Genomic DNA, 56,256 nt, shown 5'->3' on the forward strand with positions numbered 1-56,256 from the left:
GAAATAATCCTCGGGTGCTACAAATTCCAACACAAGTGTCGGCTGCAGAGACTACAAACACTCTATTACAAACTCTCGATAAATACGATCTTCTAATTTAACTCTCGAGAACGTGTATAGTGTGTGCACTTACAAAGTGTGTAGTTGTTTTCAAATGAAAACACAAAGCTCTATTTATAGGCTTCTCAACATTTAACCATGGTTAACGAGTTCGTCCTGGACGACTTGAGTTCGTCCTGGACGAATTCAATTTAACTGTAGTTAAATTGAATTGTCCAAAATAAATCTATCTCAAAGAGAAACTCAAAGTTGCGCCAGGAATAGTAAGTCAGAGGCGCAACATTTGACTAAGTCAAATGTTGCGCTTGACCGAGTCAAACATCACTTCTACTTAGAAAAAATCTAAGTAAGAGTAAAGTTGCGCCAACACAGTGGATGGCTTCCACTGTTATCTCTCCCTTGACTTCAGGTTTGACCTGAAGTTGCGCCAATATGCAAGTCAAAGTTTGCGCCTGTGATTGGTCAAACATTGCGCTCATACAGTGGATCAGAGTGTGCTTCACTTGGTAGAATCCTGAGAAGAGATCAAGCGCAGGTTTTGACTTAGTCAAACCTTGCGCTATACATATATTAGTTATTGTAACTTAGAGAAAATCTCTAAGTACAAAACTTGTATGTCGCAGGTTTTGACTAAAGTCAACCAGCCAATTTTTAAATTTAATTGATATGTATATGCATATATATTATTAATTGTTTTTATGAATTACTTGAATTATTATGGTTTCAAGTAATTTCCAATTAACAATATATATACATATATATATAGCTAAATTTAAATATAATACTTTGTTGATGCAACTTGAATTGTCTTGATCAATTAATCCGTTGATCGGATTCACTGAATACTTTCGTACGTCCTGACGTCCTGTGCACTGGTCTGGTTCACGAACGACTCGAACTGAATTAATTCCTTGAATCCTTTGCTTGATAATATTCTTGATCAATCATTCCGGGTTAGATGTTGCTTCGATAAATTTGATTAAATAATCAAATTAAATATACTGGAATCTTCTGGTCTTTGATACTTGATCTTCAGGCAATCTTGATAGTTGAAACTGATTGTACTTTATTCATCACTGAGGCTTGAACATGTTAATGAACTTCTTTCAGTGGACTGATGCTCGTCTCAGATATCTTGATTGTCTTTGTCTGTTCGTATCGAATCTCCAACCTGTAGATTCCTGTATTATACTTACGTATTGTTTCCTGTCTTTTGTTGTGTTGAGTTATCGTAATTACATTTACGTTACATTATGCTTTACAATCTCCCCCTATTTGATTGTTAGAGTTCGACAAGCAAATCCTTTAAGAGGATAACTCAACTGACACAATGAAAAAGCATACTATTTTAAACAGGAAATAATACTAAGTACAGTCTGGATTATATCTTACATTTTCCAGAATTCAAAAGTAAATACAAGCAGCCATTTGTTCCTCTAGCCTGAACTAATCTGTCCTTGGTTTCTTGGCTCTTGCATTCAGCAGCTTCTGCTCAGCTTTCCTTTTAGCAGCTTCCTCTATTCTCTTCTGAGTAAGCTTGTTCTCAATCTCTTCAATCCTAGCTGTAATGGTACTCAGTGCCACTTGCTCCAGTGTATTCTCAGGTGGAGGTTGCTCTAGATTTTTCTTCATCTTCTCTAAAGTTTGCAGGTGAACCATCTTCTTCAACTTCTTAAAAGTGACATTCATCTCCATTCCTTCAATTTTCATAATGATCCTTGATGGATGAGCACGAACTCTAGAAGTGTTGTGGACAGTCTCTACAGCTTTTCTTATCTCCAGAAGATCAATCAAATCTTTGAGCACACTCTTGTCTTCTTTTACCACTGACCACTTAACAGCTGCAACTGCACGAGTGATTCTTTTGGAATTGAGTTTTCCAATCTCTGTGAGTGGTATAGCAGTGACTTCAGAGTCTTTATTCTTCTTGAATATTACAGATGTAGGATTGTAAGTAACAACAGGTGCATTTGGATTTTCAGGAATTTCAGGGTTGAGTGGAGGCAGTGGATATGGTGGTTGACGATTGATGGCTGATAAGTCTAAGTCTCTCAGAACAGCAAAGTTCAGACGATAAGCATATAACAATTCAGCAGTTAGTCTTCCCTTGCTAGTCCTTGAGCACTTCTCCCTGACTTGAGCTTCCAGATATTTCAGTATACGAGGATTGTATGTTGATAATGCTTCATCAGTGAGTCCAATACTCTGAATCATACCATCCTTGAAATACTTGATAACTGAAGGCTTGTCATGAATTTCAACTCCAATATCAGATATCCAATCTTCCACCATATCTCTGAATATTTCATTATGCTTTCTGCCGGTTGAGATGATCTTGTTTCTTACCACAAACAGCTCAGTTAAAGAAAGATCTCTGAGAAACTGACTTGACACATGCTTGAGTCCATGGCCTTCTCTCTGTAGCTCAAATGATATGTTCACCATCCATCCTCTCCTGGGAAGAACAGCAAAAGACACAGTAGAAATGATATCATTTAACACCTCGTGATAATCATGTAAATCCTTGTAGTTGTTCCTGAAGGAGTCAAAGATATCTTTTACTTCGTCATCATCATTGTCTTGAGTGACCTCTGGAAAATCAAACACTGATCTAGCAGCATCCCACTCATCTCCTTCCTTGTGTAGATTGGCAAGTCTCCTTTCCCTTCGAATCCGTCTTTGATTTTCTAACTTCTCCCTTGCTCTCCTTTGCTCAGCATAATCCTTAGAAACTTCAGCAATGTCTTGTGGATTTGCAATTTCAAATTCTTGAGGAGGGAAGATGTCATTATGATATGCAAGTTCATCAGCAAAGACTTCATTGTCTGGGATTTCTCCTTCTTCCAGATCATCATTTTCAGCACCAACCATCCTTATCACCCTGTCATCCACAAACTCAGGGATGTATTCATCATGACTGTAACTGAATTGATGTTTAAGAGCAGAATCAATCAGTTCTTCAGACACCCCTGTGATCACCCTTTTCCCTTTTGATTTTTCTGCTGCTCTCTCCCCCTCAGTTGAGTAATCCTCTCTGGAAGTTTGAGATGCCAGCAATTTAGCTTCAAGTGCAGCCAACCTTTGTTCCATAGTTGATTTTATTTCCACTAACTCTTCCCGTAGAACAAGATTCTCAGCTTCTAGATGTTGAACTTTGAACTTCAGAGCTTCAAATTCTGTCACAGATACAGTTGGAATAGCAGATTCAATTGAAGGTTGGGTTGATGGGTTCTCACTAGTTCGTTCTGTAGGTGTTTCTCTCGTTTCACTCAAAGCTAGAACACTCAGTGGGTCAGAGGGTTTCTGTATAGCAAGTTCTGTTGGTGTTTCCCTCTCACTCAAAGATATTCCAGCATCCTTAGATGTACCTGCAGAAGAAATCTTCTTAGCCTCTTCTAGAGAGGTCACAGAAGGTGCAATGAAGGTTCGTGAGCCTTCGTCCTCAGTTTCCTCGTCAGATGAATCTGAGTCATAAGAAACAAGTTGCCAACTACTCGAAGGTAGTGAGTCCTTAGATGGATCCTGAGTTGGAATCTCAGGGTGGGTAGACACAGGGCTCGAAGGATGTGATCCTTGAATTGGCGAAGCACCCTGGTTTCCCACAACTGCCTTTGACGGCGAATGACTTTGTGACAAGTCCTCAGTAACTGGCACACTTCCTGATATGAAGGGCTCAGAAACAGATTGCCGTTCACCTTCGAGAGGTGAAGAGTCCCTTAAGGGATCTGGGAATGTTCCTCCCAGGGGGGTAGACAAGGATGTAGAATGTGGCATTTCATCCAAGTTTCCCCCAGAAGCCTGTGAAGGCACTTGACCCTGAATAGGATCAGAAACAACAGTGTCTATCCCTGACATGGACGACAAAGTGTTAGCAACCGTCAATTCTTCAACTGTGTGTGCAACCTCACTGTGCATTGTAATATCATGTGGCTGAGGTGGTGAAGAAATAGACATATCTGCAGTTGTCTCAGGTTCTATTCTCCTTTCCTGACTAGGAGACAGAGCTGCAGTTTCAGAAACAATCTCCTTATGTGGTGCACTAAAGGCACTTTCTCCCTCTCTCTCAGAAATATGAAGTGGTTGGCTGAGGGGTTGAGAAGTTTCTGCTTCAAGTGTTTGTGAAGTGGTGCCTTGGTTATGAACTTGGGGGATTTCAAATTCATTGGCACTTGTGATAGGTGGTGAAAGCTGATTGGAATCCAAAAGATTCTGAACCCAATCAGGTGCACTGAAGGACAAGTTGTCAGAGTCAGAAGGGATACCTGACTGTAGCAGTGGATTGTAAGTGTTGGTGAAGAGTTCATCAATATCCACCATCACATCAGCTGCAGTGGTTTGAACAGGAGTATTCACTTCATCCTCAGAATCAGTAGAATTATCCTGTAATGAATCCTCTCCTTCAGATTGAGCATTGTCATCTGAGGATGTTTGTGCATCTTCCACTATCACTTCCTCTTCCATTTGAGAAGTTTGAGTCTCAGGGATATCAGCTTGATGAGATGACTCAGGGACTTCTGCACTTTGTGTTTCAGGGGCCTCCTCTTCCTGAACCACTGGATCAGCAACATGTTGAATGTGTGGTGGAGGCAAGTTTTGATTGTTCAGGAATTCTTGCATTGCCTCCGGAAGAACCACATCTTCATTGTTGGTGTAGTTCTGATGGTTTTCCAGCATAGAAATAACCCTGGTAGTCATGAAAGAGCATATGACATTGTCTATATTGGGATAGACAGCTCTTTCAGCAGGAGTCAGCATCTGGTTTAGCACAATCTGGAAGAACCTAGGATAGAGGAGTATATTTCTGTTTTTCCTTAGGGAGTCCTGAAAAGCTCCCATGATCAAGTGTCCCAGATTAATCCTTGTATTTTGTGCAATTGCAATCCCAATTTCTTGGTTGAAAGTAGTGATCCCATGGAACCCTCCAGTCTTTGGTGCAAATACATGAGAGATAGAATTAAAGAAGAAATTCCATTCTCGAGGTAAGTGCTTGACATACATCATTGATGGAAGATCACCATTCTCCCTCTGGCAATGGATAGCAAAGAAGAAATTTGTTCGTTCAGCCTTGTCTGGAACAGCCTCAAAATTTTCAGTTGGCAGATGAAGTGCATTGTTCAGGGTGTTTTCAGTAATCATCAGTGTTCGTCCCTGAATAACACACTTAAGTCCAAATACCTGTTCTTCATTCACCACAGAGATAGAGGACAGAAAATCTCGAAGAAGAGACTTGTTAAGGTATACAGACTCAGTCATAGCAAACCTAGCAAATGAGAATTCTGACATGTAACGAACCCAGCGTCGATAATTCGCTTGCGTAATTAAATTATTATTTTCAACAATAGTGAAATTTGTTTTCGGAATCTCAAAATTTGCAGCCATTTTTAATTAGAATTAAAAATGATTATAAATTTCGCTTCACGAATAAACACGAACAAATGTTCACTTTATGTCACGAAAATAATTAATTAATAACGCTCCGAAAAACCCTAATTCGAAGAATTTTAGAATTTGATGAAATTCAAGTATGATGTTCCTCTCGAAATTCTAAGAATTATAGGTTCGGTTATGCAAATTATGGACACTTAGAACACTTAAACAACTAGCCTCGAAGTCGAATAGTCTCGAAAAAAACCCTTACTAAAAACGATCACGGATCGTTGTAAAACTGGTATGTATCGAAAGATCTTGACGAGGTGATTCTAAAACAGGTCTCGTAACGAAAAATGGACAAGATTTGGCCTGAGTTTTGAGGATTTGAAAGTGTATGAGTTCGTGAATTTTAAAACAGGGAGGAGCAGTTTCTCGTGTGTATATATCGTGTGTATATGACTGGAATTGAAAAAGTGATAAACGAAAGAAAACACCAAGTCATGTATATATACACAAGTAGCACTGAGGCGCAACTTGGTCAATTACCAAGTTGCCCCTCATAGTGTAAACAGAGAAGCGCATATAGTGCAACAATGGAGATTACAAAATTGCCTCTCATACATACACTGTATGAGGCGCAACTTCGTGTGAGACTTAGAAAATTCTAAGTCACACAATACATATGCATACAGTGGCTGTTGGTCAAGGGGCGCAACATTTGACTGGAAAGTCAAATGTTGCGCTACAAGAGTATACACAGTATACACTTGACTTGGCAAAAAGAAAACTCCAAATATGTATACACCTTAGTTTCATAAAATGGCGCAACATTTGACCAAGTCAAATGTTGCGCTAGTTAAACGCCCATTTCACCATTTTATCAAAGAAATTTTGATTAACTCAAAATAGTTCGATAATTTGATGAGATGAAAATCACAATTAAATCACATAAAGTTTTAACCAAATTAAATTCAGTCAAACAATATTTTATTAATTATGCTGCTAGTATTTTAATTAAAATCTAATTAATGGATAACTTAATATAATTTGAATTGCTTCAAATCCATTAATCAAATATAATTAAAATATGAATTAAATAAATACTAATATTCATTAATTGAATATAAGCACTTAAATAATTCAAGAAAATTAATTCTAAATATCTACCATTTAGCAATTAATCACATAATCACATAAAGTCATGCAAATCATATAAGTCATGGCAAATAATTAAAACTAATTATCAGAAAATTATGTAAAATACTGGATGCACTTTGTAAATTCACAAGTCCTGAAAATATGTACATTTTAAAACTTGTGAACTTACGAACAAATTGCAGTTATTTATTGTCTAATTAATTAGACATATTTAGCATCCCAAGTTCACCAACCAGTCTAGAGAAAGTGGATTCGTCTAGTGGTTTAGTGAAGATGTCTGCAATTTGTTGATCAGTAGGTACGAAGTGTAACTCTACTGTTCCATTCATGACATGCTCGCGAAGGAAATGATACCTGATATCAATATGCTTTGTCCTGGAGTGTTGAACAGGATTGTTGGCAATGGCAATGGCACTCGTGTTATCACACAGAATCGGAATTTTATCCAACATGAGTCCATAATCTTGTAGTTGATTCCTCATCCACAAGATTTGAGCACAGCAACTTCCAGCAGCTATGTATTCAGCTTCCGCTGTAGACGTAGACACGGAGTGTTGCTTCTTGCTATACCATGACACCAACCTTCGTCCAAGAAACTGACAGCTTCCTGAAGTACTTTTCTAATCAATCTTACATCCTGCAAAGTCAGAATCTGTATAGCCAATCAGATTAAAACCTGTATCTTTAGGGTATCAGATCCCTAGATTGGGGGTTCCCTTAAGATACCTAAAAATACGCTTAACAGCTATAAGATGTGACTCTTTAGGATCAGCCTGGAATCTAGCACATAAACAAGTTGCGAACATGATATCTGGTCTACTAGCAGTTAAGTATAAGAGAGAGCCAATCATACCTCGATACTTCGTGATGTCAACTGACTTACCAGATTTGTCCTGATCAAGTTTGACAGCAGTTGGCATAGGGGTTTTGGCAGGAGATGCTTCTTCCATTCCATATTTCTTCAGAAGATCCTTGATGTATTTAGATTGGCAGATAAAAATACCGTCAGGCTTCTGAATGACTTGAAGTCCTAGGAAGAAGGACAATTCTCCCATCATGCTCATTTCATACTTGCTCTGCATTAACTTAGCAAATCTCTCGCACAAAAGATCATTAGTAGAACCAAATATAATGTCATCGACATATACTTGTACAAGAATTATATCATCCTTATGCTTTTTATGGAAAAGAGTTTTATCGATGATACCTCTGGTGAAACCATTTTCAAGTAAGAACTTAGAAAGAGTGTCATACCAGGTTCGAGGGGCTTGCTTCAGGCCATAGAGTGCTTTGAAGAGAAAGTATACGAAGTCTTCAAATTCTTTGTCTTCAAACCCAGGGGGTTGTTCAACATAGACTTCCTCTTCCAGATCACCATTCAGGAATGCACTTTTCACATCCATCTGATATACTTTGAAGTTGGAGTGTGCAGCAAACGCTAAGAACATCCTGATTGCTTCAAGCCTAGCAACTGGAGCATAGGTTTCATCATAATCAATTCCTTCTTCTTGTGAATAACCCTTTGCAACCAGTCTTGCCTTATTCCTCGTAACAATACCATCTTCATCCAGTTTGTTTCTAAAAACCCATCTAGTGCCAACTATAGATTTTCCTTTAGGTCTTGGCACCAGCTTCCAAACTTTCTGCCTTTCGAATTGATTGAGTTCTTCCTGCATTGCAGATACCCAATCTGGATCACTTAGAGCCTCTTCAACTTTCTTTGGTTCTATCTGAGACAAGAATCCAGCAAAGTTGCATTCATTCTGAGTTGCTCTTCTAGTCTGCACTCCTGTGTCTGGATCACCAATGATTTGTTCAACAGGATGGTCTCTACTCCATACCCTTTGTCTTGGCAGATTCAATCTTGATGATTCACCAAAATCATAGTTGTGTTGAGTGTGATGACTAGTGGATCCACTTTGACTTACTCCCCCTGAGCTGATATAGATTCTATTTGATGATCCTCCACTTTGACCACTGTGACCATGATGATCATTTGTATTGTTGCCAATACTTGCTTCAAGCCTAGCAACTGGAGCATAGGTTTCATCATAATCAATTCCTTCTTCTTGTGAATAACCCTTTGCAACCAGTCTTGCCTTATTCCTCGTAACAATACCATCTTCATCCAGTTTGTTTCTAAAAACCCATCTAGTGCCAACTATAGATTTTCCTTTAGGTCTTGGCACCAGCTTCCAAACTTTCTGCCTTTCGAATTGATTGAGTTCTTCCTGCATTGCAGATACCCAATCTGGATCACTTAGAGCCTCTTCAACTTTCTTTGGTTCTATCTGAGACAAGAATCCAGCAAAGTTGCATTCATTCTGAGTTGCTCTTCTAGTCTGCACTCCTGTGTCTGGATCACCAATGATTTGTTCAACAGGATGGTCTCTACTCCATACCCTTTGTCTTGGCAGATTCAATCTTGATGATTCACCAAAATCATAGTTGTGTTGAGTGTGATGACTAGTGGATCCACTTTGACTTACTCCCCCTGAGCTGATATAGATTCTATTTGATGATCCTCCACTTTGACCACTGTGACCATGATGATCATTTGTATTGTTGCCAATACTTGCTTCAAGCCTAGCAACTGGAGCATAGGTTTCATCATAATCAATTCCTTCTTCTTGTGAATAACCCTTTGCAACCAGTCTTGCCTTATTCCTCGTAACAATACCATCTTCATCCAGTTTGTTTCTAAAAACCCATCTAGTGCCAACTATAGATTTTCCTTTAGGTCTTGGCACCAGCTTCCAAACTTTCTGCCTTTCGAATTGATTGAGTTATTAAGAACAGCATTACGAAATTCTGTTCCATTATCTGATCTGATTGCCCTTACTGGCAGATCTGCTTCCTTTTCAATCTTCTTGATATGATCAATGATGACGAGTGCTGCTTCATCCTTTGAATGTAAGAATAATACCCATGTGTATTTTGAGTAGTCATCGACGATCACAAGAGCATATCTTTTCCTTGATATAGAAGGAATGTTGACTGGTCCAAACAGATCCATATGAATCAGTTGAAGGGGTGAACCAATATCAGTCATGCCTTTGCTCCTGTGTGATGCTTTCTTTGACTTCCCTTTTTCACATGCATCACAGAGTCCTTCTTGACAGAATTCTTTCTGTGGCAATCCTCTCACAAGTTCCCTTTTGACTAAAGAGTTCATAGTCTTAAAGTTCAAGTGTGAGAGCTTCTGATGCCATAACCAACTATCATCAGCAGAGGCCTTGGTGTAGAAACACTTGACCTCCCCCTTACTTGCTGAGTCTATGTCGGCTATAAACAAACTTGATTTTCTTACACCACGAAGTGTAAGATCCTTGTTCTTCCGGTTCTGGATTAAGCAAACTTCCTTCTGAAAGATTACGTCGTATCCTTTGTCACAGAACTGACTGATACTCAGTAAGTTGTGCTTGAGTCCTTCCACCAGAGAGATATCTTCAATGATGACATTTCCAACTTTCAGCTTACCATATCCCGTTGTAAAACCTTTGTTGTCATCTCCAAAGATTACAATTGGGCCGGTTCTCATCATCACATCTGTGAGCAGGGACTTTTCTCCAGTCATGTGTCTTGAACAACCACTATCAAGAACCCACACAACTTTACTTTTCCTTCCTGTGCCCTGAGATGGAGATTCCTCGACAGTGTCAGCCATTAATGCAAATGCATAATTGCTCTGAACAGGTTCATCATCAGAATCTGTGTCATCCCAGCTTTTTCCCTCAGCAATGTAAGCCCTTCCTTTGTGCTTGGCCACCATTGCTTCCAACTTAGCTTTTAGCTTCTCATTCTCTTTCTTCAGATCCTCATAAGAATTCTTCTTATCATATGAGTTGCTTCTGACAGGAGCCGCTTTGGGTTTCCTGCACTCTGTTGCAAAGTGCCCTAAGTCATTGCAGTTGTAGCATCTGACCTTGCTCTTGTCATACATGTTTGGTTTGAAACTGCCAGTACTCTTTGACCCTGACCCTGAGTATCCTCCTTTACCCTGAAACTTGTTCCCTGAAGCTTTCTTGTACCGGGGGTTCTTTCTGAACTTGATATGCTTGAACCTTGCAGCCATATAAGCCATTGACTTATCTTCCAGCTGCTCCAGCTCTTCTTGAGTGTAGAACTCATCCTCCGGTTCATCAGAAACTTCATCAACTTCAGCTTCTACAATCTCAGTAATGGTAGAAGGATAGTCAGCTTTGATGGATGAACAATCACTCTGAGCAACAGTGTGATCATTGATACCATATTCAACTAATTGTTGATAACCAAAGTATGGTTGATCAGCAATAAGTGCAGTGGTCTTCTGTAAGGCCATACTCTTGGATTCTGTTGATCCACCACCATATATGATCTTTCTCTGTTCAAGTTCCATCTCAAACGTCTTCAGTTTTCCAAACAGCTTTTCCAAAGTCATAGTTCTGAAGTCGCTTCTTTCCCGGATGGTCTCTGTCTTTACAACTAGATGGGGTGGCATCACAAATGAGAACTTTCTGTTAATCTCTTTCTGTGGATAAGTCTTTCCATGCAGGGTGAGTTCATTCAACAACAACATGAACCTCTCATAGATTTGAGAAATGTTCTCTCCAGGTATTGCCTGAAATGCTTCATATCTGGCAATTAGCATATCGTATCTGTTTTCCCTGACTTCTTCAGATCCCTCCATCAATGCCTCTATAGTGTCCCACATCTGCTTTGAAGTTTTCAGACTTAGTATCAGATGTGTCATAGTCTTGGTCATTGATTCAACAATTATGAGTTGCAGATTATGGTCATGTGCAATATACTCCTTATCTGTCTCAGTGTATTCGCTTTTCTCTTTGGGAACAGACTTCTGTGGAATACGAACACCATTCTCAACAGATTCAGGAATAATCTTCATAGGCAAAAACGGACCATTTTCCAGAATCCCAATGTACATGGGATTGGCAACTCTGATGTACAGCAACATCTTCATCTTCCAGTTGTTGTAGTCATCCTTGTCAAATGGAGGTACTTTGATTCCTAACTTGTGTGTCGACATTGTTATCAGATAAAATTACGATTGTACGGACAGCTAGCTTTTCAGATTGGTTACGGATCTCAGATCTGTATATCGATCAGCTATGCTCTGATACCAATTGTTAGGTCCAATCAGACGTAGAAGGGGGGGGGGTTGAATATGTCGTACCAATTTCTTCGATTTAATTTAATTGCGGATAATCTTGTTTCAGTCCATGTTAAATCAATCGTAAATAAATAACTCCAGCAAGTCGGGGAATATTCTTTGTATTAGAAATAATCCTCGGGTGCTACAAATTCCAACACAAGTGTCGGCTGTAGAGACTACAAACACTCTATTACAAACTCTCGATAAATACGATCTTCTAATTTAACTCTCGAGAACGTGTATAGTGTGTGCACTTACAAAGTGTGTAGTTGTTTTCAAATGAAAACACAAAGCTCTATTTATAGGCTTCTCAACATTTAACCATGGTTAACGAGTTCATCCTGGACGACTTGAGTTCGTCCTGGACGAATTCAATTTAACTGTAGTTAAATTGAATTGTCCAAAATAAATCTATCTCAAAGAGAAACTCAAAGTTGCGCCAGGAATAGTAAGTCAGAGGCGCAACATTTGACTAAGTCAAATGTTGCGCTTGACTGAGTCAAGCATCACTTCTACTTAGAAAAAATCTAAGTAAGAGTAAAGTTGCGCCAACACAGTGGATGGCTTCCACTGTTATCTCTCCCTTGACTTCAGGTTTGACCTGAAGTTGCGCCAATATTCAAGTCAAAGTTTGCGCCTGTGATTGGTCAAACATTGCGCTCATACAGTGGATCAGAGTGTGCTTCACTTGGTAGAATCCTGAGAAGAGATCAAGCGCAGGTTTTGACTTAGTCAAACCTTGCGCTATACATATATTAGTTATTGTAACTTAGAGAAAATCTCTAAGTACAAAACTTGTATGTCGCAGGTTTTGACTAAAGTCAACCAGCCAATTTTTAAATTTAATTGATATGTATATGCATATATATTATTAATTGTTTTTATGAATTACTTGAATTATTATGGTTTCAAGTAATTTCCAATTAACAATATATATACATATATATATAGCTAAATTTAAATATAATACTTTGTTGATGCAGCTTGAATTGTCTTGATCAATTAATCCGTTGATCGGATTCACTGAATACTTTCGTACGTCCTGACGTCCTGTGTACTGGTCTGGTTCACGAACGACTCGAACTGAATTAATTCCTTGAATCCTTTGCTTGATAATATTCTTGATCAATCATTCCGGGTTAGATGTTGCTTCGATAAATTTGATTAAATAATCAAATTAAATATACTGGAATCTTCTGGTCTTTGATACTTGATCTTCAGGCAATCTTGATAGTTGAAACTGATTGTACTTTATTCATCACTGAGGCTTGAACATGTTAATGAACTTCTTTCAGTGGACTGATGCTCGTCTCAGATATCTTGATTGTCTTTGTCTGCTCGTATCGAATCTCCAACCTGTAGATTCCTGTATTATACTTACGTATTGTTTCCTGTCTTTTGTTGTGTTGAGTTATCGTAATTACATTTACGTTACATTATGCTTTACATAATTTCTATTGCGTGATTTTATTTTTTCAATCGAAATTCGTATATATTTTATCTTTAACATCTACAACGTACTGATCGTCAATAACATAACTCGAGTATTTTGACTATTACATACGTTACCTTTCAAAACTTATATCGCATATCATATTGTTTGTTAATAAAAAATTTATATGTTAACTAGATAAAAACAAATCATACCCGTGTGCGTAGCACAGGCCGAAATGCTATGAGCATATTTTTCTATAAATAAAAATTTGATAAATGAGCATATTTTCATTTAAATAAAATAACAATAAAATTTCTTGCATATAGTTTATTATAATTTTTCGTTATTTTATTTAAGATACGAGGGGTCGCCGTTAGGCGCGCGAGAAATCTTAATTATACAGTCATTACTATTTTCATGAATTTTTTAAATATTTTAGAAACAATTACCTATTCTTTTATTATTTGAACTATACAAACAATGATTTGATTATTGATCCATAAACTTAAAATTTTTTATTCTGAACTTGAAATATTATTATTATATTAAATATTTGGTTATATCAATAATACTAATGAAAAATCTATTCTGTTATAAAATCAATACATTATCTATTCCATATATATTTATAACGTATATCTTCTTACTATCAATTTTCGGTACAGACAATAATTGTAGCATATAATTATAGTAATGTAACTGAATTATGACTACATATGTATTACTTTATTGATGTTTAAGGTTAATTATTTCTTAACCTATTTATCAATTTTTATTAAGGACGGGTGAAAACTCTATCATCAACATATTCACCTTAATTTAATAAATAAGGAATGTATGGAAGATTTATAATCTGGATAATCAGGTTAAGTTTATAATTATTTATGTTTTCTAAATACAAAGATTTATATAGTCCGCGTCGTTATAAAATTTGTTGCGTGATTTTTTATTTTTTTTTTCAATCGACATTCATATATATTATCTTTAACATCTACAACGTACTGATCGCCAATAACATAACTCGAGTATTTTAACTCTTACATACGTGCCTTTTATAACTTATATCTCATATCATACTGTTTGTTAATAAAAAATGTATAGGTTAATTAGATAAAAAAAACAAAAAATCATACCCGTGTGCGTAGCACGGGCCAAAATGCTAATAAACACGTTAAATTTTATAACTTAAAACTCATAAATAAGTAGTTTGACTGCGCCTATTACCCGTCAGATTTGGGGTTATTCACGACAGAAAGTATAGGTTAAGTTGATAAAAAAAATCAAAAAATCAATACCCGTGTGCGTAGCACGGGCCAAAAAAGCTAGTGAATATAAACACTTGATGGAATCACATTACACTTAAACTGAAATATCTCTCCTATAATTAAATGATAAAATATTTTATCGGATTCCGTTGAGAGATCTCCTACCTACGACAAATTTAAAATTTAAAATTTGAAATTTAAATTAAATACTGATTGATTGATTGAGATATGGATAATATAGAAAAGGAAATCAATTAATTGCAAATCTTATTAAATGTACTGATTAAATGCATTAAATATATTACTGATTGAATGCATTAAATATATGTACAAGATTACTATAATATCCCTTGTGAATTAGATTTGATTGATTTTTTGATAAATCATAATTTATATTATGATTATAAAATCAACGGTGATTAAGTGGGTTTCTCGGTTTTCTTGATAGGCTGAGTTTTCTTAGGATCTTCCTCATATATATATATATATATATATATATATATATATATATATATATATATATATGCCAACATTCCAGAGAGTTACTCCTTATATGGAGTTACATAGTGCGCCATTGTAAATCATCAATTTTATTATAAATTCTATTTATAAAATACATATAAAACGTGATTCTAATATAGAATACTATAAAATATATTTATTTTAAGTAATCTAACACTTAAAATTTGATTAAAAAAATATATTTTTGAAACTGATTCTACAACAGAATAGTTCTAGATGATTATTATTCTGTTATAGAATCATGTTGAGATATTGCATAATTTTAGATGATCTTTGGAATAAAAAAATTGTATAACTTCATTTATGGTTTAATAATCAAAATTTGCAATTATATTCCATAAAAAATATAATAAATTATATATTGTGTATATATTTATAATATTGTGCTACATAACTCCATATAAGAGGGTATGCTATGGAGTGCTACCCTATATATATAGAGAGAGAGAGAGAGTTGGGCTCAATGGAGTCCTTAAAGACTACAAGATCTACCGTTAAAACAATCTGGCAATTAATGGACATGATTAAATATTTTTTGTCGTGCATTTCTTGTCCTGCATTTCTAGTAATGTATTATTAATATTCTTGTCCTGCATTTCTTGTTTTAGTTTTAATTCAAAACTATATTTATAATTTACACTATTCTTGTCCTGCATTTCTACTAATGTAATATTAATAATTTTTCCCTCATATTTGTGATATACCTAAGTGTTATTTTGTCTTGCAACAAATTCATTTCGTTGCAGGACAATGACAATGAATTCAGTGCCAATCATAGCAATGTCCAACTACATCTTTGTTTTGTATTCAATTATTATCTTTATTTGTTAGGATTTCAGTGATTGAACACCAATATTATGAAATTATTATTTTATGTTATGCAAGATTTAAAAGTTCTGCTTGTTGTTCACCGATTTAGAAGTGCAGGACAGGATATGGAAAGAAAATGAATGTGCAGGACAAAAATCTGCAGCCCTTATATGTGTAAGAAATAGATGGCTGTGATTAAGTCTCTAAACCTCCACAAAAATCAGTCTCCATAAAACTTTTCTATATATATATATATATATACATATGTATATATATATATACATATGTATATACATATATATATATATATATATATATATATATATATATATATATATATATCAGGATTTTAGTACATTTAATTTGAATTTAGTCTGGAGTGTGTGGAATGCTTTCATTTTGTCTACTTTCTTCACACACACTTGCTGGCACAAATGCAGCAGGCCCCGCGGCTTTACGGAGCTTCTTTTGATTCTCTTTTGCGGATTTATTCCAGTTCTTCAGAGCCTTGGCTGTTTGTTCTTGAAATATTGAATCTTTCAATAACGCAATAACGTTAGTCTCAGGCAATAACGCAATATGTTAAAAGTGTATACATAAGCGTTTTTATAAGACAAGTGAGGACCTGAAACAAAGTGAGATGAATCAAGAAAAGAATCCACTGGGGGCGATGAAACCAGAAAAACTCGTCACTTGGTTGCACTCATTCCGTTCTCCATTTTAATTGTTTTTTAAGATGTTAAAGAAAATCACATGTAAACATAATTATTTTTTATAATATTTATATCAAAATAAAAGTTTAGAATCGAAAATTTTATTTGATATAAGAATTGAATTTTTTATTATGTGTAAATATTATTTTTTACACCTTAATATACGTGTTAAAAAAATCTAATATTAGTTAAAATGGGACACAAGAAATAGCCAGTTACTAGAGACGCTTTTAGAATTCAAATTTTAACCATGATCACCGTTAACTATTCATGAACATCCTTTATCTTTAGCAGGTGGTGAGCTCATAAAAGCTTGGAACCCAAGCTTCTCAAATTTCAGAGCAGGGTAGCTGGAGCATATTAGGGGTGATAAAAAACCGATCAAACCGCATAAACCGTCCGCACCGCACCGCACCGCAAAATGCGATTTTTAATTTTCGTGGTGCAGTTGCGGTTTGGATTTTTCACAAACCGTGCGGTGCGGTGCGAGTTGCGGTTTGACATTTTAGTAGTGCGGTTCAAACCGCACCGCACCGCAATATAATACTCCCTCCATCCCATTTTAGTTGTCACATTTGGTTTTGTGCCGGTCAAATTGATCAAAATTTGACTGAAATTTATTAATATTTTATCAATTGAAAAAATATGTCACCGGAAAAAACTTTTAATCTACTTTAAAATGTAATTTTCAGTTTTTTTAAATAATGAAAAAGTGACTTATTATCTTTGGTCAAAACTTGGTCAATTTGACCAACAAAAATAGAAATGTGACAACTAAAATGGGACGGAGGGAGTAACATATATAAATATATTAGTATTAGTAATTATTAAATAAAATTATATTATATACATGTACAATATTTATAATGTATAGTTAAAGTTTTTCAAGAAGCAAGTTCTACAGAGTCCCCACTTTGTTGAAGTTATTGGAACATATTTATATTTTTATAAATAAAATATATCTTGCAAAAAGTTATTGGACTTCATAGAACTTGATTCTATTATTATATGTCTACTCAATATTATTTTATGTACACTTTTGCTTATATTTTTTTTAGTATTTGTTGTAACTCTGAAATGAAATATATTGTATAGATTTATTGTAAATTTTTTTTATTACCATATATTTAACTTTTTTTATAATTTCAACTAAAAAGATTTACTCTTAAATGTGCAAACCGCATAAACCGCACCACACCGTACCGCATTTTCATGGTGTGATATACGCGGTTTTACTTCGATCGCGGTGTGATTATGGTTTGAATTTTCAACCAAACTGCATATGTGGTTTGATTCACGGTTTTAAAGAAAAACTGCAACGCCGGCACCACGATCACCGAGCATATTTTTGGCCGGTGAGACTTGGGAGGTTTGCATGAACCTCGTTATACATGGCCCCGTATCATGTACGCCTAGACGGTGGTGATACATTTAATATATTTATTTTTGCTATGCTTGCATATATAAGTCTGAAGAACAGATGTTTTATTAGATTTTGTTTAAACGAAAATGTTGGAGAGTACTCCAACATTCGGGTTAAGTAGCTAATTCATCACTATACTCATCGAAAACTTGCAACTGGGTTATGATGTTGGAAAAACTTTCAAACGCATCATCAAGCAATTAAAAATTTTCAAAAAAAATCACTCTTCGTCGGTTCCGTTAAGTAATTAACAAGAAGTTCAAAAAAGAATTAAAAATATAAAAAATCTGAAAAAATTCAACAAAATCTGATTTTTTTTTAATTTTTTGGAAAAACCTTATTTTTTCCAAAATTTTTTAGATTCTTTTAAGATTTTTGAATTTTTTTCACATTTTTTTAAAGTTTTTCCTGGCATACATGTAACAACCACAAATTTTCAAGTACGTGAAAAATTTACTTTATGCGGTTAAAATTAGTACTTAAATAAAGTGTGAATTTATTGATACGTAAAATATTAAGAGATGATACAGATTTAGAATATAATTCGGGGCTGATTAGTGAATTAGATTTAGTACGTACCACTAAGATAGAATATTGAATACGTGAATGGTTGGTGGGCGTGGAATTTAATTTACAACCCGAGAATAGATAAATATTAAGGGTTAGTTGGAATAAATATATATTTCGTGATAATTAGTAATAAATTCTGAAAATATTAGAATAATTATTTAGTTAATGATTTTATTATTTTTATAATCTTGAATATATTTTTAGTAGCGTTAAATGAGCCGGGACCGAAATATGCGAATAAAACGAAACAAATTAAAAATACGCCGAAGCGTAACTTGCGGTGCAAGTAACTAAATAAATAACAATAAATAAAATACTTGTGGCCCAAGTAAAATACTTGGAGGCCAAGTAATGGAGTCATTAGTGTTAATTAAAAACACTTAACAAGATTAAAGACAATTAGGAAATCAGTATAAATAGGGGTAGAACATGAAACTACATAACTTTTACAAAAACTTAAAAAGTAGATGAGCACAATGATAAGCTGCAGGAGAATCTTTGGAGAAGAAATCGTCGGAACACCGATCAAGCCTATAAATAAGGTAAATAATCTAACTTATCTCCTATATTGAGTGAAGTACTGAAGTAGTAAAACAAACTTCTATTTTAAACTTTAATGGTGATGGAATAATTGTGTGGGACCCTTATTTCCTTTAATTTATTTCCAGAATTAGGTAGTTGAATCTTACGGTATGTGAGTAATTTGTTCATAATAGATTTTGTTCCTATTGCTAAAAGCTAGCCTTGAGTTTCTTTTATATAATTATATAAGTTAGGGTTCACAACTTCACATAGCTTGAATTGGGTCCTGTATGTGTGCCTGGACCATCGCTGCGATGATGGTGGCGGCTTTAAAATGATAAAATTTAGAATAAGAATTTTAAAGTATTTTAAGGATAGTAATGTAAGAATTAGTTGATTAATAATCATGATAGGATAAAGATATTGAGGGTGAAATAAAAAGAATAGAATGAAAAGTGGTTTAAGAAGTTCAAATTTATTTAGAAAATGAGTTGGTTAGTGACAATGATAGTCATAATAATAACAGAGAAGAAAGATATTTGAGTGATAGTAGAAGTAAGAAATAATATTGAATTTTTGGGTAAAATATTGAATGGGGTTATTAAATGCGAATTAAATATGTTAGAATAATATTGGGAATTAATTAATAATTTAGAATACAAAACAATAATTAGATTATTGATAATATTTTTTAACATGAGAAAGTGGAAGGATAATCGATATTATAATTCTCAACTTCGGATTAAAATTAAAATATGATTGATAAATGATAGTAATCACAAAGCAGTGATATTAGAGTTGAAAGATGATGTCATACTTAATCTATTCATTATTAAAGTACTTGTGTAAGCAAGGATACAAATGATCAGAAGATTTATTAATTACCAAGAGGGGTTAGCTTGAATAATAGAAAGTTCAGACATAGAATCTTGTATCAAATAGAATTTTATAAACTGAGTGAATATTTAAGATAAATTGGAGTAGTAAAAAATAAAGTTAAAGGATTAGATTTAAATAACGATCCTCATTTTTGAGACACTAAAAATCTTATTTTGTATGGCTTAGAATATAAAATATTTGGAAAAAGACGAAGCCAATTATGGAGTAAATTTCAGGAAATAATTATCAAGCTAAGGACGACAGGCAAGTTCACTATCCCTCTCTTGACGTGAAGTTTTTCGTGCCTATTTGATAATTGTGTGAAAAGTGTTGATTGTGAAGATATTACATTTCGTACCAATGTGAATCGAGAAAATATCTCCGTTTCATTTTGAAGGCTTTAAAAATATTGTTCATATAGTACTTTCTATAATTCGAGCCCTCCCATTGTACGGGAATGAGCTGATCCTAATAACGATAATATTTTGAATCTTCAAAACTTGAGGTGAATACATTGCAGCGATGATCTCACCACAATTAACTTACTCACTTTTGGAGATCATCTTATTCTTTGGAATCTAGTTATTTTAATTATCCTTCACTTCTACCTTCAGGTAATCTTTGTTGAAAGGGTGCATTGTTCGCACTTCTTTGGTAGAGATGAGTAGTGTTTATTTGGGAGAATTTTCTTGTATTCGGAGGAATCTGTTCAAGCTGGTCAACACGAATTTATTAAATTCGTGGTAGAGTTGAGAATTTACTATCTGGTAAGGCAGATAGTTTAGGGTTACAAATGTTAACCCTTATGCTAGCAAATGAAAGTGGTAGGTGTGTCTTGTGCGGTTACGATCAGACTGCAAAGATCACACAGGAGAACGGTATTCACGAAATGGTGCTGATCGAGCCATGTAGTGTTACCGAAAGGTGGAAGACCAGCGTTTTCTTTACTTGAACTTGTGTTGTCATTTGACAATAGCTGCTTTGTTGCTTTGGCTTGAATTGTTTTCTATGCCTTACGTGCATATTCTGTTGATTGTTGTTTTGTTCTATGTGGACTTGCTGAGCAATTTGATTGCTCATTCTTGCATCTATTTCATTCCTGTTTGAGCAGTAAATAGTGAGTATGGCACAACTCAAGAGAACCGCCGGAAATTGGTTTTTGGCAAAGGCAGGGAAAGGGCGCATCACCCAAGCTGATACTGCTAGAATACTCCACTTGGTAGTACGAGCTATAGTTATTATAATGGTCCGAAATCAGACTTCCCTTTATGTAATAAAGTTAGATTCAGTAGTAATGTTGTAAGACAATCGACCCTGGACTTGTGGGGAAATAGTTGGATTGTATTATATTAATATGTAATGCAAGTGTAGTTTTGAGCCAGATGTTTAGTGGCGGACCAGATCTGCGGGATGTGGATCTGGGGGCGTCACAGATTTGGTATCAGAGCTGTAGTTATATCCTTAGGATTCGAGAAACCCTGGGAATATAACTAGTGAGAATGACACGAAGATTAAGATAGGTATCCTAGAAGAACCTATCTCCATATGTTAGAGAACATATGCCCCAAATAAATTTTTAGCAAAGGGTTAGTAGACCCTATAAATATAAACGTTTATAGTTATGTGCAATCGTAGTAGTAACTATTAGTAATGGTGTTTGTTGTATTATATAGATGTCAGGTTACGACTGACTCTGATCCATTGATGGAGATTGAGATGATATATATCGAGTATGAGAATTCTTCTATACAGATATTAGAGTCATTGGCACCTGAGATCATTAACTTAGTATCCGAGGAGATCAAGGAGAGAGAATCTTTTGAGTTCACTAAGAGTGCTTGGATGAATATCTTTCTATCCTTACCTGAGCTGACTTATGTTCCTACTTTGACCACTTCCTTTTCGATTAACACTTCTACTGTTCCTCCACCTATTTTTGAGAGTGAGGACCCTTCCATTTTAGGTTTGCTTCAACATTTTGAGCCTACACCTCTTTCTTGTAGTCCTATTACCACACATACTTTTGATTGTTGTCATTTTGGGACTATTGTGTCATCTCTGATTGAAGATGCTCATAAACCACCTTTCAGTAGTCACACCCATGTTTATATCACACTTAAACCTCGAGTTCAAGTTACACCCCTAGTTACTACCATGTCAGAGACTTGTGTACCATTTACTCTCATATCCACTATTTCAGTTTCCGCACCTCATACCACTCTTTGTCAGATTAGTGGATCTTTTCTATGCACCAGTTTCTGTACCATCAGGTGGCGACAATGTGCCACTTTCTTTGGTCCATCAATACCAGCTGTTGAGAGAGTTTGCTTATGACTCTAGATTTGGGATTCCAGGATCTTACGATCCTATGTTTGTTCTGCGGGTTCAGGATTTCTGACCCGTGTGTTTAGTATGGAGATTGTGTATAAGATTTCTATTTCTATATTAGAGGGACTTCGTACTGAAATCGGCGAGATACCCTCCACCAGCTCATGATATGTAAATGTTAAACTTGTTACAATGCTGATAAAATAGAGCTTTTTCTGAGTTTTAGCGTAGGGTCTCAAAGATATTTGGTTGATAGATTTTATTGTTTGACTTTTGAGAAATAACACATGTAGTCTGTGTGTATCTCAATTATAGTATATGATGTATCTGGAGAATACGAGGACACTGTATAGTATTGAATAGAGAATCGTGCACTTCCTTTTATTTAGATGCAGATGCTATAGTTTTGATCAGTAGATCATTTTGGCAACAGAGATGTGTATAGGTGATCTATTGTATAGTGATGTCTAGATTAGATTTTATGTAGTATGATGATGATAGAGCTGATATACCTTCTATATCATGACTTGTACCCTAAAAGCTTCGGATATTATGACCACTTTGGGAAGGATAATCAATATTTGTGTCATAATATTGTTTCTTTTTGTCTATACCTTTCATATGCTTCTTGCACTTGTCAACTACTTTTGACATGTTTCATTCCTGTCAACCTATCTTGCATCTGCTACATCAATGATCCAATGTGAAATTTTAATTTGTGTGTTTTTTCAACCTTTTTAAAGTTTTCTTTAGAGGTTTTCAAAAAGAGAAATGTTCAAGTTTCTAAAGTTTTAGAGTTTTCAAAAGAAAAGGCGCAACCTTTAAAGTTTCTAAAAGTTTAAAAAAAAAATATGCAACTTGTATTTTCAACCAAAATGTGGAACCTGTTTTCAAAAGTTATACACTGTGTATTTTACAAAATTGCACCTTGTTGTATCTTTGGATAAACCTTGTATTTTGTATAATGATGAGACCTATTAGACTGTTTCGTCTACTCTTATATATTGAGACAGATTCAAACCTGAATGACAACCCTGTTAATGAATCAATACTAGATGCTCCACCTGGATTTTAACCCAGAACAAATCCTGTTCAATTACTTGTTGATCTTTTTCAACAACATATATATACCCAGAATTTTGAAAGCAATCCTGAGAGAAGTTCTTCGAGTCAACTTATCAAACTTACCTTTACAATCAAATCTTTCAAATTTTTGCAACCCCAAGAGTTAAAAGGGATTTTAGATCCCGTTGAAGCCAAGATATGGCTAAGAGAAATAGAAAAGATTTTTGAAATAGTTGGTGTAGAAGATGATAAGAAAACTATCTTTGCTAATTAATGAAGAGGCTAATTATTGGTGGGAAGCTAAGCAAGTTCTAGAAGAGTCTAGTGTGATATCATGGATTAGGTTTACAAAGTTATTCCTAGAGAAGTATGTTCCTAAACACCTAGAGAATCATATAGAACTCAAATTTCTAGAGCCTAAGCAAGAGAGTATGATAGTAGCTGAACATGAAGCTAAGTTTATCGAACTTTCAAAATTTATTCCACATCGAGTAAATACGGATGAAAAGAAAGCTAAACGTTTACAGCCGGGCTTAAAGCCCTGGATTCAGATTAGGGTTACTGTTCTCAAGATTGCTAACTATGCGACGTAAGTGTACAAAACTTGTATAGTTGAGGCAAGCGATGAGTTGTTTAATAGAGAGATTGTTGATAGGAAATGGAAACCCCTGCAACACAAACAAAATATAGAAAAAAAAAACATTGGACTCATGGTCTGAAGAAACCTTTTGTTAAATAAGAGATACCGCGAGCAGAGAATATAGGTGAAATAGAAGGAAATCAAAGGTTTAGAACTTCGCAAACCGCGAACGCGTTACAAGGGAGATCCCCGTTGCCTGAGTAGAAGATCTGTAGAATACGCTATTTATGAATAATATTGCGTTTCACACTATTTCAGCTCAAGTTGACATCAAATCTCATTTTGAAAACTTAGAAGTTTATTCTGTATCTTGAGTCCTTCCTTTGTTCGGAAGCGACTACTCCTAATAATCAATATTTCTTTGATGTTACAAAATCTTTTGTGATCCATGATTTAATACTCGAGAATTGGAATATATATACACCACAATGATGATCTCAATCTAATAATTCTAAGAGATCGTCTCATATTTGATCCTATTTCTGATTTTATCCACTGAAAATCCTTGAATTGTGATTAAAAGGATGCATTGCTCGCATTCCTTGAAAGAATTGTGTTGAGAAATAATTATGGTTGGTCAATGTTGTCCAAATTGTGAAATAACGATTCAAAAGCAAATCTTTGAAATAAATCTTCCTTGATATTTCTTCAATCTGATTGGGATGAACAACCCTAATTACAGGGGACACAAGGTATGCCTATCTGTGTGATAGGAGTTGGATGGGACGCCATCACTTGTGTGTGTTGTAATTACAAGAAGGTTAACAACCTTTAGTAGTGTCTTAATTTGGACACGCAACACTTAGTTCATTTGATCGTATTGGGCTCCCAATCATCCTTTTATTTCAAATTAAAGCTACTATGAAAACTCATTGATCAGTGATACCATTGTGAAAGACTTCTATTTGTCTAAGAGAGTTTTAAAAATTCTGATTTCTTTTAAAGTCTTCTCGAAATGCTCAGATATCAAATTGTTTGATTTTGTTCCTTTCAAAAAAAAAAAAAAAAAACACAAATTTTTTTTTCCTAAAGTGTTTTAAGAAGGTGTTGTATGGAGATGTTAAATTCAGACCCCGGTATGAGGGTTGTTACATCGATTATCGAGATTTAATAAGATGACCCTTGCCTAGGGTTGATGATTTGTTTTATCTATTGAGGAAAGCATCTTACTTTTTTAGATAAACTTGAGATCTGGATACCATCAATTAAAGAATCAGGTCTGAGAATGTACCTAAGATGGCCTTTAGGACCTGATATGGATATTATGAGTTCTTAGTGATGCCTTTTGGATTGACTAATTGACCTAAAACATTATGGATGTTATGAATAGAGTATTCAAGAAATAATTGGATAAGTTCTTCACTAATTATCAATGATATTTTATAAGATGAAGGAAGAGCATGTTGAGCATCTTACTTGAAGATTTTGAGAAAAGAATAGTTATATGTAAAATTTTCGAGATGTGAAATTTTTATAGTATAAGTACAGTTTTTAAGGGCATATAGTTTCTAAGAAAAGAATATTGGTAGACCTGCGAAGATTGAGGCAATATGAAATTGGGAAAGACTAAGAACCCCAACCAAAGTAAGGAGTTTTCTTGGTTTAGCAAGATATTATAAAAGATTTTTGAAAGATTCCTCTAAGATTGAGATTCCTTTGACTAAGTTGACTAGAAACGAAGAAGAAGTTTGAGTGGATTCCTAAGTGCGAGGAAAGTTTTCAAGAATTAAATAAGCGACTTACAATGGCCCATGTATTAACCTTACCTCATGATACAGGAAATTTTGTGGATTTATAGCGATACATCTCATAAAGGACTAAGATGTGTTCTTATGCGAACATGAAAAAGAAAATGAACAGATAGCATATGCAACTTAGTGATTACGAGCTGAGATACCCTACCCATAACCTAGAGTTAGCTGCTATAGTGTTTTCTTAAAAGATTTGACGACATTACTTGTATGGTGAGAAATGTGAGATATTTACAAAATACAAAAGTTTAAAGTACTTATTTACTCAAAAAGAATTGAATATGAGACAGGGAAGATGGTTAGACTTGATAAAGGATTACGATTGTACAAATAACTATAATCAGGGAAGGCAAATGTAGTTGCTGACGCGTCAAGTAGAAAGGAAAGAATTAATGTGATGTCTTTATTAAAGAAATTGATTAAGAAGATGGAAAAACAAGGATTGGAGGTTATGGATTCAGAGTATAAGGAGAATAGGATTTTTGAGTTATAAGTGCAACCAGAGATACTAGAAAGAATCAAACGAAGTCAAGAGTTGATAATTAAAGAAAGACATTCTGAATTGACAGGTGATGAGTATTTAAGTGAAAGATAAGAAAGGAATTAGGAGATTTTCCAAAAGAATTTGGGTTCCCAACCTGTTCGGTCTTAAAAGAGATATTTTGAGTAAAGCTCACGAATTGAGATATTTTATACATCCAGGAAATACCAAAAATGTCCCAAAATTTGAAGAAGAATTATTGGTAGACTAATATAAAATAAAATAAAAAAAGAGATGGCTGATTGGGTACGTAAATGTTTGACTTGTCAGAAAGTTAAAGCAGAACACCAACGACCTAGTGGATTGTTGTAAACATTAGAAATCCCAGAAGAGAAATGAGACCACATCACCATGGATTTCATATAGGATTTCCTAGGACTCGAGTCAATCATGACGCTATTTGGGAAATTATAGATAGATTGACGAAATCTGCACATTTTTTTTCCTCTTAGTGTGAGATATACCTTGGAGAGATCAGTAAAGATGTATATAAACGAAGTTGTGTCTAAGCATAGAGTGCCAATGTTAATTGTTTTAGATAGAGATGCAATAACTACATCTAGATTTGGACAAGCATTCCAGGAATGTTTTGGAACTAAGCTTAACCTGAATACTGTATATCACTCTTAGACTGATGGACAGAGTAAATGTTTTGGGAACTAAGCTTAACCTGAACACTGTATATCACCCTTAGATTGATGGACAGAGTGAAGGGACGGTTCAAACTATAGAAAATATGTTAAGAGCTCGTTCTTTGGATTTTTTTTTTTTTTTTAAAAAAAAAGTTAGGATTATCACTTACCTTTAGTATAGTTTGCTTATAATAATAGTTATCTTTCTAGTATAGGAATGACACCTTACGAAACATTATATGGCAGAAAGTGTAGATCACCTCTTGTTTGGGATGAAGATGGAGAGAAAAAGATATTGGGACCAGAACTAGTTCAACAAACCACACAATAAATTGAAAAGATGCAGTTGCAGCTCAAGATAGACAAAAGAAATATACAAATTTGGAAAAAAAAAAAAAAAAGGGGAAAGCATTTGAAAGTAAAAGAAAAAGTGCTCTTGAAAGTATCACCTTGTAAAGGGATAATCAGGTTTGGGAAAAGAAGCAAATTGAATCCCAGAGATATTGGACCATTTGAGATTTTGAGGAAAGTTGGAGCTGTGTCTTATCAACTAGTTTTACCTCCAGATTTACAACACATTCACGATGTATTACACGTATCTCTTTTGAAAGCCTATAGGACTGATGAACGACATGTTCTGAATTACGAGCCAATAAACTTTCAGTCTAATGTAACATATGAAGAGAAACCTGTGGAGATTGTAGATTCAAAATTTCAAGAACTAAGAAATAAGAAAGTGAAATTGCTTAAAGTAATGTGGCGAAATCAAGCAGTAGAAGAAGCTACTTGGGAACTAGAAGCGTCCATGAAAAAGAAATACCTAGAGCTGTTTCAGCAACAAATATGATTCCGAGGTCGGAATCCTTTAAAGGAGGGAAGGATGTAACAACCACAAATTTTCAAGTACGTGAAAAATTTACTTTATGCGGTTAAAATTAGTACTTAAATAAAGTGTGAATTTATTGATACGTAAAATATTAAGAGATGATACAGATTTAGAATATAATTCGGGGCTGATTAGTGAATTAGATTTAGTACGTACCACTAAGATAGAATATTGAATACGTGAATGGTTGGTGGGCGTGGAATTTAATTTACAACCCGAGAATAGATAAATATTAAGGGTTAGTTGGAATAAATATATATTTCGTGATAATTAGTAATAAATTCTGAAAATATTAGAATAATTATTTAGTTAATGATTTTATTATTTTTATAATCTTGAATATATTTTTAGTAGCGTTAAATGAGCCGGGACCGAAATATGCGAATAAAACGAAACAAATTAAAAATACGCCGAAGCGTAACTTGCGGTGCAAGTAACTAAATAAATAACAATAAATAAAATACTTGTGGCCCAAGTAAAATACTTGGAGGCCAAGTAATGGAGTCATTAGTGTTAATTAAAAACACTTAACAAGATTAAAGACAATTAGGAAATCAGTATAAATAGGGGTAGAACATGAAACTACATAACTTTTACAAAACTTAAAAAGTAGATGAGCACAATGATAAGCTGCAGGAGAATCTTTGGAGAAGAAATCGTCGGAACACCGATCAAGCCTATAAATAAGGTAAATAATCTAACTTATCTCCTATATTGAGTGAAGTACTGAAGTAGTAAAACAAACTTCTATTTTAAACTTTAATGGTGATGGAATAATTGTGTGGGACCCTTATTTCCTTTAATTTATTTCCAGAATTAGGTAGTTGAATCTTACGGTATGTGAGTAATTTGTTCATAATAGATTTTGTTCCTATTGCTAAAAGCTAGCCTTGAGTTTCTTTTATATAATTATATAAGTTAGGGTTCACAACTTCACATAGCTTGAATTGGGTCCTGTATGTGTGCCTGGACCATCGCTGCGATGATGGTGGCGGCTTTAAAATGATAAAATTTAGAATAAGAATTTTAAAGTATTTTAAGGATAGTAATGTAAGAATTAGTTGATTAATAATCATGATAGGATAAAGATATTGAGGGTGAAATAAAAAGAATAGAATGAAAAGTGGTTTAAGAAGTTCAAATTTATTTAGAAAATGAGTTGGTTAGTGACAATGATAGTCATAATAATAACAGAGAAGAAAGATATTTGAGTGATAGTAGAAGTAAGAAATAATATTGAATTTTTGGGTAAAATATTGAATGGGGTTATTAAATGCGAATTAAATATGTTAGAATAATATTGGGAATTAATTAATAATTTAGAATACAAAACAATAATTAGATTATTGATAATATTTTTTAACATGAGAAAGTGGAAGGATAATCGATATTATAATTCTCAACTTCGGATTAAAATTAAAATATGATTGATAAATGATAGTAATCACAAAGCAGTGATATTAGAGTTGAAAGATGATGTCATACTTAATCTATTCATTATTAAAGTACTTGTGTAAGCAAGGATACAAATGATCAGAAGATTTATTAATTACCAAGAGGGGTTAGCTTGAATAATAGAAAGTTCAGACATAGAATCTTGTATCAAATAGAATTTTATAAACTGAGTGAATATTTAAGATAAATTGGAGTAGTAAAAAATAAAGTTAAAGGATTAGATTTAAATAACGATCCTCATTTTTGAGACACTAAAAATCTTATTTTGTATGGCTTAGAATATAAAATATTTGGAAAAAGACGAAGCCAATTATGGAGTAAATTTCAGGAAATAATTATCAAGCTAAGGACGACAGGCAAGTTCACTATCCCTCTCTTGACGTGAAGTTTTTCGTGCCTATTTGATAATTGTGTGAAAAGTGTTGATTGTGAAGATATTACATTTCGTACCAATGTGAATCGAGAAAATATCTCCGTTTCATTTTGAAGGCTTTAAAAATATTGTTCATATAGTACTTTCTATAATTCGAGCCCTCCCATTGTACGGGAATGAGCTGATCCTAATAACGATAATATTTTGAATCTTCAAAACTTGAGGTGAATACATTGCAGCGATGATCTCACCACAATTAACTTACTCACTTTTGGAGATCATCTTATTCTTTGGAATCTAGTTATTTTAATTATCCTTCACTTCTACCTTCAGGTAATCTTTGTTGAAAGGGTGCATTGTTCGCACTTCTTTGGTAGAGATGAGTAGTGTTTATTTGGGAGAATTTTCTTGTATTCGGAGGAATCTGTTCAAGCTGGTCAACACGAATTTATTAAATTCGTGGTAGAGTTGAGAATTTACTATCTGGTAAGGCAGATAGTTTAGGGTTACAAATGTTAACCCTTATGCTAGCAAATGAAAGTGGTAGGTGTGTCTTGTGCGGTTACGATCAGACTGCAAAGATCACACAGGAGAACGGTATTCACGAAATGGTGCTGATCGAGCCATGTAGTGTTACCGAAAGGTGGAAGACCAGCGTTTTCTTTACTTGAACTTGTGTTGTCATTTGACAATAGCTGCTTTGTTGCTTTGGCTTGAATTGTTTTCTATGCCTTACGTGCATATTCTGTTGATTGTTGTTTTGTTCTATGTGGACTTGCTGAGCAATTTGATTGCTCATTCTTGCATCTATTTCATTCCTGTTTGAGCAGTAAATAGTGAGTATGGCACAACTCAAGAGAACCGCCGGAAATTGGTTTTTGGCAAAGGCAGGGAAAGGGCGCATCACCCAAGCTGATACTGCTAGAATACTCCACTTGGTAGTACGAGCTATAGTTATTATAATGGTCCGAAATCAGACTTCCCTTTATGTAATAAAGTTAGATTCAGTAGTAATGTTGTAAGACAATCGACCCTGGACTTGTGGGGAAATAGTTGGATTGTATTATATTAATATGTAATGCAAGTGTAGTTTTGAGCCAGATGTTTAGTGGCGGACCAGATCTGCGGGATGTGGATCTGGGGGCGTCACAATACAATTGATTAACCTGATAATTAAGTCTTCAGCTAAAATTATTTATCTGGTTAATTCTATATTGTATATGATTGATGACTTTTTAAACAAATAAGAAATATTAATAAATTTGATAGTTTATTTATTTTAGGGTTGAAATTTATTTTTATTAAAAATATTAAAAAAATAAAATAAGTCGATTAAAGTCCAACTTAAGAGCAACTCCAAGGGGCTCTCTAAACAAGCTCTTAAGTCTAAATTTTAGGAGCAAATCAAAATTTAGTGCTCCAATGGGCTCCTGCTCTTTAAAAATTTAGGAGCCTACTCTCTCTCCTTTCCTAAGGAGCATATAGTAGCTCTTAACTCAATATTTTATTAATTTCCCTTCAATCTTCTCTCTCTTTTAGTTAACTTTTTCCTCTCATAATTTATATAAAATAAATATAAAATGTGAATAAAGAGTCAAATATAAAGGGTAACATTGGAGTTCTCACGTTTTCTAGTGTATTAACTTACTAGGAGCCATATTTTATATTATTATTTAGAAAATAATTTAGGAGTACCGTTGGAGATACTCTAAAGTCGGGTGCTTATTTATTAGACAACCACATATTTTTTAACTTAAAATCGGAAATGACTAAAATTCTCGTATAAAAGCGTGCACAAACACCCTTATTGTTATGTGAACTTTTTCTTAGATTATGAGTTTACCGAACTCCTATGCTCTCTTTTTTAATAATTCTTTTGTTTAACGAGATCTGTATATCTCCCTCTCAGTGTTGTAAAAAGCGGGAATCGGACTTAGTCGGTGAAAGCACCGTCTAGCGATTAATCGGGTAATCGGAGATTAATCGGAGTGATTAATCGGATCATTAATCGTAATCAATTTAATATTATTTTTTAAATTATATATATATATATATTAATATAATTATATATAGTATAAATTTATAGTCATATAAAATCAAAAGATTAATGATTTCTTATAGCACAAAACATGCCTTTGTACAAGTTTAGTGTCTCATATATAAACTTGAATTTGATTGAATCTGCGAAGAAAGATATTGCAAATTTATGTATTAAAAACAACTTTAATTTCTGTGTTTTTTTGTTTTATTTAAAATTAAATTCAAAATTTTGAAATTTTTTACGTTTTATTTTGAATTTTTTAAAATTCACCGATTTTTGACCGACTTTTTCCGATTAATCCCGATTTTGACCGATTTTCAGAAAAAACGATTTTTTCACCGATTAACATTTAATCGAGACGGTGGCCGACCGAACAGTGATTAATCGGCGTTTAATCCGGATTAATCACCGAATTTAGAACGAGGCTCCCTCCCAGCCGAAAATTTGATCTTTTTGGTTGATTGACAAAAGTTAACAAAACTTGAAAAAAACTGAAAAGAAAATGTGTGTAAGAGTATAAATGAACGGGAAAATGCTTGGTGCACATAATTGTGTACAAAAACATGTACATAATGACATATGGCGGGTTTTAATTGGATGCCCCCCCTGCATTTACACCAACCACCCCAATTAAAACCCACCACATCACTTGCCACATCATTATGTACAAATTTTCTGTACACAATTATGTGCGCCTAGCACTACTCGAATGAACGATTCTCATAGAGTGATAACATCAAAGATAAGTGAAGAGTTAATCTGTTCATGATAAGTCAAATAAACCTATCACGTGGGGAAAGAAATAAAGCTGAGCAACGATAGTTCCTCTATTTTGAAAAGTTAACGGACACGGACACGATGTTAACGGCAAAAACCTGATTGGGGTGTACAATGCATATAATATTTTTTTTTTTATTTATTTTTTTAAAATGAGAATGAATCTCAACAATATGAATCTGCAGTTCACCGTGATAATTCTTTCATTCAAGAAAGTTTATTATCTAACCGTCGGACATGCAAGATGACCGGGGAAATTTAGACAATAAAACTTTAATGTCCGAAAAGAAAAACCCGTCTTCTTCCAAGAATCCTGAGAACAAAAGAAAGGAAACAAGAATAATATAAGTCGACATATATAACACATTATATATATTATAAAAATAAAAGATAATATATCCAATAATTAATTAATATTAAAATCACGTGTATGTTGCATGAGCTGATCAAAAAATTCCCACAATTATGATAACTCATAATTGAGACAATTAAGCTCTTAATTAAGGTACAATTAATAAAATATTAACGCCCTTAATTAAGACACAATTAACGTCCTCAATTAAGGCCAATTAACACCTCAAATAAGGCACATTTAACTCCATCAATTATGGAGCACAAATTACGCCCTCAATTAAGAGGCACAAATAACGCCTTCATTAAGGCACAATGAAACGCCCTTTTTTTTTGAAACCGGATCCCATGCTGATCCCGGAACTACCGTCGTCACCCTCGGCCACCAAAATGGTAAATTGATTTAAATGCATTCATTTACAAGATTAAAATTCAAATAACCCATAAATAGTACAAATAGATTAAGATGCATTCATTTATAAGATTCAAAATTTGAATCTTTTAATTAAGATGCATTCATTTATAAGCATTCATTTATGTACAAAAACATGTACATAATGACATATGGCGGGTTTTAATTGGATGCCCTCCTGCATTTACACCAACCACCCCAATTAAAACCCACTCATAGAGTGATAACATCAAAGATAAGTGAAGAGTTAATCTGTTCATGATAAGTCAAATAAAACCTATCACGTGGGGAAAGAAATAAAGCTGAGCAACGATAGTTCCTCTATTTTGAAAAGTTAACGGACACGGACACGATGTTAACGGCAAAAACCTGATTGGGGAGTACAATGCATATAATATATTAATCAAATATATTCATAAGCTTTTTTAAAATGAAAGATGAACTCATAAAATAGAAGTGGGCCCTAATGATCTCATGCAAGTGCTTTTGGTTTTTGACGTAGATTTTCCAACAGAGTACTGATTGATGTTATAGAGAGCTGTTTCACTTCATGGAATGGAATGAGGGGAGAATGTAATGAAAAATAGAAAAAAGTATGAGATAATGATGACAAAATATGAATGTAGTTAATTTGTTTATGAGAAAGATTATGAAGAAACATGATGTTCAAATGGAATGAGCATTCCTTCTAAAACATATGAGTTAGAGTTATAGTTAAAATAGTAAAGTTTGAATGATTAAAGGAATGAAAATTATACTCCCTCTGTCCCATTTAATTGTATACGTTTCTTTTCAACTGCTCGACACGCATTTCAATGCTTTTATAAAACATAGTTCCGTAACTTATTTTTGAGATTTTCTTTTTCTGAATAAAAATATAACATCCAAACTTTAATTCAGAAAAAGAAAATTTTAAAAATAAATTACACAACTACACTTTACAGGAGCATTAAAGTCCGTGTCATGTCCCCGTCCCCCAATGTATACTACTCAGGGGGACGGAGGGAGTATACATTTTGTTTGATGAACATCATTTTAGAGTACAAAATTCATTCCATTCTCCCTCCATTCCATTCACTCCAAGTGAACACAACTTTAGAAAATTACGAATGTTGGGCTGGAGGGTAAATTTAGATAGTACTGGTCTACTGGATTGATATTATAGAGTGCTTTTGTTTTTTTGTTTTTTTCCCGCTAAATGGAGGGTGTCACTTTATCATCTAGGAGTATCTAGAAACTCTAGATATTTTGTGGATTGATATCTAGGAATATTAGTGCAACTTAATCAGATTCTAAATACATGCTTTGTTAATGATTGATATCTAGGAACTAAATGCTTCGTTTCGACGAGCCTATAAATACTCTGGCGAATCTGGTTTTACATGTACCTCATTTGAATTATAAGCCATAATAACCAAGCAGAGAGGTTCAGATATATCACAATGGGCAGCCAGTCTCGGCCAATAGCTGCAGCTTATGGTCCTGATATATGGGGCGACAAATTCACTTCCATCCCCAGAGATTTCGAGGTATCATATTCTTTACTGTCATTATTAAGTTATTGCTTCGTGCTGATAAACATAGCTTATTCATGTAGTTATGGGAAGCTTATTCCAGAGAAAGTGACTTGCTGAAAAATGAAGTAAGGAGCATGCTTGTGTCTGCTGGTGGAGAATGGACAGACAAACTTATTCTGATTAATACAATTGAACGCTTAGGAGTCGGCTACCACTTCTCTGAGTACATTGAAGACACGCTGGCTGAAATGCACAATGCCCATGCAAAGATAGAATCTTATGAAAAGTATGATCTGTTCACTACAGCACTCTACTTTCGAATCCTTAGACAGCACGGTCACAGGGTCACGTCAGGTAAGCCAAAGCAGATAATGTTGTGCCAGACACTCCAATCATTCGGCCTGTTCCTAGAAGTAGAAAATTCAAATTTATGACGACTTTACTATATTGAGCCAAATAGTAAAATGATGAGATTAAATAATCTATTGTTCAAAAAGTTGTAAATGAGACAGGCTCTGTAATTTTCTCTGGTGTTTAAAAGGTTCCAAATGCAGGTGCTTCCAAGAATTCACAACACATATATGTATTTGACGTACTAATACACATGCATTTGTTTTGTTTAATTGATCAGAGATATTTAACAAATACAAAGAAATGGATGGAAATTTCAATGAAGCTATTACAAGAGACCCTATGGGTTTGCTAAGCTTGTATGAAGCAGCTCATTTGAGAACACACGGAGAAGCTTTGTTAGACGAGGCTCTAACTTTCTCGACGTACCACCTCAAGTCTATGGTGAAATCTAGGGATTCTGATTCAGTAGCTCGGCTTGCCATGCATGCACTGGAGCAGCCTTTACACAAGGGCGTCCAGATACTGGAGGCTAAGCATTTTATCTTTTACTATGAGGAGTGTCCATCAAGGAATGATGTGCTACTCAAGTTTGCGAAGCTAAATTTTAATCTGGTGCAAATGTTGTATAAGCAAGAATTATCCCTTCTCCTAAGGTAATCACATATAGAAGTGTTTAAATTTCACTAGAATCCATAGATGTAGGCACACATGTAACTAGATTTCTATTGTGTATTTTGCAGGTGGTGGGCGGATATAGGCTTCGAATCCAAACTTCCCAAATTTCGGAGCAGGGTTGTTGGAGCATACTTTTGGGCTGTAGGAAGTGCATATGAACCTCACTATGCATTGGCCCGGATCATGTACGCGAAGACTGCTTTGGCCCTTACATTTAATAATGATCTCTATGATGCATATGGTATAATGGATGAACTGAACGAATATACCAAGGCCATCGAACGGTAATCAAAACATGTATTTCTTTTCTTTTACCACCAAATAATTAAATATATTGTTTTAGCTAGCATATACAGAATATATGTTCTGTTACATTTTGTTTAAAGTGTGCCATAGGTAGGGCATATTATGAATGACATCTTAAGAGTTATATGGTACAGGTTAAGTGTTGATTGTATTGAAGGACTTCCCGAGCACTCCAAAATATGCTATACCACGAATCTGAACATCATGAGTGAATTTGAGGAAGATATTGTGAAACATGGAGGTTATTATGATGTTTCAGATTTCAAAGAGGAGGTATTTATATCATTATTATATATAATCCAAAGAATAGAAGGCTATCATTATATAATTGGTTGATTAAGAACTATTGAATATGTAAGCTAAAATTTCTATTAATAGGTTTTTCTTGTTCTCTTTATATGACAGTTTAAAACAAGTATGTTAGCATATCATCAAGAGGCTGTGTGGCGTGAAAAGAACTATGTGCCACCACTTAAAGAATATCTTGTGAACGGAGAAGTATCATCCTGCTTAAGCGTTCTGGGAATATCAGTTATTATGGGAATGGGACATGCTGACACAATTCAGGCATGCAAATGGGTAAGAACAATACCAAAAGCTGTTCTCGCCGCAGAAAGGCAGGGACGAATAATCAACGACATAGTCGGCTATGAGGTGCGTGTTAAAATGACCTTATTACAAACACAAATTGATTACTCGTCTTCATGAACTGGTTATGAATCCTATTAGTAGCTTGCCTCGTATAGTTTTGCTAAACATGCTATAGGCAGAACTGCACAGGTATCCTATTTGGTGATAGCCAACAGAGCTTGTACCCTGCAAGATTAAAATTTTAAAATTTAGGATCATGGCTTTCGTTTTGGTCATATCTGCCTAATTATTTACTCCCTCCGTCCCGGCCAATAATATACATCAGGGGACGGGTACGCGGCACGGATTTTAGTGCTTCAATAAAGATAGTTCTGTAATTTATTTGTAAGATTTTCTTTTTCTTTTTCTATAAAAGTATAACATTTATACTTTTATAGAGAAAACAGTGAAATTTAAAAAAAAAAGTCATAAAACTATATTATTATTTTGGAATAAGTTCTATGGAGAGCACTTTTTCATTGGAGACTTGGAGACCATTTATGTAATGCAACTAAAACACTCCATAAAAATATTGCAAAACGTATTATTTTTCTAATCATGTTCTACAATGGTCATTATTTATTGACAATCTTGCAAAATTTTTACATTTGGCAAATAAAACATTAAAAATATATTATTTTACAAAACCATGTTTAGTGTGCAGAACATTTGTTAATCTTGCAGAATATACATGTTCTGCTTGCTTAGCATAAATAATTTCTACATTTTCAATGAAATAGTGATATTTATAGAATGTACTTCACAAAACAACAAATTTTGTAGTGTTTTAATTGCAAAATATAAGTGGTTTCCAAAGTCTCCGATGAAATAGTGGTTTATATAGAACTTTTCTCATTCTATAAGAGTCTTAAAATGCATGTCATTGATTGGGACCGAGGGAGTTCAAAACATGCACTTGTGTTTCCGTCACCAAATTATAAGTATCATTCTGCGTATATGCATATATGTAGGATGAACACAACAGGCCACATGTTGCTACATCAATTGATTGTTACATGAAGGAATACGGGGTTTCAAAGGAAGAAGCCGTGGTGAAGCTATACGAAATGATTGAAGACACATGGAAGGACATAAATGAGGAATTCTTTAGGCCAACAAAAGTCGAAAGTCCTTACATCACTATATTTCTTGATCAAATGAGAGTTTTCGGTTTTACCTACAATAACAGAGAGGGATACACCCATACTGAAACAATGAAGGATGATATCGAGTTCCTCCTCATGGATCCCATAAAAATATGAGCTACTGCTTAATATTGCGTGTTCAATAAAGAGTTGCAGTTCTTGATTCAGTTGTATTGTGTGTCGCAGTTCTTGATTCAGTTGTATTGTGTGTCGTCTATCTTGTGTTATTTTAGCCAAATAATCATCATGCACACTCCGGCATGGTCTTTTGTGAATGTGTTGTTTTTAGCAGAGTAATCATCTTGCAGACTGAAGCATCTCTGAAGCATCTCTTGAGAAAATGGGATACCTTACTGCAGGCAGAGCAATAGAGCATGCATTGTAGTATGTAGCACGTGTTTTTCCATGCACACTAAAGAATGGATTATTGTAAAATTGCCGGATGTTACAGCATCGTGCATTGATATATGTAATATCAGTTTTTCAATCTACGTAAAATAAAAAAATATTATAAGCCTGACAAACTTCGTTTGGAAGAAACTATCAATCAATACTTTTTATTAATAAGTAAAATCACATTTCCTTGTATTAATAGTTTTAGAGGAAGAGTACCAAACTAAGAAAAATATAATTAAATTTTTTTACTACAAATTACAAATTATATTCATGTTAGCCTTATTATAGTATAGATAGTATAGATTATTATTATTATTATTATTATTATTATTATTATTATTATTATTATTATTATTATTATTATTATTATTATTATTATTATTATTATTATTATTATTATTATTATTATACTCTTATTAAAAAAACAAGAAAGTTTAAGTTGATATAACTCCTTTATTGATCACGGTTATATAGAAATATTTTCTCCCTTCATTTTTTATCTAAGAGAAGAGCTAGGTGCACATAATTGTATACATAAAATTTGTACATAATGACGTGGCAATTGATTTGGAGGGTTTTAATTGGGATGGTTGATGTGGGAGGTGAGGTGGTGGGTTTTATTTGGAGTTGTTGATGTCATTCCAATTAAAATCCAGCACATGTCATTATGTACATATATATTTGTACACAATTATGTGCACCAAGCATTTTCCTTTATTTAACGTGTGATCAGCTTCGTATATTTTTTCTTATTTAATAATACAAACCGCTTTGAAATCATTTTATTAGTATTTTAGTATAATAAATTGAATTTTAATTAAATTATATTTTTTAACTGACTATATTTTCTCCCGATTACTTGAAAATGGAAACAAACCCTGATATATATATATATATATATATATATATATATATATATATATATATATATATATATATATATATATATATATATATATATATATATATATATAAGGATTTTAGTACATTTAATCCGAATTTAGTACACGTATATTTAAAAATAAAAAAAATTAGAAAATTCAAATATTTTCCAAACATAACCGATCGTGTAATACCTTTGAAAAATTCAGTAATCATCATTTTATTAGTATTTTAGTATAATGAATTGAATTTTAATTAAATTATATTTTTTAACTGACTATATTTTCTCCCGATTACTTGAAAATGGACACAAACCCTGATATATATATATATATATATATATATATATATATATATATATATATGTATATATATATATAAGGATTTTAGTACATTTAATCCGAATTTAGTACACGTATATTTACAAATAAAAAAATCAGAAAATTCAAATCTTTTCCAAACATAGCCAATCGTGTAATACCTTTGAAAGATTCAGTAATCTAATCAATCGAATTTCAACGTAATTTTGTAATTTTGGTTTTTTAGACAACAATAACCTTTAAGATTAGAGTTAGAAATGGTTATGTAATGGTTCGTGTTTATATTGAAATAGAACACGTTAAAGTTAAAAAGAGTTATATGAAAGTTTTTGTTAAAAAATGATATTCAAAATTGTATATTTATAATTTTATTTATAACATAATTATAATTTTTTTAATGAAATATTATACGATAATATATTGTTATGAGTGTTTTTAGTATTTGAAATTGTTTAACAATATAATACTAATTAATAGACTCCACATTTGTAGACTTGTAGTCCCAAAATGAGAGTACCAAAACAAAAAATATAACTAAAACCTTGGACTACAAATTATATCCATATTGGCTTATTATAGTTTTTGGTTTTTTTGACAACAATAACTTTTAAGATTAGAGTTAGAAAGGGTTATGTAATGGTTCGTGTTTATATTGAAATAGAACACGTTAAAGTTAAAAAGAGTTATATGAAAGTTTTTGTTGAAAAATGATATTCAAAATTGCATATTTATAATTTTATTTATAACATAATTATAATTTTTTAATGAAATATTATACGATAATATATTGTTATAAGTGTTTTTAGTATTTGAAACTGTTTAACAATATAATACTAATAGACTCCACAATTGTAGACTTGTAGTCTCAAAATGAGAGTACCAAACCAAAAAATATAACTAAAACTTTGGACTAGAAATTATATCCATATTGGCTTATTATAGTTTTTGGTTTTTTTGACAACAATAACTTTTAAGATTAGAGTTAGAAACGGTTATGTAATGGTTCGTGTTTATATTGAAATAGAACACGTTAAAGTTAAAAAGAGTTATATGAAAGTTTTTGTTGAAAAATGATATTCAAAATTGTATATTTATAATTTTATTTATAACATAATTATAATTTTTTAATGAAATATTATACGATAATATATTGTTATGAGTGTTTTTAGTATTTGAAACTGTTTAACAATATAATATTAATAGACTCCACATTTGTAGACTTGTAGTCCCAAAAAGAGAGTACCAAACAAAAAATATAACCAAAACCTTGGATTACAAATTATACAATGTTGACTTATTATAGTATAACTAGCCTTTAACCCGTGCGAAGCACGGGCGGGTATATAGTTCGTAATTTATTATTTATAATTTAAATTTTAACTTCATTTTATTAGTATTTTAGTATTAATGGATTGAATTTTAATTAAATTATATTATTCAACTGACTATATTTTCTCCCGATTACTTGAAAATGGACAAACCCTAATAAATATAGCCGATCGTGTAATACATTTGAAAGATTCAGTAATCTAATCAATCGAATTTCAACGTAATTTTGTAATCTTGGTTTTTTTGACAACAATAACTTTTAAGATTAGTCAGAGAAGGTTATGTAATGGTTCGTGTTTATATTGAAATAGAACACATTAAAGTTAAAAAAAATTATATGAAGGTTCCTGTTAAAAGAAGATATTCAAAATTGTATATTTATAATTTTATTTATAACATTATTATAATTTTTTAATGAAATATTATATGATAATGGATTGTTACGAGTGTTTTTAGTATTTGAAACTGTTTAACAATATAATACTAATAGACTCCACATTTGTAGACTTGTAATACCAAAAAGAGAGTACCAAACCAAAAACTATAACTAAAATCTTGGACTACAAATTATACCCATGTTGGCTTATTATAGTATAGTATAGATAATTAAAATCTTGGACTAAATGTTGACTTATTATAATATAATAACTAAAACCTTGAACTACAAATCTATATACCTATATAAAGGAAAATCCAAGGCGGCTTACGTGGCATCCTCTCAAATCATGTTTCCATTTTCTCTCATTTCTCATAGCTCCACAAGAAAAAACAATTAAAAGGCTCTTAGACCTCATGTCTCTTGAGTTCTCAACTATTATAATTTCTCTATTTTAATTACAACCGTTTTAGGAACCTTAGCCCTTCCCTATTTGATGAGTTTATTATGTAAGGAAGTTCAAGGGCCAACCTGCTACATATACTATATAAAAATAAGCTTTGTTGTGTAAAGTGCCCGTGACTAGGATATTTAATCTCGGGCGGCTTACGTGGCATCCTCTCAAATCATGTTTCTATTTTTTCTAATTTCTCAGAGCTTCACTTCTATTCTTTACAAAAGCTATAAAAAAGACTCTTAAACTTCATGTGTCTTGGGAGTTATGTATTCTCTATTCTTAATCACAACCGTTTTAGAAACCTTAGCCCTTCCAAATTTAATGAGTTTACTATGCAAGGAAGTGCAAGGGCCAACCTCCTACATATGTATAAATAAGCTTTGTTGTTTAAAGTGCCCGTGATTAAGATATTTAGCTTTAGATGGAAGCATATGCATGCAGAAATTTATACATTTTTTTTTGTTTTCGATGAGGTTGATGCATATCAGTTGTTGGCAATCTCATTCTTCCGCAGAGAGTTTTCTCTTTAAGTCATTATCACCTATAGGCCATGTAAACAAGACAATTTCAGCGAGGGATGTTCGTGGTGACTGTACTCTGCAGGCTCACCCGAAAAAGAGAGGAATATGTCGAGGTGCTTGGTGGTCAATTAATTCTGCGTCAAGCTGTCTATCATGAGGTGTTGTTATATATATTCCTTAACCTAATTTTTATCTCATGAATTATATAATGTAATCAATTTTTTTTATTTCACAAGAAAGTGGCTATTTACTAAACTTGCTGCATCAAATTTGAGATCATCCCGTGGATGGTGCATAATATATATTGGCCTCTCCCCTAAGTAATTTCTAGCCATTTTACTGGTCATCATCACATCAAAATTATTTCGAAGTTAAGATATTTTCTTTCAAGTTAGAAAGAGCTGGTATTTTATCCATGTTTAAATCAGAGTTGATAGTGCACGCTAAGAATGTATCTTTATTTATTATTTTGTAAGGGAGAGGATGATCGACTGTTTGTTGGAGGCAGTGGTATCGAAAGTTAATAAGAAACTTAATGCATAACGAGGCACACAGAACCAGCGATGCGTATGGGTTCTGAGCAAGTGGCTCATAATCACATAATTTGGTTTTAAAACTTAACTTCCATATATATTATTCGAATTATGTATGCTTATTAGCTTCTTCTTCATTTTTAATTAAAATTATGTCAAACAAAACTTATAAGATACTGTCAATAGAGAAAAACTTATAACATGTAATTATATATTACTAAAATGGATAAAAATAGATTTTAAATAGATCGCGCGAAGCGCGATTACTCATCTAGTTATACTATAGTACAGATACAGACCAAAGTCTACGAAGACTCTCGGAGGAGACTGGCAAAGACCGGCAGGATTGTGGTTACTTCTTTATTCCTCTTGATACTTTCCATTTGCCCTTTGACTTCATTTCAAGTTAATGCTTGTCTATTCACTTAAACTTGCTCAAGTGCTTAAGCGAAAATAGCTCCAAAGCAACTATTCCCTTCATTTTAGATCCCGTTTTGATTTTATACCCGAAGTGAAGACAATGGAGCCGTTTGGTCAAGTTTAAAAAATATGATTCCTTACTAAAAATTGATTAAAAGTGAGAAATAAATAAGTTAGATAAAAAGCAGAAGTTGTTGAGAGAGAAATTAACAATCTTAACTTTTTAAAAGTGCTTGTAAGATAAACAGAAGCAAGCAGAAACCGCTTCTGTTAAACAAACATGGCCAATGATCTTGTAAAAAAAAATTTGGCGAATATGCTTGAAAAATACTTTTTCTTGAGATAATTATACCCTAAGAATTAGAGAAGTAAAGCACACCAGCAATTTTCAGCAATGTAGTTGATTGTTTTTCACTTTGCAGACCAAGTCTCCCTGGACTCGAAAAGGATGGGAGTCCTGATCCGGTAATAATCTTGACACCTGCAGGTGACCAATTCACATTCTTCCTCATATATTCAATGAACCTGCAGTCTGCATGTAGTGTCTATTTAAAGAACTCCTAAATAACTTTAGCTATCTATAAACATGCAGAAACATATGAGTTTAATTGTTCTTGCTTTCGTAGTTAGTGTTGTGGCAAGTTCAGAATTTGGGAACAGAAGCATAGCTGGAGCCATTTCTGGTACAAGTTGCGTTGAGAGTGAGAAACAAGCTTTGCTTCAGTTGAAGACAGGTCTTTTCGACGAGTTCAGTTACTAATCATCGTGGGTCGGAGATGATTGTTGTTCATGGCATGGAGTACGTTGTGGAAGCACGAGCACAAGGCATGTCATCGAACTTGATCTTCAAAATTGCTCGTTAAAGGGTGATCAAATATTTAACTCCTCTTTGCTTGATTTGAAATATTTGACTTACCTTGACTTGAGTTCCAATAGTTTTAATGGGATCCAAATTCCAGAATTTTTTGGGTCATTTAAAAATCTAATGTATCTCAACCTTTCTCACTCCAATTTTAAAGGTTTAGTTCCTCGTCATCTTGGAAACCTTACAAGCTTGCGGTACCTTGATTTAAGAGATAATTATACTTATAGTCTTGATTTAGATTATAATTTTTACAATTATAATCATCTATTAAGAATTGATAGCTTGGGATGGTTATCTGGACTTTCTGTGTTGGAACACTTGGATCTCTCCGGTGTTAATCTTTTTGAGGCCATTGATTGGTTTCCGGCTATTAACATGCTCCCTGATTCTCTTGTTTCACTCAAGTTGAAGAACTGTCACCTAACCAACAATTTCCCTCACCATCTTTCCAACATAAATCTAACATCTCTTATGTTACTTGATCTTGGTATCAACTCACTCAATTCTGCTTTTCCGTCATGGATTTTTAACAGTAGTGGTCTTGTACATCTAGATCTCGGGTCCAACAATTTTAGTGGCCAAATTCCTGAATCTATTGGAAATATGATTGCCCTTTCTGAACTCCATCTACATAGCAACAATTTCCAAGGTTTGATCCCTGAGTGTCTAGGGGATTTGACGGCTCTTTTGAAACTTGATCTTTCGTTCAATAGTTTTGAAGGTTTTATTCCTCGGTCCTTTAGAAATTTGACATCACTTTCTACACTTAAACTTGGGAGAAATAATTTGAATGATTCAATTCCACTTGAGATGGGAAATCTCACTGAACTTACATATCTCGACATGAAGTTTAATGAACTAAGGGGCAGTCTACCAGAAACATTTTGCCGACTATCAAAGTTAGAAATGTTATTATTACATAATAATCAACTGAGTGGAAGCATTCCCAAATGCGTTGGAGAATTGTCAAATTTAGTAATCCTAAACCTTTATTCCAACTCATGGGATGGATTTGTATCAGAGTATCACTTTGTTAACCTCACAAAGTTGACTGGCTTTGCTATTTCTTCAAAGTCTGACTTAGAGTTGAAGGTTAGTTGTAATTGGGCTCCTCCATTTCAGCTCGAATATATATATCTCAAGGACTTGAAAGTAGGACCTGGATTTCCCAAGTGGCTCCTAACACAGAGACATGTTAAGTTTATTAGGATGACGAATACGAGCATATCAGACAGCATCCCAGCTGACTGGTTCGTCAGTATACTCTTATCGCAGGCCTCTGCTATTGATCTGTCCCACAATGACCTCTACGGAGAACTTTCATTGATTGCAGCAGCACCAAATGGTTTGGAGGCATTCTCCCTCTCAAATAACCGTTTCTCTGGTGAATTTCCTGCGTTTGTTTGCAATCTAACGTCCTTACAGTTTTTATTTCTCGCCAATAATAGATTTTCAGGAGAGGTCCCACCGTGCTTAGGAAATTTATTAGAACTGAGGGATCTTGATGTGATGAATAACAATCTCTCTGGTACTATTCCCCTCTCTTTGGGTTCTCTAGCAAATCTCACTTATCTAAACTTGTACAACAACAATTTTGGAGGAAAACTCCCTCTGTCTTTCAAAAGTCTGATAAAGTTGGTCGTACTTGATGTGGGAAAAAATAATTTGACTGATATTCTCCCCCCTTGGACCGGAGAGCAATTGCCTTCTCTTAGGTATTTCATACTCCGTTCCAACAATTTCTATGGTGAAATCCCCCCGCAACTTTGCCAGCACTCATCACTTCAAGTTCTGAACTTGGCAGAAAATCAAATTATGGGAAACATTCCTCATTGTTTTGGAAATTTTAGTGCCATGATTTCAAGTGACAATAGTGAACCATATGAAGGATTCAGTGGTGGTGGATGTGGGGAAATGATAGTTAGCGACGCGAAAGGGCATGAGCTAATATACACCTCAACACTAGAGTTTATGTTCTCCATTGATTTATCGAACAATAACATTAATGGAGAAATTCCTGAAGAATTGATGTATCTTCAAGGTTTATTGAATTTGAATTTGGCGGGTAATCATCTAACTGGAAGGATTCCTCTTATGATCGGGAAGCTTGGGAAACTGGAATATCTTGATCTCTCTGGTAATGAACTTTATGGTCCCATTCCACAAAGTCTGTCGGATTTATACTTTCTGAGCCACCTGAACCTCTCCTTCAATAATTTATCAGGAAAAATACCCACTGGGCACCAACTCCAGAGCCTCGACGATCCTTCCATCTATGCTGGCAACACTCATCTCTGTGGTCAACCTATCCTGCAACCCTGCTTCCCTGACACAGAATCAGATGACATTCCTGAATCCTGACCTTTCTTCTGAATGTGATTCAGATAATGAGCGCATGTGGTTTTATGCTGGAATAGGACCTGGTCTCTTGGTTGGTTTTTTGGGATTTTGCATGGCTTTGCTCTTTATCAGCTCTTGGAGGAATGCTTAATTCAACTTTGTTGAACAAGCCTTTTATAAAATTGAGGTTTTCATTGCCTAATCAAAGGAGAAAAATCCATAACAGGTGATATCCAAATCTCTCTCACATAGTCACACACACAGAATAAAAACATATTTATCTCTAGATGTCACATTGGTCTGGTTAATACTTATTCTCTTCAACTTAAGCAAGAACAGCTCTGCCAGTTTATTAAAATCACAAAACCAATATACTATGTACTAACTTTATTTGTTTAACTTCTTCAATGTCTTCAGCTAGGTGCTTGATCAAGCGATTGTTTTGGAAGATGGCGATTGTGTAATTTATTGACATTATGAAGTATTTACAGTTGTATTTGATAGTATTTTTCAGTTAGTGTAATTGCATGCTTTCAATATTTTCAATGGAGTTGATGAAAAGACCAGTCTTTTGTTTATGGTTTAGGTACGATCATAACTGAGTCATAAATTGCAGCCCCTCAGCTGAGATTTAGCACAATGTTTCATATTTCTGGTGGTGAATATAATTAGGAATAGAATGAAGGAAAGAAATTCATAAATAATTGTCCGTAACATAATTCAAATTTCATTGGCTCCCAAGTTCATTCACTCCGACCAAACACAAGACATATTTCAAACGTGAAGGAGTTTGCAGGTTGGTTTTTTGCTTACCCCTGCATACATTTTGCTTACCCCTGCATACATGGCATAGGACGTAATTGACATGCTTTGGAAATATCATTGAATCCTCGCAAACATAGTGAGGAGCGCTTGTGGATCAGTGATTCTAAAGTTTTCATCGACAGACTTAAAATATCTTAGTCGGCTAGGTGTGCACTTTAACAATCCAATTAATTCTCCGGGCAATAAAACATTAGACATCCCATCTTCTGAAACCAACACTTTTGATGTTATTTGACGCACAATAATTTCTATATGCCCCCTGGGATTTTCGAAAACAGTTTTGCTTAAATTTGATTTTAATTTGAATTTAGTACGAATATATTGTTTCGATAGAAGTTCTGATATACAGATGTGTTATAACTAATATTACATAGATCAAATCGACTTTATTGAAAATATGTAATATTTTCAATAAACAACTATAAAATTTGAGTTATACCCAAACAAAACCCTGTTTATATCAGTTTATTTGGTGCTTGATTGTTCGTCAGATTTTTAAATGCCCGGAAAGTTCACACCTGCATATCAATTATCACTAGCCGCTTTGTTATTTGTATTCTTTCTTTTCTCTGTTTCGTTTGCTGCCGCATGATTTCACTTGAGCATTATAATCTCTTTATAATAACTGCGCTGACTATGAGTTGTGTTCAATACTATTCTTGTTGGAAAGTTTGTTGTAATCTCATATTTGACGCGTAATATGCACTAGTGTACTTGAAGATGAAACAGATATAAATAGCCCTTAAATATATTCCATCGAACCATATAATGTTCATATAAGTAGCTCTCAAATACGTATAAGGTGATTCTGACAGAAGTCGAGCTTAAAAGCCCAGCCAAACACCCGCGTAGTGTCTTCTATCTATGGAGATGCAGAAACATACAAGTTTACTTTTTCTTGCTTATGTGTCAGGTGTTCTAGCAGCACTAGAGTTTGCGCGTAGCAGCGTAGTTGCAAGTTACTCTCCTAACATGAGCTGCATCTGGAGTGAGAAACAAGCTTTGCTTCGGTTCAAGAGAGGTCTCTTTGACGAGTTCAATTACTTATCGTCGTGGGTTGGAGATGATTGTTGTTCATGGCGTGGAATACACTGTTCGACTACAAGTCATGTCATTGAACTTGATCTTCGAAATTGTGCATTAAGAGGTGATCAGATAATAAACTCTTCTCTGCTTGATTTGAAATATTTAAATTACTTGGACTTGAGTTTTAACAACTTTAATGAGATTGAAATTCCAGACTTTTTCGGGTCCTTTAAGGAACTAACTTATCTCAACCTCTCTAGCTCAAATTTTCAAGGTTTAGTTCCTCATCATCTGGGAAACCTCTCAACCTTACGTTACCTTGATTTAAGTAATAATTATGACCATGATTACGATTATGATTATGCTTATTATAATTCACTAAGGATTGATAGCATGAGATGGGTATCTGGACTTTCTTTTTTGGAACACCTGGATCTATCCACAGTCGACCTTTCAGAGGCCTCTACTGATCCATTTTCGACCAAAAAAATATTTCCTAATTCTATTTCAGTACTCAAGCTGGCCGGTTGTCAGCTCGACAACAGTATCTTTAGTTCTGTTTCCTGTAAGAATCTAACATCTCTCGTTTCACTTGATCTTGCTTACAACCACTTTAACCATTCTTTTCCTCTATGGGTTGTTAACAATAGTGGTCTTGTACAACTTAATATCGGTTCTAACAATTTTCGGGGGCCAATTCCTAAATCTCTAGAAAGTCTGACAGCCCTTTCAAAACTTGATATTTCCGACAATAATTTTCAAGGTTATATTCCTCAGTCTCTTGTAAAATTATCCAAACTTGCACACTTGTACATAGACTCAAATCAATTCATTGGTTCTCTGTCCGAATCATATTGCCATCTGTCAAATTTAGAAATATTGTCTGTCAGTGAAAATCAGTTGAGCGGAAACATTCCAAAATGCATTGGAGAACTATCAAATCTCAGCGAGTTGCGTCTTCATGATAATTACTGGGATGGTTTTGTATCTGAGCATCACCTTATGAACCTCACGAGGCTAAAATGGTTGACTATTTCTTCAAAGTCTAATTTAGTGCTCAATATTAGTTCTGAATGGGAACCTCCCTTCCAGCTCGAAAGAATAGCGATGATGTCTTTGAAAGTAGGGCCCTGTATTCCCCTCTGGCTCCAAAGACAAAGAGAATTCACAGGTCTTGAACTGCGAAATACAAGCATTTCAATCATCCCAACTGATTGGCTTGTGAGTCTGGTATCTCATGCATACTTTGTCGATCTATCTGACAATGATATCAACGGGGAGCAACTGTTGTTTATTTCAACACATTCGAATCATCTGCATACATTATCACTCTCAAATAACTATTTGTCGGGTGGCTTTCCTCTGTTCATATGCAATCTGACATCATTGATGATTTTAGTTCTCTCCAATAATAACTTATCCGGAGAGCTTCCCAAGTGCCTAGGAAACTTGTCAGAATTGAGTGAACTTGACGTGATGGATAACAATTTCTCTGGTGATATTCCAGTTTCTTTAGGTTCTCTAGGAAATCTCACTTACTTAAACTTGCACAACAACAAATTTCAAGGGAAATTACCTTTGTCTTTCCACAGTTTGGCAAATTTGGTTGTACTTGATGCGGGAAAGAATCATTTGAGTGACATTCTTCCCCAATGGACTAGAGAACAATTACCTTTTCTCAAGTATTTAATACTCCGGTCCAACAGTTTCCATGGTAAAATTCCCACACAGCTTTGCCACCGCTCATCAATTCAGGTTTTGAACCTGGCAGAAAATCAAATCACGGGAAGCATTCCTCCTTGTTTTGGCAACTTTAGTTCTATGATTACAGGTGGAAGCACTGAGCTTAATAAAGGATTGGAAAATGATATTGGTGAAATGATAAGATATAATGTGAAGGGGTCTGATCTACAATACACCTCTAACCTTAAGTTTCTGTTTTCTATTAATCTATCAAACAACAATATCAGTGGAGAGATTCCAGAAGAGTTGATGGAACTTCATGGTTTAACGAATTTGAACTTAACAGGTAATCGTTTAACTGGAAGGATCCCTGACAAGATAGGGGAACTACGTAAACTGGATTCTCTTGATCTCTCCAGAAATGAACTAAATGGTCCTATTCCTCAGAGTTTATCGGAACTAAACTCTTTAAGCAGCTTGAACGTCTCCTTCAATGATTTATCAGGAAGAATACCCACGGGAAGGCAACTCCAGACATTCAACGATCTTTCTATCTATGCTGGAAATGACCAACTTTGTGGCCAAGCTATATTGAAGCCCTGTGCTGGTGACACAGAATCACGTAATCCTCAGAACGATAGTGAAGTTGAAACTGATCTTTGTTCAGATGATGAGCGCTTGTGGTTTTATGCAGGGGCTGGACCTGGTATCCTGGTTGGTTTTTTGATATTCTGCGGTTCTTTGCATTTCTTTGAGTCCTGGAGGTATTCTTTCTTTCACTATGTCGAGCATGTCTTTGACAAGATAGCGGTTACCAGTGCTTTGTGGCGGAGGAAGTTCAAAAACTAGGAGGTGAACATATACTAGCGGTTACCATAATTCTTTTATGTTGTGTTCATTTGGATGGGATGTAATGGATTGAGATGGAATGAAATCTTTACGCTTATTTGAGGGAGATTCTAAATTATTTAAACTATAATTGTACCTCTTCCGTTCCCTTTTTATTGTCTCTTCCACATTTACACAGTATTTTAAAGCGCATAAAAATAGCATTTCTCGTTTTTTTATAATGTATATAGATGTAATATTTCCAATTTAGTTCACTGTACTGACAATTTTCTGAAACCTTATATATTTTATGTTCTCCCCAATGCAATAGCTGACAGTCGTTTATTATCATGCGGTGGACTGGCTCGAAGACTAACGATAGTATACTTTTGTCCTGGAAGATACTTTGGCTACTTGTTCATACATGTAGCTCACAACTAAGTATAAACATGAGCTTTACTAATTCTTGTGTGTGCATTAAGTTTTCTGTCAAGTTTAAAGTTTGGTTGTGGGAGCATAATAGGAGGATATTTGAACAGAAGCTGCATTAAAAATGAGAAACAAGCTTTGCTGCTCTTTAAAGAAAATTTAGTTGACGACTCAAAAATCTTGTCCTTGTGGGTAGGAGATGATTGTTGTTCATGGCGAGGAATCGGTTGCAACAACATAACAGGCCATGTCACTCAACTACAGCTTGGAGGTGGTTTGTTAAGAGGTGATCTGTTTAATTCTTACTTAAATGATTGAAGTATCTGGCTGAACCAACAATCTTGATAGCTGACACTTGAAAGTGTTAAACTTAGCCACAATTATGTTTTGTATAACAAATATAATACTAGAAAAAAATTTAGAGTACATCCGATACAGTCTAATACTTCCCCTGATGTCTCAGAACAAAATTTTGTATTTTATTCATATTTGAAAACCCTGTTCCAATTTTAATAGTTCGTTTTTTTGTTTTTTTGCGTTTTCTTCAAATGTAGTATCACTTATAGTATAAGATTGGACATGCTCAAATTTTCATCTATTATTTCCTTTTCAGGTTTGGTTCCTAAATCAATTGGAAGTTTAACTTCGCTTTCTGAACTAGATCTATCCAGAAATTACTTTCAAGGTTTAATCCCAGATTCTGTAGGGGCTTTGACATCTCTTGCTTATCTTGATCTTTCACAGAATAATTTCCAAGGTTCAATTCCTAAATCGTTCCTAAATTTGACTGTTCTAACTAAACTTGTTCTATCGTCTAATAAGTTGGAAGGTTCGATCCCTCACTTTATAGGTTCTTTGGAACTTCTTACTATTCCGGATCTTTCATATAACAATTTTCAAGGCTCCATTCCTCAGTGCATTAGAAATCTCACTGCCCTGCATGTACTTGATCTTAAATTTGCTCGATACTATTCGTCGAATAGTATCTGGCTTTGTCAACGGACTGGCATTCATTTAAGTATGGAAGGCATAATGTCTAGTATTGAATCGAACGAAATAGTATCTGGCTTTGTCAACCGGCTGAGACTCCGATGACTGTCAAAATTCAGGAAATATTATGGATCAAACACAAAAATCTCAGACGTTTACAAGTAATGCTCATAAAGTTGTACAATCATTTCCTGTTTAAGTCTAGCCATTGCTTTAAAAAAAAGCCAAAAAAACGTCTAGAAAAACCCACCAAGATTGCAGAAGATCCAAGTAGAAACAAAAATCAAATTTTACAAAAATGGCATCTAGCATTCAAGATTGATAGTGTTCATGTTTGTGGGAATATAATATCGTCTCCTCCCACAGGAGAATTGATAGCTTAACATTTAACATAGTATCAGAGTTTAGATTTGAATAAAAATTCTTATTCTCTAAAACATAAATATACACTTCTCATAATCTAACTTGGAGCTCTTTAGGATGAGATTAAACTAATGATTTATGAATTAATGCATATGACTTAATCAAATAAGTTACAAGTTAAATTTTAAATCAGCATATGTTTGAGTTATTTTTATATTATATATAAGTTATAATTTTATTAAACATATGATGATAATAATAATAAATTTGATAGCTTGTTAAACTTTTATCACACAAAATCATAAAAGCATAACAAAATTTTCAATAAAAAGCATGTCCCGCTGGTACTTGGCTTTTGAGTAAATTTTTGACTTATTTTTAACTTAAAAAAACAGCTTATTATTTGTTACATACACGGCATTCGACAACTTAAAGTCGGAAATAACTTTAATCCCTGACTTATCTTATTCCCTTAGCTGGTGATCAAGCCTTCTGAGGTAGGGTGGGAACCAAAACCAAGTTATGCTTTCGCTTATTAGTAGTCCCAAACGACTCCTCCATATTCAGATCTTCAGGTCTCCCATCATTCGGAACTTTCCAATCAAAATGATAGAGCAGTTGAGCCAGAGGAAGCTCCACACCAGCCACACCAAAGTTTATCCCCGGACACATTCTCCTCCCAGCCCCGAATGGCAAATAATCAAAATTTGTTCCCGAAAAATCCATACCACTGTTCTCAAATCTCTCTGGAACAAACTTCTCAGCATCCGCCCAACGGTCAGGATCTCTTCCTATTGCCCAAACATTGACAAGAAGTTTGGTTTTCTCAGGAATAGTGTAGCCTTCGATCTCGCATTCTTTTCTGCATTCTCTAGCAACTAAGAGAGGCAAGGGTGTGTGCAAGCGCAGGGTTTCTTTGATCACCAGCTTTAAGTAGCTTAGTTGCCCGATGATGTCCGTTTCTGTGACCTTCTCTTTTCCTTTTAGCAATTCGCGAACTTCTTCTTGAGCCTTGTTCATAACCCGGGGGTGTTTCATCAGGGCTGACATTGCCCATTCCAGCACAGTTGAGGAAGTATCAGTCCCCGCTGTCAACATATCCTGCAGGACCACGATCGTTAATTTCCTTTTTGAGATGTCTAATCCAATTTTTTATGTTTGAAAACTTATCAAATATAGTAAATTTTTATAACATAAAAATCAACTATTGTCACTATCTTCCTCCACTGTACTTACTTTATACATTAAATATCAATTGATCCCACCACTATCCTCACTTTTATAATTACATTTTCACGCCTCTCTACTTATTTTCTTAACTTCCGTGCCCAACCTAAATGTAAAAAAAAATTCATTTATTTTGAGGGCAATTAAATATTTAACTTGTCCTTTTTTTTTTACATTTGAGGCGAAATTTTTTTGGTCACCATGCATAGAACTAAGGATCACTTGTTCTTGTAAGGCTTAAGCTTCAACTAGAGAAGAAAAATACGTACCAATGTGATAGCCTGGATGTCGTTATCGTTGATCGGGAACTGAAGGCGCTGAGTTTCATTAACTCTCAGAAGCACATCCACAAGATCTTCATCTTGTGTATCCACCGCAACTCCTTTCTCTCTTCTTGCCAGCTTTTCCTTATGCTCATCGATGATTTCCTTGAAAATATGATCAATCTTTCGTCGAATCTTCTTCAATGCAGGCTTCATCCCGTTAAGCACAGATAGAAACTTAACCGAAGGAAACAAGTCATTGATAAAGAAGCCTGCAGCCCAATAGGCTATATCTTCCACCATCTCGATCACCTCTTTGTCACCTCTCTTCCCAATAGCCGCTCTACAAGTAATATTATACGACAGCTCTGCAAACATGTGACTCATATTCATCGGTGATCCCAGAGACTTGTGCACCGTGTCAATGAGATGCCACGATTCATCCTCTCGGATGGAACGAAAGGACTTCACTTTGTTGACACTCAGCATCTCTAGGGTGCATATTTTGCGCATTTGCCTCCAATAGTCACCGTATCGTGCAAAAACAAAGTCTCTGCAATTTTCCAATATTATCTCAGTTAACAATTGTTGTGGCTTGTCTGCGAGACTAATATCATTCGTTTTCAGTGCTTCTGCAGCCACTTTCGAGGACGATACCACCATAAGGGATACTTGGCCTAGTTGCAGATGCATGATTGGTCCGTGTTTCTTGGCCAGCTCTTTGAAGCCTCTATGTGGTAATGGACCGATCACTTGGTGCAGGTTTCCGAGGATTGGCAATTTCCATGGCCCGGGAGGGAGATTTTTGGGTTTCGAGGTTCTGGATTTTTTGAATAAGATGAGAATTATGGTTACTAAGGTGATGAAAAGAGTTGGATAGTTGAACTCCATGTATGTTTGAGAAGCAGCTGAGAGGTGTAATAAGAATGTAGTAGTAGTGTAGTTTTGGTAGAATATATAAGCTGGTAGATAGGGTTGTGTGGTAATGTTCTTCACTGGATCTGAATTTATAAGCATGCATGGATCATTCTCGGAACTTGGTGATCACTCTCGCTCCAGGCACGCAAATGTGGAATTTAGTATTTGTTGACTTGTCATAGATTTTTATAATTTTATCAATATTTGTTTTTATGTAATGTAACTTTTTTGTTTGATTTAATTTGTACTTCTCTGTCCCAAAATAAGTGTTTCTGACTTTTTTTCACGTAATTTGAGATGAAAAAAATTCATATTTTTTTCCAAATTTTATTTTTTGAATAAAAGTGTCACATCTATATTTTTATTCTGAAAGAGAAAATTTGGAAAATAATGTGTAGAAGTTTGTTTTTCTTACCCCTTAAATTACATGTAGAAAGTGCAATTATTTTAGGACAAAGGGAGTATTCGTTACTTTATTTATACTAGCTTATAGCCCGTGCAAGGCACGGGAGCTTTTTAATTATTTATAAATTTTTAAAATATATTTTAAATGGTGTGAAAAATTAAATTTATAAATAATAAATTAAAATTATATGTATCATGCCAAAGTATTAAATTCTTTCTATCAAATTTTAAAATTTTTTAAGTAGAATATGTGACGCCAACTCCTATTAGATTATATTTATAAATATATTTTATATTAGAATTATTATACTGTGATTCAAATATTTTTCTAAAAATTTTTATGGTTCGAGATTAAAATTGATAAACACAATTTATTTTGAACTAAGAAGATGAATCATAAACATGCAATAAGATAGTAGAATTTGTTTTGGATTAAGAAAACGTTTTAGTATTCGTTCCTCACATAAATCGGGCATATTAATTTTAAAATATATTAGATAAAAATAATTTTGTGACGGTGCGATTTATACGATTATACAATTAAAATTGGTAGGAAACATTTATTTTGGATTAAAAAAAACCTAAAAGACATGAAAGACAGAATTTGTTTTGGATTTAGAAAAGAATTATAAACATGCAAGTAGATATCAGTTTCCTTATAGAACAGAATTTAATTTTGTTCCAATCTAACGGTGCTTATTTGTTCAATATGAGATCCAACGGATGATAAGCTTTTGGACCAGAGGACCATGCGACCAAATTATCTCCCTTACGCTTATTATATATAAGTATATAATGTATTTTGTGGGCGGCTATAATGGGGATTATGGTGAGAAATAGTTGCAGAACTTTCTTCAAAAATATTTGAAAAGTTGTGATGAATAGTTACATGATTTAGTAAGTAACATTCAATTTAAGTAATATTACCTCTACATTACAGTATGCAAACAAATTTCAAATTTATGTTGGATTTTGTCAAGATCTTGTAGAATTATAATTATAAATCAAAAAAAATTATAAATTTGTATAAATTTAGTATTTCCTCTGTCCCAATAAATTATATATGTTATTCTTTAGCACGCTTTTTAAGACTTCTTTAAAA

At 34.0% G+C, this 56,256-nt stretch overlaps 4 protein-coding genes across 4 annotated transcripts; 3 read left to right on the forward strand and 1 right to left on the reverse strand.

The window, feature by feature from the left end:
- Positions 1-34,503: 34,503 nt before the first annotated feature.
- LOC108200823 (valerianol synthase TPS8-like) lies at positions 34,504-38,245 on the forward strand. The gene is made up of 7 exons (XM_017369081.2): positions 34,504-34,660; positions 34,729-35,002; positions 35,280-35,655; positions 35,743-35,961; positions 36,118-36,256; positions 36,389-36,637; positions 37,585-38,245. Exons 1-7 carry the CDS (start codon positions 34,574-34,576, stop codon positions 37,873-37,875), a joined length of 1,635 nt encoding a protein of 544 aa, XP_017224570.1. The 5' UTR covers positions 34,504-34,573; the 3' UTR covers positions 37,876-38,245.
- Positions 38,246-43,338: 5,093 nt separating this feature from the next.
- Positions 43,339-46,837, forward strand: LOC108200734 (receptor-like protein EIX1). Its single transcript, XM_064084890.1, has one exon. It carries the CDS (start codon positions 43,978-43,980, stop codon positions 46,216-46,218), a length of 2,241 nt encoding a protein of 746 aa, XP_063940960.1. The 5' UTR covers positions 43,339-43,977; the 3' UTR covers positions 46,219-46,837.
- A 151-nt stretch (positions 46,838-46,988) lies between these two features.
- On the forward strand, positions 46,989-50,826 carry LOC108200732 (receptor-like protein EIX2). Its single transcript, XM_017368979.2, has 2 exons — positions 46,989-50,353; positions 50,426-50,826. Exons 1-2 carry the CDS (start codon positions 47,887-47,889, stop codon positions 50,578-50,580), a joined length of 2,622 nt encoding a protein of 873 aa, XP_017224468.1. The 5' UTR covers positions 46,989-47,886; the 3' UTR covers positions 50,581-50,826.
- A 1,817-nt stretch (positions 50,827-52,643) lies between these two features.
- LOC108201801 (cytochrome P450 CYP71D313) lies at positions 52,644-54,824 on the reverse strand. Its single transcript, XM_017370090.2, has 2 exons — positions 53,838-54,824; positions 52,644-53,442 (listed from the first exon to the last, which is right to left on the reverse strand). Exons 1-2 carry the CDS (start codon positions 54,720-54,722, stop codon positions 52,825-52,827), a joined length of 1,503 nt encoding a protein of 500 aa, XP_017225579.1. The 5' UTR covers positions 54,723-54,824; the 3' UTR covers positions 52,644-52,824.
- Between the last annotated feature and the right edge of the window lie 1,432 nt (positions 54,825-56,256).

Source organism: Daucus carota, chromosome 9 (assembly GCF_001625215.2).
Source record: "Daucus carota subsp. sativus chromosome 9, DH1 v3.0, whole genome shotgun sequence".
Lineage (NCBI taxonomy): Eukaryota > Viridiplantae > Streptophyta > Magnoliopsida > Apiales > Apiaceae > Daucus > Daucus carota.

What these genes read in the sequence shown, in the direction of transcription:
- LOC108200823 (XM_017369081.2), top strand. Translation starts at nt 34,574, where the DNA reads ATGGGCAGCCAGTCTCGGCCAATAGCTGCAGCTTATGGTCCTGATATA. An exon ending in TATACCAAGGCCATCGAACG is followed by an intron (nt 35,962 to 36,117) that starts GTAATCAAAACA and finishes TATATGGTACAG; the next exon opens with GTTAAGTGTTGATTGTATTG. An exon ending in TTTCAGATTTCAAAGAGGAG is followed by an intron (nt 36,257 to 36,388) that starts GTATTTATATCA and finishes TTTATATGACAG; the next exon opens with TTTAAAACAAGTATGTTAGC.
- LOC108200734 (XM_064084890.1), top strand. Translation starts at nt 43,978, where the DNA reads ATGTATCTCAACCTTTCTCACTCCAATTTTAAAGGTTTAGTTCCTCGT.
- LOC108200732 (XM_017368979.2), top strand. Translation starts at nt 47,887, where the DNA reads ATGGAGATGCAGAAACATACAAGTTTACTTTTTCTTGCTTATGTGTCA. An exon ending in TGCTGGTGACACAGAATCAC is followed by an intron (nt 50,354 to 50,425) that starts GTAATCCTCAGA and finishes GGTTTTATGCAG; the next exon opens with GGGCTGGACCTGGTATCCTG.
- LOC108201801 (XM_017370090.2), bottom strand. Translation starts at nt 54,722, where the DNA reads ATGGAGTTCAACTATCCAACTCTTTTCATCACCTTAGTAACCATAATT. An exon ending in ACATCCAGGCTATCACATTG is followed by an intron (nt 53,443 to 53,837) that starts GTACGTATTTTT and finishes GTGGTCCTGCAG; the next exon opens with GATATGTTGACAGCGGGGAC.